The sequence below is a fragment of the Acipenser ruthenus genome, chromosome 5, assembly GCF_902713425.1.
Source record: "Acipenser ruthenus chromosome 5, fAciRut3.2 maternal haplotype, whole genome shotgun sequence".
In the NCBI taxonomy this organism is placed as follows: Eukaryota; Metazoa; Chordata; class Actinopteri; order Acipenseriformes; family Acipenseridae; genus Acipenser; species Acipenser ruthenus.
In genome coordinates this window covers 1,980,067-2,052,155 of record NC_081193.1, presented here as the reverse complement: position 1 = coordinate 2,052,155, position 72,089 = coordinate 1,980,067, and the positions used below count along the sequence as shown (strand labels likewise).

At 39.0% G+C, this 72,089-nt stretch overlaps 1 protein-coding gene across 2 annotated transcripts; it reads left to right on the top strand.

The window, feature by feature from the left end:
- The first annotated feature begins 23,485 nt into the window (after positions 1 to 23,485).
- pax1a (paired box 1a) lies at positions 23,486 to 29,123 on the top strand. 2 transcript variants are annotated; one of them, XM_059023512.1, is made up of 5 exons: positions 23,486 to 23,771; positions 24,437 to 25,066; positions 26,779 to 26,918; positions 27,218 to 27,425; positions 28,366 to 29,123. In XM_059023512.1, exons 1-5 carry the CDS (start codon positions 23,768 to 23,770, stop codon positions 28,455 to 28,457), a joined length of 1,074 nt encoding a protein of 357 aa, XP_058879495.1. In that variant the 5' UTR covers positions 23,486 to 23,767; the 3' UTR covers positions 28,458 to 29,123. The 2 variants fall into 2 exon arrangements, with proteins under 2 accessions (XP_058879495.1, XP_033861325.1); XM_034005434.3 differs by having other exon boundaries at positions 23,488 to 23,771; positions 28,363 to 29,123.
- The last annotated feature ends 42,966 nt before the right edge of the window (positions 29,124 to 72,089 follow it).

Sequence of the window (72,089 nt, the reverse complement as noted above, 5' to 3'; positions counted from 1 at the left end):
TCCAATCAAATGACACACTCAGAAGTATTTGAAGCACAAGCATAATAACTTTGAACTGAGATGCACAAAAGAAACCTACATTATCATTTTTAAATATTACACAAAGAAACCTACATTATCATTTTAAAATATTACTCATTTTAGAACCTCTTTCTTTACTCAGTAAAAGTGGAGCAATTTGACGTAGCTTGCAAAAAAAAAAAAACTTAAACTCTGAACCAAAACAAAAGGGCATTGTAGCTGCCGTTCACCAACCCCTTGACAATATTTCCTTCTGTTCTCACAACCCAGGCATGGTATATTTCAGAACAGCCCACGCCTTGTTGCGTGTTATCCCCTACTGTGTTAAATAAATGTAACACAAACAAAAAGCATTTCTGAAATGTGTGTTATACACAACCGATTCTGGTATTGCTGTACCTTTCTCAAACTTTAGCTTTTAAGGTTAGTATCTTGGAATTTCTAATGTGCACATATTTTCATTATTAACATTACGAGCCATATTTTCAGTGTTTGCTGGGAAAGCACCTAATTAATTTTACAAAACCTGAAGCAAACAGCTTAAGCATTATTATTATTTATTTCTTACAATTGTTACAAGATGGCACTTTATTTTTACATACAATTACCCATTTATACAGTTGGGTTTTTACTGCAGAAATCTAGATAAAGTACCTTGCTCAAGGGTACAGCAGCACTGTCCCCCACCTGGGATTGAACTCCACACTGCTGCCTATTAAGCAGACATTAAGCATACTCAAGGGGCCCTATTTAGTAACGTTCGCAAACCCCGAAGGCAATCGCAAAACACTTTTCCAAACAGTTCTAGCCCATCAGAATCAGGCATGTGTGAGCACATATGTGATTTAGCAACACGTGTTTTTGTGCCCACTCTGCAAGTTAGCGTCAGCCTTGACATGGGCTGAACTTGGGGAGTGTCCTCATTTAAATACAAATGTAGCGATTTAGCAAACCATCAACAGCGTTAGAGTTTGCGTTTCAGTAGACATGTGAAAACCACGCGCGCAAATGACATGCTTGACAATAAATACCAGTGAAACTACCAGGGAAGCAGGCAAAGAAAAGAGAGAGAGAGAAAAAAAAAGAGAAATAAAAGAAATATGGAGTGCGCTCTGGATTAATGTGATATTTTATAACGTGATACTTTGTACTGTGATTTTGTAACAATTGTAAGTCACCCTGGATAAGGGTGCCTGCTAATAAATAAATAAATAAATAAATAAATAATTTCTACGTGGCCAGACAAAGAGAGGAGGAGGAGACGTCCCCAAATATTTAAAAGTCATCTGTCTTTTCTGAGCCTGTCTGACGCACAATGTTTGTAGCAATTTCAACTCAACAGACAAACAATCACTGACATCTGCCAACTTCTTCAGGCTGACCTGGAAGGAGACATGCGGAGAGCACACTGTTTGCCTGTAGCACTGAGGTACGCACACCAACACAGAATAGGCACCTCTAGATAAATCATAAGGGGACGTATTCTGTCAACGTGCAAGTAGTGTGTGATCTGTGATGCAAACAACTACATCACATGTGTATGCAAACTATCGTTGCTCCGCTCATGAGTTGTTTATCCACGTTTATCCACGCTAATATCCACCAGGAGGCAGTGTGGTCCAGTGGTTAAAGAAAAGGGCTCGTAACCAGGAGGTCCTCGGTTCAAATCCCACCTCAGCCACTGACTCATTGTGTGACCCTGAGCAAGTCACTTAACCTCCTTGTGCTCCGTCTTTCGGGTGTGACGTAATTGTAAGTGACTCTGCAGCTGATGCAAAGTTCACATACCCTAGTTTCTGTAAGTCGCCTTGGATAAAGGCATCTACTAAATAAACAAATAATAATAATAATAATAATTCGCAGGTGGCAGCTGTGTTTCAGCTGTATGAAAGTCTGAGAAGCTGGTTGATAGGGGACAACAGGTATCCACTGAAGCGGTGGTTACTGAGACCGCAGCTCAACACCACGACCACTGCCAAAGGTATAATCGTACCTTTAAATGTGCTCGTACTGGAATCCTCAAAATCAGATTCCGATGTTTGGATGTCTCTGGGGGAACACTACAGTACACTCCTCAGAAGGTTAGCAATATCATCCTGGCTTGCTGTGTTTTACAGAACATAGCTCTCCATAATGGACATTGAACTTACAGAGAAAGATTACAGGGTTTGAAGGAAGCAGATCAGACAAAGCCTTATAGACAGGGGTTCACAGGTACACGTGCAGACCAATAAAAAAATGCAAAATTTGTTATTGTTCTATAAGACGCAAATGCATACTCTCAGTATATTTTTAACAGGAAAGCATTTATAATAAAGGCAGCGACGGTGCTCACAGTTCAAAAGTGAGCTATACATGCCTAACGTTGCAGACACACAGGTCCTCTTAAAGGGAATGTTCAATCCTTATTGGTTGTAACCTTACTCCTCCACTGTGCTTTGATTGGCTGGGCGCATGATTCACTATTTGTTGTGCGTTTGCCCATGCATGCGACCCGAGTTCTAAATCACGTTTTCGTGCGCCATCGCAGTGCTTCGCAAACGCAGTCATTTTTTGCCCTGGCGATAGTGGCTGCTCAGATATTTGCTAAATAGGGCCCAAGGTGTTTTGATTTTTCATTGTGTAACTTTAGCATGTTTTATTCTTCTTTTAAAAACAATAGGAGTTAATTAAAGAATGGAGGAAACACTTTGAAAAGATGGCCCTGTTTCTTTTTGGATTTTCACATTATTATGATTTCTGCATCATTTATTTAAATGAAATTGTTAGCACAGATAACAATTGGATGTGATGTGCACAGTCAGCTCTTTCTGTGTTCAAAACCATTAGACTAATACTTATTGTAGTTGTGTAACAAAACACTTTGCAAAGATTAAGAATCTCCATGAGGAATGATGACATCACTATAATATATGTGACAAACTAAGACAAAGGGGAAAACCCCCAGAGAATATAACAATGCTAACATATTAAAGTAGCATGAATGTATTGAGAACAGCCGAGAAGCTGGTCCTCGTAGTAACTGCATTGTCTCTCTGCACTGGCTTCAAAGCAGGGCCTTATGAAAGTCTGAAGTTCCAAACACCCAAAGTAAAAGGGCAAAGACAACATTTCAAACAGCAATGAAACAATTGTAATGTTAGAAAACGATCGCCTTGCGTTTGGTGCACTGGTAGACACTATAAAACGACAAGGGCTCTCACCATGGAAACTAAAAATCTACAGAAAAGCATTATTTTAATTATTTTAATTATATATTATTTATTTATTTATTTATTTATTTATTTCTTAGCAGACACCCTTATCCAGGGCGACTTACAATTGTTACAAGATATCACATTATTTTTACATACATTTTTACATTTATTTAAAATGAGCATGACTGCTTTGACTGTATATATATATATAAATCAAAGCAGTCATGATCATTTAAAATAAATACTGATTTGTAGCAGTCTAATGAACTACAGTACTCTAAACTCAGAAGCACAGAAAGGCCATGTAGCAACCTGAAGCTCTGTGACAGGAAGATCACTATTCCCCATATCAAACAACTTTTAACAAGTAAAATGCTACAAAGCTAGACCAGCTGCTGCTGACCAGGATCCATCTAAACAAATGTAATTGAGCAATTTTAATGTGCCTCATGGTTTGTGAAGCTATAAAGAAGGGGGTTACAGAAAGAGAGACTGTGTGTATCTGTTGCACACTTCTCCTAGTAAATAAAGCGCTTTATTATCATTTGGCTCTGTCTTTTATTAGAATTCCATTGGTTAAAGGAAATGCTCACAACGCCTGAAGCTGCTCGCTGTAAACTGGATTCCCTGCTGCATTCTTCAGTTACTGAGGTTCTTTAACTGCATTTCCACTTCAAGTATTTAACCTTATCATTTATTTGATTTTGAATGTGGTGCCTTGCTAGTGCTGACTATGGCTTTTAATATTTAATCACAGTTGATAGCCATATAGAATAAAGTATTTAATAACTGTTTATGGCTCAGTTGTAATTTACACAACATTTTACACCACATTTGAATAATATATATGCAGGTCCCTATACTTTTTCTAAGGCATGGGTTGTTTCCAGGTATTAGATGCACAGAATTGTCATGAGTCCTGAATTATCTGTACTGTTTTTATGTATTTTTTTGGTTTTGTTTTGTTTATGCCAGAGATCCTTTATAATTTCTTGTCTAACCTGTTGATATTGGTCTCTAAAGCTATCACGTTTTCATTGCTTATAGTCAGTAAGACATGTCTACACTGGAAAACCCTGTCTTTCTATTAGGGGACAGTGTCATGTAATAGCATTCACCTTTGCTAACGTCAGTCTTTAGGTACGGCACATCAAACAGCACATCCCTCCAACAAGGCAAACAACATGTAAGACACGTTTACAAACAGTAACACAGACCAATAAGAAAACAATAATAATGACGTTTAGTTGTTCAACCTACTTGAAATATAGCGGCCTGGTGTAATGTAATTTAATAGATAGCATACCTACATAAACATTGTAATGTAAACTAATGCACGCTTTTAACGCCAGTGTGTAAACTGCACAAAATATGTACAGTGAGTGTTACTCATTAATGAAGAAGAAAATGATTGCTTAAATCACCAAGTGAAAAACAACGATTCGGACAATACCTTGTAAGAAAACCACACTGTCCTGTCCCGTGAACTGACATGTCCCAGCGAGTAATCGAGGTTTTCCGGGGTTAGACGGGGACACATACGGTTAAATGGTGACGTTGTTGCTGTATTTTGGTACACAGTTTTATATTCCATACCCCATGTAGATTCTAGTCTGCTAAATGCACGCAATCTGGAACCCGTGTAATATTTTCCATACTGGGCAATGAGATCACAAAACTCACAAATCCTAAATCAAAACCGGAGGCACAACGGGTCTTCAATAAAACACCACGGCACGTACAGAAGAAACAACGAAAATTGAAACCATATCGAACAGAAATATATAGACACACGCTATTAAACTTTGAAACGCCATGGAACCGGAGCAAGGTTTTTTTTTTTTCTTCAAGAGATCGAGATTTTGCAAAAAAAAATCCTTACTGTGAAATATTGAGGTACAGAAATATAACATCGCGTATATATATAGCTAGAAACACCTGCCACAGGTAATACACGGGGTGTCACTGAATTGATATTTAACTGACTTCGGACATTCTTATTGTAATTTACTGAAATAGGCATTCTGATTGATTGATTGTTGTTGTTATTAATAGTAGTTCTAGCTGCCAGTCTTTCTGACTTAAGAAACACAGACTGGTTCAGAACACAGTACATTGGAAAACAAAAGGAAACAGTCACTAGATGGCGCTGGTGCTCACTAGCTATATACTGTCAATCTCTGCATATGGCAAACTGAGGAGCAGCTTTGACCAAATCATATACTGTATGTGTGTGTGTGTGTGTGTGTGTGTGTGTGTGTGTCTGTGTGTGTGTGTGTGTGTGTGTGTGTAGGGGAGACCGGGGTTGGTTGTCACAGTGCTCATAACTATGACACTAGATGGTGCAGGCAGGTGATACTAACACTGAAATGTCTGTTCTATTGTCTTGTTATTTATTTTATAACTCTTAGTAGTATTGGAGTTTGTTTGAACTGATGGTCATGTTAATAGAACCAGATACTGGCTATCTTTTGGTGTAAAAACAAAACCAGTAGGTTCTCCCAGTAGTACTGAGAGAATTAAATTGTCATGTGAAGTCTGGTTGGGGCAGGTAGTCACATAGTTTTTGGGGTTGGTTGTCATATGTAAATGCTATAGGAAGAAGTCTTATATTTTTTCTTTCTACTTATTTTACACCAGCATGTGCGATATGTCACCATATAATGCTTATTTAAATTATTTACGGATTGTCCTCCGGTTCTGTGGAGGCTGTGGTATTATTTTGTAGCATGGGTCAACATTTCAAATATATATATATAGGTCTATATTTTTTATGTTCACATAAAAAGTAAAAATACAACTTTTTCTGTCATTGTACACAGAAGAAACTTTATGTTATTTAAAAAAAAAAAAAAAAAAGTTGCATTATTGTCTACTGTAAAACCAAGAACATACTTTGTGACAACCAACCCCATATCGTGTGACAACCAACCCCAGTATGGGGCAGAACCTCGCAGAATGTCACCAGATTCAGGAAAATAATAAAGAGTAAAAAGTGTGACAAGCAGCCCTGGTCTCCCCTATGTATGTATGTATGTATGTATGTATGTATGTATTATTATTATTATTATTATTATTATTATTATTATTACATCATCATCATCATCATCATCATCATCATCATCATAATATGCACAGCATGGTGACAGAAATCATAGAACTAACATTGGAAGACAGAATACAATTTTTAAAAAGTTAAACCAGTTTATTTTTTAATAATTAATTTAAAATTTCTGTATTTATTTATTAAAAAAATGTATTAACAAAAAAAAAAATCTCTTGGGCTTTTTGGAGGGTGGAGTTGGATGACTTCCTCGCCCTTGTTGTTTGTTCTGGTATTGACGGTGTTTCTTGTATTCATGATGCATGTACTGGGGCCCGTACCTAACCATAGTAAGACCGTTGCAAATGCACCGTTTGCAATCTGCAGTGTTTCCAGAACATCATCATTGTAACTGCAGTCGAGTTCACGAGTGATCTGGCGTGTTCTTGACATGTTCGTGGAGGTTGGGATGCACTGTGGGAACATAAAGACGGGACTTAGCAAGGGCTGCTTGTTGCTGTGAAGCGCCAGCAACACCGCAGACGCCCTCGGAGTCGCTCGCTGCGATAAACTTTCACATATGTGAAGTCCTGCTATTTCTTGCGAAGCTCTTTGCGTCTCGCAGGACCAGTGTTTGAAGCACATTCGTCACGTTATTTTTTAATTTACAGAATAATATATCCTTGTCTATTTCTACTTCATTAATTAATATTTATACCTAATTTTGGGTAAATATATTTAGTTTTTTCACTTCTTTTACCTGCCTTTTCCGTTTGATTTACAAGAAAACTATCATTCATTCAGTCACGAACAAGCTACACTTTAACGTGCGGTTTTGAGAAAAGCACGTCAAGCGAGACTGGAAGCAGACGCACGTTCTTCGTGACAATGGTCGTGAACTCCAAGTACTGTACTTCTGCTATCGGGGAACGAGCCCCAGATCCACCTGTTATCGGGGGACGAGCCCCAGATCCACCTGTTATCGGGGAACGAGCCCCAGATCCACCTGTTATCGGGGGACGAGCCCCAGATCCACCTGTTATCGGGGAACGAGCCCCAGATCCACCTGTTATCGGGGGACGAGCCCCAGATCCACCTGTTATCGGGGGACGAGCCCCTGGTTTTATCATCAACCTTGTATGCACAGGTCAAGCGTTACCACCGTGTGCACGACTAGAAAACACCAAAGTTATAGGGCAATTATATTCATCCGTGTATAATAATAATAATAATATTAATAATAATAATAATAATAATAATAATAATAATAATAATAATAATAATAATAATAATAATTGCACCAAGAGACACTCAGAATTACTGGAAACACAATAAAAGGGAAGGTTAATAAATAGGCCTACATAAATAAATATAGGCCCTTCTCTGAAAAGCAGTATGATTGGCCTACCTACGTCCCGATGGGATGTTAAATTTGAGCAGATAGACACTGAGTTGTGTTTTTTTTTGTAATCAGCCCCGTGTTCATTATGAGAACTGTACCTTCTAGCGCTTACAGGTGGGCTAGTCTCGAAATCAGTTTAGGATACGATCTGATAATGATAGGGAAGCCATTGCATTGTCCAGGGGCTCGTTTCTACGCTGTTGTATCAGGCTAATATACGACATCAGGAGCACAATAGGATACGATAGAAGTAGCGTTTCTATATAACTTTGCTCACACCGTATAAATACGACAGGAGGACCACAGCCATTCCCTGAACTCTGAGAAAGGTGGCTGCTCTGATACAGTGCAGTTAAGATATAGGCTGAGATAATTACACTCAGCGCCAGAGGGTATCGGAAGATGTGTGCGCAGTATCTTTCACGTGGTTTCTTATTGTTTTTATTATTATGCATTGCTATTGTTATTATTATAATTATGCAGCCTATTGTTATTGTGTAGTGTTTACTGTGTCTTGATACTGTAGAGTTCTTTCTGTTTTAACCACGTGTAAAGCGCTTTGTGATCCTCTCTTCTGCTGCTGAGACTGTGTAGGATGAGGGGGCCTCCGTCTGTTTAATCCAATGTTCTGGCCCGCTAGCAGCATTTATTTTATTTGCAATTTTCAGTCATGTTAATTCTCTTTGAGGAAAACGTTACACGGCTGTTAAATTGAAACAATACAATGTATTCATTTGTACTTCTTCTAGCATTAGGTCTGTCTGTAATACCCTGCTTGTATAACGTTTTCCTTGTGTTGCGGTGCCTTTCCTTTCCGGTTTGTCTCTAACACAACCCACAATTCCCCCGAATAATTAGGCTCGTTATATTTTGTTTTTGAAATGTGTCACATGTGTTCTAACATATTTAATACTTATTTAATTAAATAATAAAGTAGACTTGCTAAATATCTCTATTAGCAACACAATGCTGTGTTTATGGTGCAGTGTCAATATTACATGGGAATACATAACATTATATATAGAGCATACATTGGGGGTCAGGTCACCTAAACCTATAGTCATATGACTAATGATTATGCACGTGTGATTTCCAAGTGTGGTATTGAAACATGACACCAACTACAATTCAACTGGAATATAGAAACAGGTGACACCTGATCGAGATTGCAGGTGATACCTGATCGAGATTGCAGGTGATACCTGATCGAGATTGCAGGTGATACCTGATCGAGATTGCAGGTAATACCTGCTCGAGATTGCAGGTGATACCTGGTCGAGATTGCAGGTGATAACTGATTGAGATTGCAGGTGATAACTGATCGAGATTGCAGGTGATACCTGATCGAGATTGCAGGTGATACCTGATCGTGATTGCAGGTGATACCTGATCGAGATTGCAGGTGATAACTGGTCAAGCTCGCAATATAGAATCGAGCCGAAGGGCGAGCTTGTCAGTCCCAATAATTAGGTTTTGAACACTGTAGAATGTTACTTGAATATTTAACTTTTTTAAAGTAACATTCCAACAATAGCAAAAAATTGTATTACAGAGTTAGAGAAAGATAGATTCTGCTTTCAGAAGCATCTGACATTACAGGGATAGAGAAAGATAGATAGCGCTCTCAGAAGCGACTGTTTCTAGTCCCAGTAATGCTAAATCAAGCACACAACACGTATGTAATTAGGAGTTACATAACACACAGTACTGAATATAGACGCAGTACTGAAGGAGACGCTGCAAAGGTATTTCTTTGGTGCTTGAAAGTGCCGTTTATTGCTCTTAGAAAAACGGAAAGGAATATGCGCTTATAAGTGCTGTTGATTATCTCTTTTAGTACAAAATGGATTGATTTAGCCCATTCTCTCTCTCTCAGACCTCTCTCTGTCACTCTGCACACGCACAATACAGCGCGCAGGCTGCGGTTTAAATACAGTCTGGCCACACCCGCCCCCGTCCCCCTTTTTCCACACCAATCGCCAAGTAGCACACAGACTTCGGGCAGGACACACTCAACTTGGTAGGCGGCAAAGAGCGGACCTGGCTGGAAACAGGCAAGTAATCACAACACAGACACATCACACACACTGTACAGCAATACACAGAATACAACTATTTACATGCAAAGTAATAGTCCCTGTCCCCCAGCAAGAACAACGTAGCACACAAAGAGTCCCACTCGGCGGTACTGCGAGACCCGACGCTACACTGGACCCCGCTCAAACACTTCCCGGCCCGGGAAGAACCTGCTTTAGTCCAGTAGCGGAGGGGCAAGCGGTGCGATCTTACCGGGCATCCAGTAGTGGTCGGCAAGCTAGTAAAGTTCCCAGTAGTCGTTGATTTGAGGGCGATGCAATGCGTTGTCCATGTTGCTGCCGGTGTTGGACTGGCCCTGGATGAGGTACAAAGTCCAGAGCGGAGCTTGAGGGTGATGCAATGCATTGTCCACGTTGCTGCCGGCGCTGTTCCGAGTAGTTGGGCCAGGACGGTGCTGTGAATGTGAGGCTGTAAAGGTGGAAGGTGGTGAGGAACAGCTCCTCTCCAACTCGCCTGGACCAGTCCCGGCTCCCACTGACTGGTTGCCTAAGTATGGTGCCAAGCGGTGCCGATGCAGCACCACTTTTCGACTGGGGAAAAGCCAGTTGGACCCGGTAGATAACCTCGCCAACCCGCTCTAAGATCAAGCAAGGGCCGACCCAGGGGCTGTCGAGTTTGGGGCAGTGGCCCCGTCTCCTCTTGGGACCGAAGACACACACTTTTTCTTCGGCTTAGAAGGCTATCCCTTTCTCCCACACGTCATAATTGTGCTTTTGGAATATGCCGGATGCCAGGAGCTGATCTCTGGCAAACTGGTGTACGGTGCCTAGCTGGTCTTGAAGCTGGCGGGCGTACTCAGGACCTGGGGGGGGGGAGTGTTGTTGGTCTGGCGGTTGACTGTAGAGCAACTCTGCGGGTGTCCGTAGCTCCCTCCCCAACATGAGAAGTGCTGGCGTGCAGCCGGTCAACTCTTGGACTGCGCTGTGGTAGGCTAAGAGGAGAAGCCGGAGGTCCCAGTCCTTCTGGTGCATGCTGGTGGTGATGGAGAGCTGTGCTCACAGGGTCCGGATGAAGCGATCCACTAGCCCGTCGCTCTGAGGGCGAAGAGGGGTGGTACGCTTCTTCTTGATCCCCAGCTGTTGGCAGACTTCAGTAAACACCCGGCTCTCGAAGTTCTGTCCCTGATCTGAGTGTAGCTCTTGGGGCGTGCCGAAGCTCGTAAAGAACCCCTCTAACAAGGCTTTAGAAATAGTGGTGGCTTCTTGATTAGGGAGCGCATACTCTTCAGGCCATTTGCTGAAATAGTCCATTGTCACCAGCATGGACTTGTTTCCCAACTCCGTGAGGGGCAGGCGGCCCAGCACTTCGATGGTGACCCGTTCTATGGGAGCCCCAGTTTGAAGCTGTTTTATGGGAGCATGGGACTGTCCCAGGGGACCGTTCCTGGCGGTGCACAGGTCACAGTGACAGCAGTAGTCCTCCACATCTCCATATCTCTGTGGCTCCGGCTCCAGTAATAGCTCTGCTGCAGCTGCCAGCATGTCTTGTGCACCCCAAAATGTCCCATGCCAGGGGTACCATGTACAAAAGACAAGACTTCGGTCTGGAGAGGGCGCGGAACCACCAGCTGCCATCATTCTTCACGTGTGGTGGATTCCAACCAGCGGCGCTGCAGGACCCCCTCTTTGATGGCTAGCCCCGGCCACTGGGACCACAGTGCTTTGGTTATCAATGAACAACCAGCGATGTCTTTCCAGTGGGGTTGAGTGCCTCGCGTGAGCCAGGGAAACAGGTGTTGCAGGTCTGGGTCTTACTCCTGTTGTGCATGCCCGTCGGAGGGGGAGACAGTGGAAATCTCCTTACAGACAGGCAGGGGGATGAGGCACTCACCGCAGTTATCCTCTTCCTGGTCCCGTTGTTCTCTGGTCAGGCAGTAGTGGCAGCCTTCAGGTAAGCAGGGGCGACGAGACAGGACATCCGCATTGGCATGCTGCGTACCAGCTCTGTGCTGAATGGTGTAGTCAAACTCTTGCAGCTGTTCTAGCCAGTGCGCCAGCTGTTCTACAGGCTCCTTGAAGTTCACTAGCCACTGAAGCGAAGCATGATCAGTGCGCAAGGTGAAGTGACAGCCGGTAAGGTAGGCTCGGAACTGGTGCAGGGTGACGACGACAGCTATAAGCTCCCTACGGGTTTACGCAATACCTGTGCACTGGCTTGCTGAAGGAACAGTTGTAGTAACTGATGACCCACTCTCCCACTCTCCTCCTGGTAACAGCTGAGAGAGGACAGCACCCAGGCCCTAGTCGCTGGCATCTGTGTCGAGGATGAAGGGGGCATCCAAGGCAGAGGGACTAGGACTGGGGAGCTGATGAGGGTTTCTTTGAGTGTAGCAAAGGCGGTGTCACATTCAGGGCTCCAGACGAAAGCTTGGTGTTTGTGCAGCACTGGTGTAGGGCAGCGGCGAAGGTGGCGAACCGGGGAACGAAGCGGCGGTAGTAGGAGGCCAAACCCAGGACCCCCCGTAGTTGTCTTATGTTATCCGGAGTTGGCCAGCGCTGTACAGACTCTCCTTTCTTAGGGTCCATCCGGGTCCCATCTTTTCCCACACAGTGACCCAGGAAATCGACCTTGCATCAGATGGCACCTGCCTGGGTGAAGCTTGAGACTGGCGTCTTGTAGGCGTTGGAGGACAAGGCCTCTTCAAAGGTGGCGCTGTGGACCAGCAGGTCGTCCAAATACACTAAGCACTGCTGGGGGGGGGGGGGAATGTCTGACAACACCCTCTCCATTAAACGTTCAAAAGTAGCAAAGTGTGTTGCAGAGGCTGAAGGGAAGCACCTTAAACTGCCAGAGCCCATGTCCGGTGGAGAAGTTGGTCTTGTGGCGGGCATCAGGGTCAAGCTCTACCTGCCAGTATCTGCTTCTCAGGTCCAGGGAGCTGAACCAGGTAGAGCCGGCAACCAGGTCTAAGGACTCGTCAATACGGGCCAGTGGATAAGAGTCCTTTTTCGTGACGTCGTTGAGGTGACGGTAGTCAGCGCAAAACCTCCATTCTCCATCCTTTTTTTAACCAGCACGACCGGGGATACCCAAGGACTGTTGGAGGGTTCTGGTTGGGAGGCGAAGATGTCCGGGAACTCGATTTACAGCTGTCGTAACTGGTCATGTTGAATGCTGTCTAGCCCTTTACAGCTCTGTTCCAGGTCGCTCTCCATGGCAGACTGGTTCTTGGGGACAGGCTGGGTCAGTACTGGGGGGGCGCATGAGTGGGAAAGGCTGTGGGTTGGCGCTGTCCATAGGTACGGCGGTAGACAAAGTGGCGACAGGAACTTGGAGGGGAGGTTCACCACACAGCGGGCTGTGCTTCCTGATGTGGCCGTGTATTAGGTCTAACAATGAGCCTACGCATTGGAGGAAGTCCAGGCCCAGGTGCCTCTGTTGCAGAAATATACATGTATATATGTTCGAGAAAACAGGAATGCATTTTTGGGTGCCTGTAGCTTTAAATCCGCGCTTGCAGCTCACAGAAGCTGAACCAGACTATCAACTTACAAAAACTGTTATATTTTAAAAAGTACAAAGGCTAAAATTCTGAAATGATCAGGTTTTGTTCCCAACAACCCCATGGATGCAGTGTGTTAATTTCAGAATTCATAAAATAAATAAATAAATAAATAAATAAATAAATAAGAAGAAGAAGAAGAAGAAGAAGAAGAAGAAGAAGAAGAAGAATCTATGTTTGAAACAAATCCAGTACTGAAAAGGTAACAGATACAGATTTGGGTAACTCAGTGGTAACTCAGCTCCAAAGTATGGTGGTAGTTCAAGCAAAACACTAACTTAACGTTTCCAGAGCCTCAGCAAGACGTTACTGTGTTAACATTTCCCTTGTGAGACCAGGTTGTCTGATTATAGGGGAGACCAGGGACAGTTGTACCACGGGACGGTTGTAACACCTTGAATTTCTCCAATCAGAAGCAAGCTAGAGTGCCATCATCACTCAACACATGCTCAGTTCAGGTTTGCCTGTGGAGAGGAGCTGTCTGTGCCAAACCCCTGAGATTTGATCTACAAAAATCGATTTTTGACCTAGTTGAGTACATTTTTTCCCCCAGTTTTCTTTTTGTGATATACAGTGCCTTGCGAAAGTATTCGGCCCCCTTGAACTTTGCGACCTTTTGCCACATTTCAGGCTTCAAACATAAAGATATGAAACTGTAATTTTTTGTGAAGAATCAACAACAAGTGGGACACAATCATGAAGTGGAACGAAATTTATTGGATATTTCAAACTTTTTTAACAAATAAAAAACTGAAAAATTGGGCGTGCAAAATTATTCAGCCCCCTTAAGTTAATACTTTGTAGCGCCACCTTTTGCTGCGATTACAGCTGTAAGTCGCTTGGGGTATGTCTCTATCAGTTTTGCACATCGAGAGACTGAAATTTTTGCCCATTCCTCCTTGCAAAACAGCTCGAGCTCAGTGAGGTTGGATGGAGAGCATTTGTGAACAGCAGTTTTCAGTTCTTTCCACAGATTCTCGATTATATTCAGGTCTGGACTTTGACTTGGCCATTCTAACACCTGGATATGTTTATTTGTGAACCATTCCATTGTAGATTTTGCTTTATGTTTTGGATCATTGTCTTGTTGGAAGACAAATCTCCGTCCCAGTCTCAGGTCTTTTGCAGACTCCATCAGGTTTTCTTCCAGAATGGTCCTGTATTTGGCTCCATCCATCTTCCCATCAATTTTAACCATCTTCCCTGTCCCTGCTGAAGAAAAGCAGGCCCAAACCATGATGCTGCCACCACCATGTTTGACAGTGGGGATGGTGTGTTCAGGGTGATGAGCTGTGTTGCTTTTACGCCAAACATAACGTTTTGCATTGTTGCCAAAAAGTTTGATTTTGGTTTCATCTGACCAGAGCACCTTCTTCCACATGTTTGGTGTGTCTCCCAGGTGGCTTGTGGCAAACTGTAAACGACACTTTTTATGGATATCTTTAAGAAATGGCTTTCTTCTTGCCACTCTTCCATAAAGGCCAGATTTGTGCAGTATACGACTGATTGTTGTCCTATGGACAGAGTCTCCCACCTCAGCTGTAGATCTCTGCAGTTCATCCAGAGTGATCATGGGCCTCTTGGCTGCATCTCTGATCAGTCTTCTCCTTGTATGAGCTGAAAGTTTAGAGGGACGGCCAGGTCTTGGTAGATTTGCAGTGGTCTGATACTCCTTCCATTTCAATATTATCGCTTGCACAGTGCTCCTTGGGATGTTTAAAGCTTGGGAAATCTTTTTGTATCCAAATCCGGCTTTAAACTTCTCCACAACAGTATCTCGGACCTGCCTGGTGTGTTCCTTGTTCTTCATGATGCTCTCTGCGCTTTAAACGGACCTCTGAGACTATCACAGTGCTGGTGCATTTATACGGAGACTTGATTACACACAGGTGGATTCTATTTATCATCATTAGTCATTTAGGTCAACATTGGATCATTCAGAGATCCTCACTGAACTTCTGGAGAGAGTTTGCTGCACTGAAAGTAAAGGGGCTGAATAATTTTGCACGCCCAATTTTTCAGTTTTTTATTTGTTAAAAAAGTTTGAAATATCCAATAAATTTCGTTCCACTTCATGATTGTGTCCCACTTGTTGTTGATTCTTCACAAAAAATTACAGTTTCATATCTTTATGTTTGAAGCCTGAAATGTGGCAAAAGGTCGCAAAGTTCAAGGGGGCCGAATACTTTCGCAAGGCACTGTATACCTGTGTTATCCAGTTTATGGATTCTGGGGGTCGTTTCTATATTACAAGATCGTACGTTCAAATAAGACCGGTCTTTTGACCACTTTTCACCTACCAACTCGATAGGTTATCACCAGTTTCTATAACCCACTCGAATCGATGTCGGAGTCGTGTTTCTAAATGACAGGTCAGCTAGCAATGTCATATTATCTGACAATTCATGAATCACACAGCTAAGGATGCCATGTATTTTGAATGGTCTAGAAAAGTACATTTCCGTAATGATTACTCATGTAACAGACAGAAACTAAAGTTTCAAATGTCCTACAACCACATTTTCCATCTACCCTAGGTATATTTATTGTATTCCCATGAACATTGAAGTCTGGGGCTGCACCATAAACACAGCATTGCATTGCCTTAACTAATTATTTAATAATGTAATACTAATTAGTACATCTATCAGAACACATGCGACACATTAGAAGTCACAAATCTAAAAAACATGATTAACAAGGGAAGTTGTTGGGTGTGTTTGGAGACGATGAGAATGGCATCTCAAACAGGAGTAAGTAAAGAGCTCATTTCAGCAGGGCTAGCTTGCGGGTACTAGAAGAAGTCAAAAGTAATAAGGATGTGTTATTTTCTAAACTGAACAATCGTGTAACAAGTATCTCCAAAAAGCATAAATGGACCCATACTGCTAACAGAATGAGTTCTGTTAGTGAAGGAAGGGCTATAACATGGTTGCAGGCAAATGGACTGGCTATAGCAGCTTGACCCACAAAAAACACCAGCAGTGGAAGTGTGACAGTGAGAAAACCGGCGGAGGCCCGTCACCATGCTACTCACTCTCCGCTGATGAAGAGAGGGGGATTCGGTTACTGAGGACGTCTGTCACTGAGGGTGTTTCGGGGGGGGGGGGGGTGACACTTTAATAGCACAAGCCCCAGCAGAAAGCAATTATTGTATACATATTCTATTGTTTCCTTTTATAATATATGTATCTATATGTCATTTTGTTTTTCAGATGTATTCCCTCATCAAGATGAAGGCAACAATAACTGTGGAACACATGTTTTTTTGTTTTTTTGTTGGTCTAATTAAAGTATTATCCACTTAATACAAATATAACATATTCTGGGGCTGTTTAACAAGTGTAGCATTCCTCAATATTATGTGCTAGGCGACCTGCAGTATTCTGTCTCTTCAGTCTGGTCATCGTGTTCAGGATTATCCTCTGCCTCTTCAATTGCTGCAGTACTCTGCTCGACAATATTATGAAGAACACATGCAGCTATTACGATCTTCACACATTTTTCTGGGGCATATTGTAGAGCACCACCAGATGTGTGTAGTGCCCTAAAGCTCATTTTGAGGCAACCTATGCACCTTTCAATGACCTGTCTAGTTTTGCAATGGTCAAAGTTGTATTTCCCCTCTGCTCTTGATGTAGGTGTGGTTGTCGATGTTAGAAGATAAGGAAGAAGGGGGGATATCCACTGTCTCCCAACAACCAGCCACCTTGGAAGCCATCCTCCTCTCCAATGGCTTAGCACCACAATTTAACCATGTGTGGCACCCAGCCACCTAGCCACTGCATTTCTAATGAGTTTGTGGTCGCATATTATCTGGACGTTCAATGAATGGTAGCCTTTCCGACACACATAGTGGTACTCATCATTACTTGGCTACTCCTAGAACATTTGGAAAATGACAGATTGCATGGAACCCTTCCTTGATTGTGTGCAGCTCCAACGCAGTTGGTCACTTAATGTAGCGTGCAGTGTGGTGGTTAAGTGCACCTGTCACATTTTCAAAACATCGGCACACTGATGCCTTGCTAATCGCCAGTGTGTCACTCAATATATCGTAGAAGGAACCGCAAGCCAGAAATCTTAACGTGACTACCACTTGCACTGCTTTAGACAGGGAGCAATGTCTCTTTGTTTGTCGGCGCACAAACGGATAAAGAAATATAAAAAGAGTGCAGATATCCTCCCTCTTCAAATGGTGCTTGGCAATAATTTCATCATCAGAAACCATGTCAAAAATGTTTTGCACACATCTCCTATTAAAATTCCTATGAGCCAATGCTCTCTGTCATTGTAACTATTTCTGACTATGCCTTGAATACATTACATGCATTAGAGCACCCATGTTTCCAAAGGTTCAAAACAGGAAATGACCGTGAGATTTACCTGTAGTATTTATACACCAAGTAAGTTGGTGTTGCTGCAATACAAGTTATACGAACAGGCACGCTGCTTCTTTTGCATATTCTGCTCCCGACATTGTACTTGCCTGTACTTATAATTGACAAAATTGAGTGCTCTTAGTTTTGTTGTTTCTTGCTGGAACATGAGGTTTAGTAATGGATCCCTGGGTTGGGGTCAGTTGTAACACATGTTACAATTGTGCTTTATTTTGCTCTTATCTGCCCCCTATTTTACTGCATCTAATCCTGTACTTCAGAATACTGTAATCTGCCAAGTGTTTAACCTGTAGTACTTTGTATTTAATCACATCCTGATGTAACTATCACTATTATCTGCTGTATTATTGAATTTTGGTTTGTCACACTTGTACCTTGCTTGAACAAATGTTATTGTATTTCTTGCTCTTATTGTATTTGAAATGTATTTGCTTACGATTGTAAGTCGCCCTGGATAAGGGTGTCTGCTAAGAAATAAATAATAATAATAATAATAATAATAATAATAATAATAATAATAATAATAATAATAATAATAATAATAATAATAATACAATTGACCCTATACAATATTAGCTGAATTATATTTGGGCACATGAATCTTGCACTGAAGGAAACAAAATGTTCATATGTCACAATTGTGACTCAGAGTGACATATTCTTGCTTGATAAGGCCTGTAATTTTAGGGATGTTAAAAAGTTTTAAAAGTAGGACAAAAAAAGCCTTATGTGAACATTTTAATTTTTCAATAAAGATATTTCCGTTTTTGAGTTAAACACATTTGCTTTATGTGAAAATTAATCTTATTCAATAAAACAGTACATTATTGAGTTAAATTAAATGTGTTGTTGTTTATTTAATTATACTTCACAGAATGTTACATCTGACTCCACCCACCGTTACAACGGACCCTGGCCATGGGGCCAATTGTAACATCATACACATTACATTTCAAGCGCACCTGCTGTATGTATATCAGATCTTAACACAGGATAACTACTGGGAGAGGACAGATGTAAGTTTGTATAAAAATCTGGTCAAACTAAACGGTAAAAAAAAGCTTACAGCTGTCCCCAGTCTCCCCTACTCCACGTGGTTTCGTGCTTTATTGAATTAATAGTACTAGATTTGACAACAGTTATTAACTTTATGTCTTACATCGGGGCGTGATAAATAGTAGCTCTGCAAACAAAGACATTTTTTTTCCCTTCTGTATCAGTTGATGAAACTTTGTTGCTGTGCAGCTTCAATTTGAAAATGTAGAATCAGGTGTCATCTTCGGAAATATCCGGCCACTTTAATTGGCAATGGAATATATTTATAAATGGGCTATATGCGTCTCTCATATGCATTTTTTATAATTGCTGAATATTTTCTGTTGATTTCTGCGATTTCACCATGTATTGGTTAAAAAAAGTAAACCCCACCCAAAGAACCGTTAACACCATATACACGTTTAAACAAACTAGTACAGATACAAATCATATTACTACTACGACGACTACTATGACGACTATACGACTACTACTACTACTACTACTACTACTACTACTACTACTACTAATAATAATAATAATAATAATAATAATAATAATAATAATAATAATAATAATTTGTTGTTAAAAAAACGACTTTTGTTTTAATTGCTTTCAGTTGTTACTGCATTTTTCTCAACCTCAAGTAATTCTGATCAATACAATCATGTAATTAAATGTTCTATACCCTGTAACTCTTTATTTTCACGTTATTTTGTTTTAACTCAAACACTCGAGTGGTTAAAAAAAGAAAACTGTTCTTCAAAGACAGTGGTTAAAAGCACAACAGTAATTATATTTACAGTCATTTATTTTTTTATGTTTTACTGCTCGCAGCATTGTTCAGTATCTGATTAATATGTGTACAGTTTTAGGAAAGAGCGTTCATGTGGTCGTTCTATATAGAACCTTCGCGCTATCTCTGGAACCCTGCTTCTTTGGGTTCTAGATAGAACCATGTTACTGAACCACACAGGGTTCTAGGTATTGAATAAAAAAAAATAAACCACATTTGTACCAAATTCTAAATATGAAGCATTAGAAAAACTTTAAATGTGGTTCTAATGGTTATATAAGGCTACAATTATTATTAATCAAATTCGAATGAATCATTTAGTATAACGTACACAAATAAAATGTATTTTTTACATAGTTAAATGTAAAAAAAAAAAAAAAAAAAAAAGAGCAACGCCTATCCATTGCGCCACTGACTTACAGGACTTTTGAAAATACATTTAGCAACTTATCTGGAGTCGCAAAGGTGTTTTGCGATCTGTTTTCCCTCTGCCCCTTTTGAAAATCAGGCTGATAATCCAGTTAAAGAGTAAGGGGTTCCGAAAAATATAGCGTCACGCGCCCACGTGCTGCTACAACTGCTACAAAAACGTGTCAATGTGAAGGTAAATTCACTGTAAACATAAGTTGTTGTTGTAGTTGTTTTTTACAGTGCTGGTATTAAAATAAAAATTCACAATGCCGCCCAATTGCTTGGTTACAGTGAACGAAATATGGCTGCATTTTAAATACGACCAATACAATTGAAATGACAGGTTTAGTTGTGTCAGCTGCATCAATAGTTTGTGCTTTATTTTTGTCAATGTGTTGACGTTTCTGAGCAGCATGCCCTAATATAACAATCATTAATAAAACCAAAACAAAACAGCTTCAAAATAATGAAGTCACAGATATATTCTAGAGATAGGCTACCTTGTTTATATTTCTTTGTAGGGGAGACCAGGGCTGCTTGTCACACTTTTTCCTCTTTATTATTTTCCTCAATCTGGTGACATTCTGCGAGGTTCTGTTCCTCGTTATATTGAAGAATAACTCTTCACGTACAAATTGATGGTTTTTTTTTTGTATTTTATTTTTTTATTTCAGCGTAACTTTATTCCAAATATGATATTTAAACGGTTGAAAATGCGCCGGTCACCTGTGACAACGTGCCCCATACTGGGGTTGGTTGTCACACGATATGGGGTTGGTTTTACAGTAGACAATAATGCAACATTTTTTTGTTTTTTTTAAATAACATAAAGTTTCTTCTGTGTACAATGAAAGAAAAAGTTGTATTTTTACTTTTTATGTGAACATAAAAAATATAGACCTATATATATATATTTGAAATGTTGATCCATGCTACAAAATAATACCACAGCCTCCACAGAACCGGAGGACAATCCGTAAATAATTTAAATAAGCATTATATGGTGACATATCCCACATGCTGGTGTAAAATGAGTAGAAAGAAAAAATATAAGACTTCCTATAGGATTTACATATGACAACCAACCCCAAAAACTATGTGACTACCTGCCCCAACCAGACTTCACATGACAATTTAATTCTCTCAGTACTACTGGGAGAACCTACTAGTTTTGTTTTTACACCAAAAGATAGCCAGTATCTGGTTCTATTAACATGGCCATCAGTTCAAACAAACTCCAATACTACTAAGAGTTATAACATAAATAACAAGAAAAAAATGAAATATGTGCTAACCTTTATGTTAGATGGAATTGACCTCAAATTACAAGATGGTTGAGTTCCAGACAATAAAACACACATTTCAGTGTGACAACCAACCCCGGTCTCCCCTGCTTCTTTCTTGTAAAATTGGGCTTATATATCTCGTTTAGAAGTTTTTCAAGTTGTAAATGTTGCCATTGTCCTACTGGCTAAACGTGCATAATAATAATTGCATCCACCCCTCCTCATCAGACTCAGAAGTCTGCTAATACCGATTCATTCAATTTAATTAATATCATAACAGAAATAAAGAACAAAACATGCAGTTACCGTGTCACGGGAGCATTTTCTTTATTGTGTTGTGTTTTAGAGCAATGTTGCTGCTGCATTCTGAACCTTTTTCCATCAAATATTCTCAATTAGATCCTTTGAATTTTACCGATTCGTTTAATGTTTAAAGCGACTCTGTGTACGTTTCCTAATATCCGATAGGGGGAGACAGTGCTGTTCTTTGTATCGATGCTGCCCTGTTGCTTTTCTCATCTGATAATTGTAAAATGCGCATCCTCTTTCCCATGGTGTGACACTGATGGCGCTATTAAAGCACTTGTTTGCAGCATATCTAATTCCACGTATATTCAATTTCATTTTTCAGTAAAACACGAACTGTCATAAATAGCATAACTGAAACAAACTTTAAACATCTTGTGCAACTCACTTGTCTCAAGATCTAACCAATCGCCCATTTAGCAACTTGAAATGCGCGAGAATATAGATTATCAATAGCCAACCAATAAAGCTGAACTTGCTTTTTTAAAACATCAGGCACCACGTTTTTATGTTACTTTTGAGAAAAAAAGAAAGAGAAAAAAGTATTTACGCGTTTACGAAGCATACGTATTTTTTTCTGCGTCCGTTTATGTTTTCTGTCCTTTTTGGGGGAAAGGTTGTAGGTTTGACCCGGCTGAAGTTTCAGTATCCACTCGTTTCACCACAAGGGACGGGTAGCTTCGTCTTGTTGCCATTGGGTCAGCTATTAGGTTTTACAAGTTTCACTTTGCAAGCTAATAAATATGACCTTCTTTACACATGCAGGAAGCACAGATTACATGCTGTGACAGTGCACTCGCTTCACTGGAATTTCTGCACTACAGTTGCGTAGATTGTACTTTGTTGTACGCGACTGCGTTTTTTTTTTTTTTAAATATTTATTTATAAATGCATTTATTTAAATTATTTATAAATTGCTTTAGAAACGTACCAGTATTTTTCAAATTAATATATCATTTAAATACATATTTTATTTTTATTTTATTTTGACCAGATATAAAATAAAACCTGTGTTGTGTTCTTTCAAAAGTTAGAGAACAGAATTATATTCTTCATGATATGATTGTTGCATTGCTTTGCTTAATAGATTTCACACGACTGATCTCGTATAAGCGTATAAAATAATTTGCACTACAGTTACGTTCTAATAAAATGTAAGCTATTGCAATTTTGTAACACACGGAAGCAAGGGGGATACATTGTAGCCGCTTCTAAATTGTATGATTCCTGTATGGTAAATGGTAGATGATGCATCATTATACATTCACAGTACAATATATTTTGTGGTTACATTTATTTCAGTTAACCAATGTTGCGCTTTTAGAAATGGTTTAGTCTTAGAAATGAATATAGCTTTCTTTTTCTTTTCGAAGTTTTTCAACAGCTTAACGTGTGTCGAATTTCCTAAAGAGTATGCACGTATATATATAATCAATCTCCGTAGATACAGGACCGGAAAATAAACTGAATATGAATAAAACAAAACGTAAAGCTATTTTAAAGATGGAAGTATTTGGTGCCGGTCTACATAGTGTGCATGCAAAAATGTTTCTGTAAAACAACTGCAAAGCGATTTACAATAACTTAAATAGGCTATAAAATGGTCGCCTTGGATAAAGGCGTCTGCTAAATAAACAAATAATAATAATAATAATAATAATAATAATAATAATAATAATAATAATAATAATAATAATAATAATAATTTGTAAAGAACATTTATCATTTGAAACATGAGTACAATCCCAAAGAAATAAGTGCATATCGGGCTGATAGGGCTTACGCCTTTATTATTACGCATTCTAAACAGAGAGCGGTTCATTCAATGCACAGTAAACCTTACACGTGTAACTTGCATAACACTCCTGCTGTGTTCAAAGACAGAAACCGGTTAAGTTACAGAGACCGGAATAGATATGCTATGCTTGTAGCAGCCTATCAGGAAACAAGGGGACCAATGAAATCAAACTAGAGCTTCCAGCGTAACCAGCAAGATTGACGTGGAAGACGCGTCAAATGAATTTGAGCAAACTTGAGCCTGCGGGATAGGCAATTTTTCTTTAATCGTCTGAAGATCACCTTGGTCCTATTGTCCTGCACTTGAGAAAGTAGCTCTTTAAAAGTTTGAGGAGAGCACATAAAGGAAATTCTACTCCTTCAGTTTTTACTTTTTTTGTCACTGGCTCCTCGGAGCAGGCTGCAGGGAGAACAGGCTCTTTTTCAGCCATTGAAGGACGAATATTTCCAAGAAATCATCTCGAACCGTCGGCAATGGGTAAGAGTCCGCTCCCTTTCTGCATGGTTCAGTGGCGCATAGACCATAGAAGTAAAACTTGTTTTATACGCCTGCATAACTTGGGAATTGTCAGCATGAAGTTGAGCCTCGCTTTGTTAAAGCAGGCATTTCAAAGGATGCATGTAGGAAGTGCTGTAACAGGTAGGGTTAAACAAAATACAGAGGATTGATAGTTTGATGTCTTTTTTTATGACAGCTGTATAGTCATTCAGCGCAATATTCCAATTACATTATGTACAGAGTGATTTTTTAAATTTATTTTTCCTTTTTATTTTAACTTTCTACATAACATGACACAAGTCAAAGCTATCGTGTTATTAATGTCCTTAATAACGGAATGAAACAAACAGTACCACGGCAGCACACACACACACACACACACACACACACACACACACACACACATATATATATATATATATATTATGATCATTTTTTAAAAACATAAATTAGACAATAGTCTATATTTAATGCAATGCATATTTATGTTGGAACGACCATTTTTCCATGATCAAACTTAAGGCGCTCCTGGGGAGCAGTCATTGTTTTGACAGCTGTTTTTATTAGTTTTATATCTTAGAATATTTTTCCATGCTGATTTTGTTAATATTTGTTATTTTTTTATTTTTTTAAATTTTTTTTAGAACAAACGTACGGAGAGGTGAATCAGCTGGGCGGTGTGTTTGTCAATGGAAGACCCCTTCCCAATGCCATCAGGCTCAGAATTGTGGAGTTGGCCCAGCTCGGAATCAGGCCCTGCGATATTAGCAGACAGCTAAGGGTCTCCCACGGGTGTGTGAGCAAGATTCTGGCTCGATACAACGAGACTGGCTCCATCCTACCCGGGGCGATCGGAGGCAGCAAACCCAGGGTCACAACCCCCAACGTGGTGAAAAATATAAGGGACTACAAGCAAGGGGACCCGGGCATTTTCGCTTGGGAGATCCGCGACAGGCTCCTTGCAGATGCAGTCTGCGACAAGTACAACGTTCCCTCGGTCAGCTCAATAAGCAGGATTTTAAGGAACAAGATTGGAAATCTCTCCCAGCCGAACCAATACGAATCCCCCAAGCAGCAACCTCCCCAGCCAGCCCTGCCTTATAACCACATTTACCAATATCCGTACCCAAACCCAATGTCACCCACGGGGACCAAAATGGGCAACCACCCCGGAGTCCCCGTCTCCGCAGGACATGTTAGCATTTCGAGAGCCTGGCCCTCGGTTCACTCTGTCAGCAACATCCTGGGAATAAGAGCGTTTATGGATCCAACAGGTTCGTGCTAAATACATGCTACTTGCTAACTGCATCATCATCATCATCATAATAATAATAATAATAATAATAATAATAATAATAATAATAATAAGATCATTTCCATTCAATTGACTGTTAAACAATTAACAATTGCTGTTCACTGTCACCTATTATATTATAATAGACCTATATTTATTATATTCAATATATTGATTAACTGGCTTATGTATTTTGCCGATACATATAGACACTATTTGGATTTTAAACATGCAATCCGTTTTAATAATGTCTATTTATGTAGAAACATTATATATATATATATATATATATATATATATATATATATATATATATATATATATATATATATATATACATACACACACACACACACACACAAAAGGTGATCTAAGGTCTGTGTGTATTAGCACTGTACAGAATGCTTGCTTACGAAGATATAACACCAGTTAATACGCACCTATTGGATAAACTGGTTCCATTAGTGGACTTAAAATAGTGGCCCCTAGCGTGTTATAGACCCTATATATCTTAACTGCCTTCGATTTTTAATGGCCATCTAAACCAAATATTGCCATTTAACAACAGGCCTACATATATAATAGCATACTAATCCCTAAATGTTAATGCTACTGTAAAACAAGCAACACATAAACAACAATTCTGCACCCATACAGCTAGAGCCGAAAGACTGACATCCCTTAGAACTTTAGAATTGAGACCATTAATATATGTGTGTGTGTGTGTGTGTGTGTGTGTGTGTGTGTGTGTGTGTGTGTGTGTGTGTGTGTGTGTGTGTGTGTGTGTGTTTGTGAACATAATTTAGATCTTGAATATAACATTATTTAATCAAAGAAACTACAAATTGATATCGCACAGGTATGCCGGAAGCCTTAATAGTAGTACAGTATTTCATGTTAGATTTCGAAATGTCACATTTTTCAATTTGTGTCAGTTTTTCGTTAAGTATATGGAAAACTACAAAGCGGTGTGTAATTCAATATGTTAACATTATTCAGCAGGTTTCATTCGACTTGAATCAAAATGTGTTAATTGTAGGTGATGGAAAACCTTTGGACATATTTATATCTCATATTATTATTATTATTATTATTATTATTATTATTATTATTATTATTATTATTTATTTCTTAGCAGACGTCCTTATCCAGGGCGACTTACAGTCAGAAACAAAAATACATTTCAAGAATATATTTTGTAAGTTTGGAATAATAATTAAATCGACGTGTTTTTTTTTAATTTTATTTTAAACAGGACTATACTGATTATGTTAGACTTTCGTTTTATTTTATTTTTTTCTTAGAATATTATTATAATGTTATGGTACTGTACTATGCACATATGTGCATTTCGTTTCGTGACGTTAGCAGACTAATTATTTGAATATTCAAATCTGTTTATTTTCACGCACTAAAAAGAATAAACCTTTCTGTCAGTTTCTTGCAGTTAGTGTGCAAACAGGAACAGGCCCCGGTTCCACAGGAACTTCCTGGAAGAATGTAGGACTCACTTGCGATTTGAAAAAGATTAAAGACCATGTGGACGTTCTAAAATAAAAGCGCACGGATTCTGACGATGTTCTTCATTCTACATGGCTTATTTTATGCACTAAAAGGCATATAAAGAACTACAATTGGGAATTCGGAATATTTCCTTTGAAGTAATCCAGTGTGTTTTCCATATTATTCCAGGAGCTATTGCTGGTACAGATGGATCTTACCAGCCAAAAATGGAGGATTGGAGTAGTGTTAACAGAACACCATTTTCAACACCTCACGGCGTGAATTGTATTGACAAATCATCTATCGACCCCGATATTAAATATGCACAGGTAAGCAGCTATTATTTTGTTACCGCTATTTCAACTTTTTTACTGTTCTAAGAACAAACAAGTAATGCGAAAAAGGCGTATAATATTTTATTCATATATATATATATATATATATATATATATATATATATATATATATATATATATATATATATATATATGTACTGACAATTAAACTATTAAACAGATTATAATTGAGTGTGTTTCATACCACGACGCTAAGGAGCAATGTAGTTTAAATTCTGTTGTAAATAATAATACATATATCCTGATATGGACACATTCCTCTTCTTTTTTAGCCGGCTTCAACCCTGTCCAGTTTTGTCCCAGCTTGTGCCTATTCTTCCAACCAGTATGGAGTGTATAGCGCGCCTGCGGGTGGCTACGTGACCCCTGCGCATCATTGGCAGTCGCAAAGCGCGAGTTTATCCCATCCAGGGAGTGCTATGACTATGCATGGAGGAGAAATCCACTCTCCAATGGCCTTTAAACTTCCACCAAGAGACGGTAAGCAGCATTATTTCAAATACATTCTAAAAGTTCTTGGACGATATTCTTTTTTGCTTAATTATGTAGCTTACTGTAAAGCTGTTTTAGAGGTACAGCGTTAACGCTGGTCTTTACATTCATGTCGATAATATGCATCACACCTTATCAAGTACTGTGTGATATTTACTAACCAAACAAGAACAGTAACAGTCAGAAAATAGGCTAATGCAATGTTGGGTCAATTTATTAGCCATGTACTCCCTGTGCTTACTGATATAGAAATGTATTTAACATATACATACAGTATATCATTATAATTGATAATATAATGAAATTGTGCCTTTATATAATCAGAAATGTATTAGGCATATGCCATAGTTTATATACTGTTTTACAGGTAATCCGTTAAAACTGGCAAAAAGATTAAAAGGCCGAAGGGTTTTTGTGGACATTTGCATTTAATACTACTACTACTACTACTACTACTACTACTACTACTACTACTACTACTACTAATAGGCTCATAATAATAATAATAATAATAATAATAATAATAATAATAATAATAATAATAATAATAAACCCTTTCAGGGGACTATAATACATAGTTTTAAAAAACGAGCATTACAGTCCATACCATGTCAGTAGTTCCAATACATATAAGGTAATACACAAAGTTAGCCAACCAACTTGCAAAATGTATGGTCTGATGATTTTCCCCGAATTAATGGAAAATGTCACATAGCCTAAACATGACGCACGCATACGCTTAAAATCAGACACAGTGCCTGGGTGCAATGCCATTTTTATTCATTATTATTTCTGACATAAGACATGTAGGTTTAACCCTTCACTTAGTCGCCATCTCATCAGACGCACGTTTTTCCATCATCTTGGCAAAAAGATGTATGATTTGTTTTCTGTGAAAACATATTTTCTTTTTTTTTCTTTCCAGCAGGACACAGAAAACCTCCCAGTCCCTTAAGCAAACAACAGCACGAAGCTTTGAATAACGTACATGGACACACTATCCCCGCCTCTTCTTCATAACTCAGAGAAGCAAGTTCATAAACTTAAACACGGATCTAACCTTCCACCCACGCACCTGACCCATTAGCATTTCACATTCCAAGAACTTACAGTAAGTGGAAGCACTATATTTATACTGCCATTGAAAGGGTTAAATCAAGGTGGGAGCCTTCATATAAAACACCATGACAGAGAGTGGACAACGTTTCAGAACAAGAACGACAACTGGACAGCGGTTTCAACCGGCATTTTACTGTCTCTTCATACAGTGGGTGATGGGGATCGGGGGATTGGTTTTATTTGCATTACAATAACTACTAAATTCAAAAACAATAACAGATTTATTTAAAAGAATGGCTAGTGTTAAAATGATGAGTATGATTAGTATTAAAGTGATGATGATGATTATTACTATTATTAATAATGATAATAATTATAATTAATTAACATTAATACTAATTATCATTTTAAAAAAAATAATTCAAAGACGTTGCCTGTAGCGCCCATGCGATCCTATTCGTAGGTAGTATTGAGTATATCATATATGTTTGTGTATGCTTCATACGTTTTATAATTGTTGATTTTTGGCTTTTGCAAAGCCGAATAACCACAGGTTTCAAAAGATGTGAACAAATTCATTAGAAAGTGTTGTATGTCCGAGATTGTAAATGCCAAATCATTTGCAAAAGCATTATATATATATATATATATATATATATATATATATATATATATATATATATATATATATATATATAAATCCATTTGTAAATATGCTAAATAAAGGCATAACAAAAAACATTATCACCAGTCGCATGGCGAATGTCTTCGTGGTTTACTTTTGAACACAGCTCTACCCAAAAGTGTTGCCTCACCCTATAGAATTAACTTATTTATCTTCATAAAATTGAATGAAACCTGCTAAAAAAGGGTACATGAACACCTTGAATTATATACCGTTTGTAGTTTTCCACATACTATAAATCTAACATGAAATACTGTACTACTATTATGGCTTCCGGTAGACTTTTGCGATATCAGTTTCTAGTTTATTTGATTACATGATGTTAAATAAAGTATGTGAAATATATTTATAGTTGTTTTTTTTTTTAAATATGTCTTATTCCTAAAATTCTAGCTGATGTAAAACTGTTGCCCGTAGCTACATAGTGGTTGGATTGCAGAGAGGGTCGGCTGAACCTAGCCTATTACTTCATGTCAATACTTTAGTTGACATTGTTTTGTTTTTCCGAAGCGTATTGGTTGTTCATAATAACAGAGCCAATACAAATATACATAGCCATCTTTAAAATACTGATTAGCCTATACTGCATTTGGCAAAACAAATGCAATCGTGTTCTAATGGGTCTCCCGCTCGTGGCAGGCGGTCAGTTTTTTTTTTTTTTTTTTTTTTTCAAGGCGTGCTAAGCTTCGCCTACGCTTTTTGACTGAAGGTTTTTTTTTTTTTTATTCTAGTTAATGGTGCTTCAGGATTTTCGGCGCCTATCGTAAGATCTTATCACTTCAGATGCCTTTGTGTTTGGATTAACGCCACAGTATTCGTGTTTTCCTGTTAAATCGTGTATACCTGTGTTCTCATTGGAAACCACAGCTGATTTGTTGCCAAACGAAATGTGTTTTAATGAAAGCAATGTTACCTTTGTATCGCTTAATTGCTACATAGACCCATAGTTATTTAATAATTAAACCATTATCATGCCGTTTTTTATATTATTTCTTGAAAAAAATCGCTGTAAAAACTCCTCCTGTGATTTGCATCAATTATATTACAGCACCTGATGCATTTTTAAAATAAACAGAAAAACATGGTACATTTTGTATGAAAAACCTAGGAGTTATGCACCAAAGTGAAATATAATAAATATCTGGGACATAACTATTAATGCATATAATGCGAGTCTATATCTAATGTTTTCAACAACATAACATTTTTAAATTCGGTTTTATTTCGGCGACGGATTGGTTGTGTTTGGGGATCGTGTGTCCTCTGAACATATAATTTCATTTTGTTTCATGTTTAGACCTTATTTGTGCATCAGTTGTGCCGTCACCGTGTCTATCATATGTTTACACATCCCACTATAAACCTGAACTAGACTGTCAGAACAAGCAGCCTATGAATAAGTAAATAACAAGAAACACAGACTGTACGAAAACAAAAAAATAAGATTGAAAAATAAATTCATAAAATCTGCAACAGAACTACGCAGCCTACAAATAATGTTGAAATAACACAGCCTTCTTCAATAGTTTATAGAAACCTGTTAAACGTGTTCTTTAAGCGACATCCACACACACGATCTGTAGGACTACACCTTTATTAATGAGTATTATAAACACAGTTCTCTAAACCGCATTCATTCATAATTGAACATGTTAAAAGTGAACTGTTTTAGACCATCTTATAATCTTGCATTAATTTTAATAAAATTATGACCCCCTTAATTCAAGACAATGTGTGTGTGTGTGTGTGGGGGGGGGGGGGGGGGGGGGGACTAACACTTGTTGGTCGATTGCAAAACAATGACCCACATAACAGTGTATTGAATATGTTAGTGGTTGTTTGGTTAATGTGAAGTTGCATCTGCTTGTATGGATGTTAGCAAACAGCTTCATGTCAATTCTGCACTTTGTTGTTGTAGCCTTTGGGCTATACGCTACTTTATTATTATTATTATTATTATTATTATTTGTTTATTTAGCAGATGCCTTTATCCAAAGCGACTTACAGAGACTAGGGTGTGTGAACTATGCATCAGCTGCAGAGTCACTTACAACTACGTCTCACCCGAAAGACGGAGCACAAGGAGGTTAAGTGACTTGCTCAGGGTCACACAGTGAGTCAGTGGCTGTGGGATTTGAACCGGGGACCTCCTGGTTACAAGCCCTTCTCTTTAACCACTGGACCACACAGCCTCCTGCTACTGCTGTCTGTACTGCTTGCACAGGGTATACAATCTCATTACTGAAGCCATAGTGTTAAGATAATTTCATGTGTAAGTTAGCATGTATTATAGAGTAATGTCTCTTTCTATATTCGCAGCGATAACATTGTTTTAATATGCCTTTAATAGTGTATTCAAGCAGATAAGTCCGGAGTGTAACGTGAACCCAGTATATATATATATATATATATATATATATATATATATATATATATATATATATATATATATATATATATATATATATATATAATTATTCTTAATTGGGCAGCAGTGTGGAGTAGTGGTTAGGGCTCTGGACCGGAGGGTTGTGGGTTCAATCCCTGGTCGTGGAAACTGCTGTTGTACCCTTGAGCAAGGTACTTTACCTAGATTGCTCCAGTAAAAACCCAACTGTATAAATGGGTAATTGTATGTAAAAATAAAGTGATATCTTGTAACAATTGTAAGTCGCCCTGGATAAGGGTGTCTGCTAAGAAATAAATAAATAAATAAATAAATAAATAAATAATAATAATAATAATAATAATAATAATAATAATAATAATAATAATAATAATAATAATAATAATAGTTATGATAAGAAACATTGGACCATATTCACAACGGTATAACTCCTAACTTAGTCTAAGAATGATTTATTAAAACTCTAAAAAGAACTAAAACAGTGGATTGCATTTAAAACAGTTTAAAATTGCATTAATGTCAACATGTATTATTATTAAAACAGACATTGGAAGTTGAGTAAAAGCATTATGCCCATCTGTTATACCAGTGTTAAATGAGATCAAATAAAACATTTTAAAATAAATTAATACATTAATTATTTGAACAGAAAGTACTTTACAGTAATAGGTCTGAGAGGCTCTTTATAAAAAAAAAAAAACGAATCACGAACTGTTATTATTATTTGTTTATTTAGCAGACGCTTTTATCCAAGGCGACTTACAGAGACTAGGGTGTGTGAACTATGCATCAGCTGCACAGTCTAAACGCAAACCTAAAAGTTTCACTGTTACTAACACCTGCAGGAAGACATGCAATCCGACTGAGCAGCATCGGTGATTTCTTGAATATTGGTAGCGAAGCCTATGGCTTATAGTTTAATTATCGTCTAAATAATATAACGTGCTTTATTTCAAAGTGTCTGTTCTATGGAGACAGTCAGTCACCAGTTAAACCACAGGACAGGTGACACAGTGGGGTTACTATTGCTGTTGGAATTGGCATGCAGACTGCTGGGTTTTTTTACAAGGTTTCTGCGCTTCTAAAAGAAAAGGAGACTTTCATGTTGTATTGTGCTCTTTAATGATTTAAAGTCTGTGGAATACCAAGTTAAAGTTTTAAATGTACAAAATGACTACTAAATTATATACAAAAGCAAACTATTTACATGATTATGAAAAACAAGCCAAAGCTCAGTATTTTACTAATATTATTATAATTTCCACCAATCAAAGCTCGATTGTGCCCATGAACGGCACATCGTCATCAATCGTTTGTCTTATACACGACCATTGCCAAATAAATAAATAAATAAATAAACATGCACACTGTAAAAAGGTGGAGGTGTGAGTTTAATTATTACAGAATCTAACTTTGTTTGAAAAGGTATTACATTGCTGTACTGACTGTATTGGAAAACCCCTCCCGAGTTCCTAAGTTATACATTTCAAGTTCTCTTCAGCACTAGTCTCAGTGTGTTTTGCTTTTCATTTTGTGACATTAACGCGTTTTTCTCCCTTAAAAAAACAGGAGTTAATTAAACAATGGAGGAAAGATCTTGAAAAAAACTTCCGGATTTATCTTTCAAGCTTCATCAGGCTCATTATTGTATGCGTGTCCAATTTATTTTCTTAGATGTACCGCATCCCTTTGAAATGTACACTCGGTGATATTAACCCAAATCAAGCCTTTCCAAATATTTTGCAAGCTGCTGTTCGTGTTGCAACACGGTATTTGTTTTAATATAAGCAGGCCCTATCATATTTTGCTTTTTACAGAGACGGTTCGTTTGATTTGTTAATCTAGTTAACATTAATAAATATATTAATTACAATAACTAGATTACAATATCTTAATTAGCTCTTTAACGTTGGAAAATGTATGAAAAGTGTATCCATTTTCCCCTTTTATCCAAGTAATATATATAATGGGTGAGTTGATTTTTTTTCTTATTTTATAGATGTGATGTAAATATAAGAATTCAACAAAAATTGTACAACACATTTTAAACGCATGTTATATTTATTTACTACAGACTGCACAGTTTATTTTGGTAACACTTAGCTTTTTTGTGCGACTTAAAGTATATTGTCAAACAATTAAAATGAGCACAGAGATGTGTATACAATGTGTTGCACGAAATTCTCAACCATCTGGCTTTACTGTGTGCGTTCATATTCATTCAAATAAAGGCGTACATTGGAAAGCAGCGTTTAAAAAACAATATATATATATATATATATATATATATATATACACAGAGGCGTCCTAAAGGTTAGATATTTTTCAATTAATGTATTATATTTATTTGTTATGGAATGTGTACAACCTGCATAAATCTACAGTCCATTGTAAATATGCTGAAGTAAAATAAGAATTTTTAAATCTAATATTTTGCAACGAGCTCCATCCTTAACATAAAACAAGAAAACTTTTCGGCTAATGCCTTTATTTACACTAATTGGAGCCTCATAATTAGAGCTTCCCACAACATGCATAGGTTTTGTTTTAAAGACAACTTCACATTCGATCTTGTAACAAATATGAAATGAATACTATACCGCAATAAATACAGCACAGCTAATAGAAATATAGTATTGAAGTATAAACAGAACCACATATTTAAGAACATAGATCGATTTTTTAAAAATGATTATTTAAAGTAAACACGTCCTGTTTGATAAACAACTAAGGTTTTATATAAAGTCCCTAATGTTCTGTTGTGATACTCCAAATGGCCTTTTGCAGAATTTACGATTTTATGAAATAATATACCGTGTCTTTCGTTTGGAGCAATTACTGTATGTTGGAGTTCAGGGCAGCAAATATGTTTTAATATCAGCTTCTACAGGAATAATAAACATTTCTGAGTGTAAAAAAAACTGTAAATCCTTATTATTATTATTATTATTATTATTATTATTATTATTATTATTATTATTATTATTATTATTATTATTATTATTATTTAATGGTTGCCCCATAAATGCATTTAAGGCCTTTAACATTGCCGATTTCAAATAGACAAGCACAATCGGCAGCATCATACAGAAATGCATGCCATGTAATAATGCTGGTGTCATTGTCGATCCTGATCATCTCCCGCCAATTTCACGCTGTCATAGTTTCAGGATTTCAGGAGCAGTGTTAGAGAAACCTCAAACTGAAAGTCGCACAGTTTTGACAGCACAGGTAACCTTCATTTTAGATTTAATCCACCCCTTATTTTCTTGTAAATATCTTACGTCAATATACTACTAACTGTTCATACTGCCTTATTCTTTCCTACACCAAATACAATGGCATGGAAGTGGTGTTTAATATGAATGTTTTATAAACCAACACGTACCCACGCACGCACGCACGCACACACACGTACACAGACATAGACATCGTTTATAACAGTGAGCACATTTATTAGAACACCCGTTGCTTCTGTTTATTTTAGTTTGTTGTCCATATGAAATCAAACCACTTTTCTTGGAAGAATTGGCAAAATAGACAAATTAGTGATTGTCTAATTTAATAGGCCACACATGCATTTAATTTAAACTAGTAAGAGAAAAGGAACACATAGCCACAAATGCTAAAATGTATGAGACTTTTTAGAAGTTGTTTAAGATGCCTAATTAAAGCACAAAGTGGTCTAACATTTTCATACAAACGTGCCTATTTCTTTACCACTGATCAGTGATTACTGACCAAAAATTGAAATTCTCACACACTGAGGTTTCCATGCAGGTAAATACATAAAGGATATAAATGACAAATCTTGAGGTGTTCTGATACATTTGCACACGACTGTATATCCCAGTGTGTTAAATCAAAGCTGTTCAATATAAATACACACATTTAATTGGAGCAGTTTCATATATTCCCCTTTGCTCTCCTTGCTTTCTCTCTCGATGCTGGCAGGCAGCACTGACAGATTGTAAGCAGCGCATCAAACAGTAGTACAGGCACAGAGTAATATATGTCAGCTCTAAAGCTTGTGATTAATGACATCTATATGAGGAAGACAGTTTGATGGCACAGGAGCCAGGCTGACATTTCTTAACAATTGTGTCATTGTTTTCAACTTCTCCAAGGTGAAACCAAGAACTAAACAGTGACAATGCTGTTGATCACAGAAACACTACGGGTCGCATTTAAGATTAGATTTAGGGTCAAGGTAAGGGGTTTGTTTATAGACAGGGTTAGCATTACAGCTACAGGATACTGTCTGTAATGTAGTATGCATGCTAAAGATTGTATCAAACTCTACTTTAGTATCAATAATGGGTGATTTTCTTCTGTTACATTATCAGTGCCACAAATCTCAAATATATAACATGTAATTAGACTTTGTTATTCATAGTTTGCGTCATTTAAACTTTATGTTGTGTTTTTAAATACAAGTTATTGCATTAGAATGAGGGCTATTTAGTTTTAAGATTTAGAATTTATAAATGCTCCTTATATAATGTAGTCAGTTTTAAACATATATATACAATATATATATATATATATATATATATATATATATATATATATATATATATATATATATATATATATATATATATATATATACAGACGTGCTCAAATTTGTTGGTACCCTTACAGCTCATTGAAATAATGCTTCATTCCTCCTGAAAAGTGATGAAATTAAAAGCAATTTTATCATGTATACTTGCATGCCTTTGGTATGTCATAGAATAAAGCAAAGAAGCTGTGAAAAGAGATGAATTATTGCTTATTCTACAAAGATATTCTAAAATGGCCTGGACACATTTGTTGGTACCCCTTAGAAAAGATAATAAATAATTGGATTATAGTGATATTTCAAACTAATTAGTTTCTTTAATTAGTATCACGCATGTCTCCAATCTTGTAATCAGTCATTCAGCCTATTTAAATGGAGAAAAGTAGTCACTGTGCTGTTTGGTATCATTGTGTGCACCACACTGAACATGGACCAGAGAAAGCAAAGGCGAGAGTTGTCTGAGGAGATCAGAAAGAAAATAATAGACAAGCATGGCAAAGGTAAAGGCTTCAAGACCATCTCCAAGCAGCTTGATGTTCCTGTGACAACAGTTGCAAATATTATTAAGACGTTTAAGGTCCATGGAACTGTAGGCAACCTCCCTGGGCACGGCCGCAAGAGGAAAATCGACCCCAGATTGAACAGAAGGATAGTGCGAATGGTAGAAAAAGAACCAAGGATAACTGCCAAAGAGATGCAAGCTGAACTCCAAGGTGAAGGTACGTCAGTTTCTGATCGCATCATCCGTCGCTTTTTGAGCGAAAGTGGGCTCCATGGAAGAAGACCCAGAAGGACTCCACTTTTGACAGAAAAACATAAAAAAGCCAGACTGGAATTTGCTAAAATGCATATTGACAAACCACAATCCGTCTGGGAGAATGTCCTTTGGACAGATGAGTCAAAACTGGAGCTTTTTGGCAAGTCACATCAGCTCTATGTTCACAGACGAAAAAATGAAGCTTTCAAAGAAAAGAACACCATACCTACAGTGAAACATGGAGGAGGCTCGGTTATGTTTTGGGGCTGCTTTGCTGCGCCTGGCACAAGGTGCCTTGAATCTGTGCAGGGCACAATGAAATCTCAAGACTACAGAAAGCTCTGTCTCAGTCGCAGGTCATGGGTCCTCCAACAGGATAATGACCCAAAACACACAGCTAAAAGCACCCAAGAATGGATAAGAACAAAACATTGGACTATTCTGAAGTGGCCTTCTATGAGTCCTGATCTGAATCCTATCGAACATCTATGGAAAGAGCTGAAACTTGCAGTCTGGAGAAGGCACCCATCAAACCTGAGACAGCTGGAGCAGTTTGCTCAGGAAGAGTGGGCCAAACTACCTGTTAACAGGTGCAGAAGTCTCATTGAGAGCTACAGAAAACGTTTGATTGCAGTAATTGCCTCTAAAGGTTGTGTAACAAAATATTAGGTTAGCGGTCCCATCATTTTTGTCCATGCCATTTTCATTTGTTTTCTTATTTACAATATTATGTTGAATAAAAAAATCAAAAGCAAAGTCTGATTTCTATTAAATATGGAATAAACAATTTTTTGTGGAGGGGTACCAACAAATTTGAGTGCGTCTGTATATATATATATATATATATATATATATATATAGATATATATATATATATATATATATATATATATACACAATTAATTGGACTGATTAATTAACAAATGCTACTTTAACTGCATAGCTTACATTATATATATATATATATATATATATATATATATATATATATATATATATATATATATATATATATATTGGGTTCACGTATATATATATATATATATATATATATATATATATATATATATATATATATATATATATATATATATATAGGTATTACCCATTCAATACAAAAATGAATTTTAGATGAAATTTTTACCTATTTTGAAAACTATATATTTTTTTTCCATTTCTTCAAAATAGGTTTTGAGTCTTAAACCAACACACTAAAATGACAAAACACAAAAATAAACATTTCTGAAACAAATGTATATGTGGAGACATTTAAAAAACAAAGAAGTATCTTTTTGTCATCAGGCTGTAGAAAGGTTTTTGCCTCTACAAATAAGTTCCACATTGAGCACATTAAATTGTCAAGCTGAAATCCTGCTTTATATAATTAAATGCCTCACAATATCACCAGAGAAGCCTTTCATAATTGTGGGTATTGTATGATTCTTAACCAATCGAAGTATTTGCTTAACTGGTATTTAATATAACTTTCTTTAAATGTTCTGTACTTTTCAGTTCACAGAGTGGAGCCAGGCCACCTGATGTAGTTTAAACACATGGAGTTAGTAACATCTAAAACATGTAGCGAGAGGGGCTCCGCCTCTTCAAGGCCCAACATAGAAGGGGGGTTCTGTCATTGAGGAGACCTGACACACGGGGGGGGGGGTTACTATGTCTGAGGTAACCCAACATACGAAGAGAGGTCACCATCTCTGAGATGACCCGACATATGAAGAGCCTCACGAACCAGAAAGAAATACATTGATGAGTAATATTAACACATACGAGAGGTTCCGGCTCTTCAATGGCCCAACATATGCAGTAGGAGGATTCTGTCCCTGAGGAAACCCAACAAACAGGAGGGGGGCCATCATCTTTGAGGTAACCCGACATACAAAGAGGCTTATAAACCGGAAAAAATAACATGGAGTTAGTTGTTATTAGAACACACAGAGCAGGATGTTCCGCCTCTTCAAAAGCCCAATATAATAGAAGGGGGGTTCTGACCCCCCAGAGGAGACCGATGCAAAGGCGGTTGATATTCTAGAGGAGGAGGGATGAGGAGGAAACGAAAAAACACAAGACAGCTAGACAGGTGTGACTGATGGCTAAATAAAGTAGATTTAATTGATGAAAGAAGATGATAGGATGCAAGGGGGCCTAGCTCCACCCACCCCCCCCCCCCCCCGCCCCCCCCCAACCACACTTAATAAGTTAACATGAATTCGTTCCAGGAGTTCTGAAAAAACACACTGACATGCAGGTTGCCATTTTCGATAAGCGACTGCTCATGTTTGGAGGATACTGAAAATCCAATTTTAACCCTACAAGGGTCATATGTGTCACACAAATAGAAAGTATGCTAACTTTGTTATTTTTGTAATGAAGTGTACAAAACAGATTTAAAATGGACTGACAGGTTGGGTCTGGTCATCCAAATTGTCAATTTCTTCATGATACTTGATACATGAGTCACTCTACAAAGTAATTTAAGAAGAAATCGCTCAATTCCTTGTGTACCTTAGGGGGATAAGGAAGTGACTGCTCATGCCCAGTGACTATAGACGACACTTTTGCGGTATATTATTACATCTAAAACATGTGACTAGTGCTCTTCATATCTGTCATATTTTCAACTAAAAGTATTCCTATAGGTGGGCTTGAACTGGTGATAATTGTTACAGCTGGAAACAGTTAACAGTAAAGTTGTGGAAATGTTTCCAGTAGGGACGGTCAACTCACTTCTGTATTACTGAAATAATTTATAAATAGAATAATACATAGGTCACAATATATTACCACACAATAATTGCTGCGCCACTCCTGCATTTGAGACATATATTTGTGTGGTAATATATTCTTCTTTCTTACCTTCTTTCCTAAGTTGTTTTTGTTTGGCTGAGATAGTTTATTTTGTTCATGTAACTGCAATGGGCTGTTGTAGAAAATACTACATTCATAGTTATGTCTGTGCAGCACTGCTAAGAGTGCTTCAGAGAGAACTTGGTTCAAAGGTGTCCAAATATTTTTTTAAATTTTATTTATTTTTTTACTGACAAGATGAAATTTGAAAGGTGTTTGTCCAGGACTTTTTCAGGTAGCTGATGAAATTCTCTCGTTCCTTCCAATGAACGCAAATATGACTTTGTAAGGTTTATGTCAGTATGTGTTTTTTCTTCTTGCATATTCATTTTCTTGCTCTTTTAAAAAACGTTAATTTAAATCCCTTTGTTATTGAGGAGAACCTCGTTTTTTCGAATTGTCCATGTTTGTTTTGAATTTGTTTCATGCTCTTGACGCAAAGGATTGGTTAATCTTGAACCAAAACATTTATGAACAGTGCAGTGCCATTGATGGACATTATTGAAGACTTAAAAAATCTAATTTCATGTTGGTACAACACTGCAAGATCCAGTTACCCCCAGAACATGGTTATTGTTTAAGAATCCAGGTTATTCCTCCTGTCCTCTAATAGTACATAGATATGCATAAGAAAGGCTTGCACAGAACAACAGTGTGTCTATGTCTTTTACACAATCTTTTATTATCCCTCACACTGGATGATGGGGATATTGTGGAGGTGATCATACATGTGATGAAACTTGGTATTAGTGTTATTTAGCATATGTTACTAAAAGTATTATTATATTACACTAGTTATATTATATTAGTATTATTACACATATTCTGGGGATATGTGTGTATGTGTCAGTCTCTCTGTCCTCATCTTTCTGTTAGATTTGTACATGTATCTTGAGGCAAGTTATATACTTTACTATAACACTGACACCTCATTTCCTTACTGAATGACATCTAAATCTTAAATACCACAGATCCAATTGTACTATTTTTTTTATAATTATTTGGATTCAGGCATGTTTCCTTTAATCAAAATGTAAATGTAACCAGACATTGAGTTTAGAAGAGTAAACAGAGAACCAAATTGGATTACAGGTACATTAAACACACCTGGAGCACTATTATATACATTACAAGTATTAATACACATATTAATAAAAAATAATAGAAAATAGATAACAGTGTCATAGTAGCATGACCACATTCAACAAATATTGTGCGATGATCAATTAACCAACCAACCAACCAACCAATCAATCAACCAATCAATCAACCAATAAATTAAAATACTCTCCCAGTACTCAGCACTTAATTACACAAGTCTTCGGAAATATAAGTTACTGTATGTCAGTTAGTTAGAAGATGCTTTAGCAAATGTTTGTGTTGGAATGCTTGTGCAAGTTCCTTCTTGCAGTTGCTGGTGCAACACATTGTTCAATGGAATCAGTGGTCCACAACATCTCTGTAATTAGGTCTGGGTGGTTAAAGCACTGCAATAATCCTTAACCATCCATTGTCACTACACCAGTATGCAGGCCAACTTGTTTCTACAGTTTAGAAGTCACCCTAAAACAGGTTTTTGCACACTGCCTCCGGTATATGTTACTGGCGTCATCCTGAATCTACTGAAGAGGTGGCGTGTGAACTAATCCACAACATCTGCACTCTTAATAACGTCTCGCAAAATCGCAAATAAGGCATAAAATATGTAAACAAGTTAAGTCATGCGGGGTATTCTTTAAAAGAAGGAATGCATTTGTATAAAGTAATGGGGGTCCTGGTGATCTGAGCATGCAGGAGGGGGAGCTACCAATAAACACTTGTTCATATTTCAGCACAAGATAAACTTCAGTATCGGGGTAAAAAAAAATCATACATTTTACTTGGTATTTTCATGAAGCGAAGAAATGGTTTCTCCCATTACTTTTCAACACCTTTAACCAAACAAAAAAACGAAAATACATCATAAATGCAATACATAAGGACATCCCACAATTCTGTGGTGCAAAATCGATTTACATAAGAACATCCCACAATTCTGTGGTGCAAAATCGATTTACATAAGAACATCTCACAATTCCGGAGTGCAGAAATAGATTTACATAAGAACATCTCACAATTCCGGATTGCAGAAATAGATTTACATAAGAACATCTCACAATTCTGGAGTGCAAAATAGATTTACATAAGAACATCCCACAATTCTGGAGTGCAAAATAGATTTACATAAGAACATCTCACAATTCCGGAGTGCAGAAATAGATTTACATAAGAACATCTCAAAATTCCGGAGTGCAGAAATAGATTTACATAAGAACATCTCACAATTCCGGAGTGCAGAAATAGATTTACATAAGAACATCTCAAAATTCCGGAGTGCAGAAATAGATTTACATAAGAACATCTCACAATTCCGGAGTGCAGAAACAGATTTACATAAGAACATCTCACAATTCCGGAGTGCAGAAATAGATTTACATAAGAACATCACACTGGAGTGCAAAATAGATTTATATTGTAACAGTTGTTTATTCCTCTCAAGAAATGAACACTTCACTCTTGCTCTAGTATTGAAGTTTTCTTCTTAACAACTTCAGAAACCCTAAACCTAACTAGATTACCTATATATTTTCAAAAAGATAATAATAATAATACACACCAGGAGATATTTTTACAGTGTCTCATTGAGGACATCACCACTACACCTGCGCACTGCAAACCACTTTGCCACACACGGAGTCAGAACATGTGGATGGATCACGTTACACTGTAGGCGCTGTTGGAGGCGCTGGATAGCAGATGGGAGGCTGAGGAGAGAAGGAGAGAGGAGAGGTACACGGCGCTAATTGAGAGGGTTGGAATTGCCATGTTGCCCAATGCACCATCGGGACCTGTGAGGATGGCCCCAAAGGCGCGGGCACAGAAAATGACGGCGGAGGATGACCCGGAAGCCTACCTGGTCGCGTTTGAGTGGTTAGCTACCACAGCGTCATGGCCAAAGGAGTTCTGGGCGAGCCAGCTAGGGTGGTCCAGGCAGCCTACTAGGCCATGATGGACGCTGAAGCCATCCAGTATGACCTGGTGAAGAAAGCCATTCTCCACTGCCTGAACATCACTGGGGAAACCCATAGAATACGGTTCAGGGAGTACCAACGATCACTAGAGACACTTCCCAGGGTAGTCGCACAACAATTGTGTGACCGCATGGTACACTGGTTCAGCCCCGCTCAGAAGGCGGGGCCACAGATGGGCGAGGCGATTGTCACCGAGCAGTTTTGCTATGTGGTTGGCGCCGAAACCCAGGTCTGGATACGGCGCCACAGTCCCAAAACCCTGGCAGCTACAGTGAAACTGGCTGAAGATTTCGAGGACTCTGATCTCTGCCAAGACCGGCCTACTCACCGCCACTCCCGTACCATGGAGCAGCCGAGCAACGACTCCTCTTCCAGTACCACCACTCCCAGTACTACCACCTCCCGGGCCCGGATCGAAACCTCCGAGACTGCAGACCCCAATGGGCAACCTTACCTCCCCACCATGGAGGCAAAGGTTGGCCCCCAGCTGGGGTAGATTTGCTGGCACTTCTCCGTTGCCATACCAGCAACGGGACAGATACTTAACCTCTGCTCCCTCTGCCCATCCTATTTGTTTCAGATGCCAACAACCGGGATACCTCGCAAGGTCATGCCCATCCGCGATGGAGTGTGACATGACAGCTTGTTATTTGGCATCAGAAGTAGGTAAGCGAAGAGGAAATGGTCGGGAGAGGCCTTTGTATTGTTGATGTGGTTATAGGGAAAGTGAAAACCCATACATTAGTGGACACGATGTGAGCAGACTACTGAAGGTAAGGATGTTGAAGGCGCTGGCCGGCTAGTATATCCACATTTCATTATAAAGGCAATTGTTATATAGGGTGAACCCTGCCACGGGCACAGGACAGCCTGTAACACAAATAATGATTCCCCAGTCTTATCGGGCCGAGATCATGAGGCTTGCACATGACATCTATTTTTCAGGACAACTCAGATTCAATAAAACTAGGGAATGCATATTGGCTCGATTTTATTGGGTAGGACATCATAATGATGTGTCGAAATATGTAGCCACATGCCCAGACTGTCAGCGAGTAGCACCAGGTTGAGTTTGCCCCGCCCCTTTAGTTCCACTGCCAATTATTTCCACTCCTTTTGAACGCATTGTGATGGTCATTGTAGGCCCTTTGCTACCTTCTGATTCCAGAAGCAGTTCCACTGAGGTCTACAACTGCGATAACCAAAGAACTAGTGCAGATTATAGTCATATTAGGGATCCCCAAAGAGATACTGACTGATCATGGAACAAACTTCTTGTCTCAAAAATTACAGCAAGTATATAAAATGCTAAAAATACGTCCCATCCGCACCTCTGGTTATCATCCACAGACAGATGGTTTGGTGGAACGTTTCAATCAGACTTTAAAGCAGATGCTGAGATGTCTTGTAATTCAAGAGCAAAAACATTGGGCAACGCTTCTTCCCTACCTCCTTTTTGGTTTGAGAGAGGTGCCACAGAGTTCGATAGGGTTCTCTCCCTTCAAGTTCTTGTAAGGGCAACAGCCTTGCGGCATCCTCAATCTGGTGAGAGAGGGGTGGGAGGAGCACAAGGCTCATCCAAAAATGTAGTGAAGCATATGCTTCTACTGAGAGATCGCCTAGATTTGGATGGTCGATTAGCACAGGACAATTTAAAATCAGCTCACCACCGGCAAGAGCAGCAGTACAATAAAAATACACAGATTCAAATCTTTTGGCCAGGAGACAAAGTACTGTTGCTCCTTCCCACATTGGAATTGAAACTGTGTGCTAAATGACAGGGGCCATATGAGGTGATTATAAAATTAAACAGCCAAAATGAATGTGAAATGGATGGGTGAAACCCGTTGTCACCAAAGTCCAGGCTTTGATGAACACAGCAATCCCCTAAACCAAATCCCAGGTGAGGTCTCTATTGGGGTTGCCGGTTATTACCAAAGATTTATCCCTGAGTATGCCACAATGGTCAATCCCTTAGTCAACCTCACTAAAAAGAGCGCTCCAAATTTGATTAAATGGTCAGGAGAATGTCAGGGGGCATTTGATCCTATCAAGCAGGACTTTGCCAGGCCCCAACTCACATCAAACCAGATTTTAAGAGATTCATCATCCACACCGACGTTTTGGATGTTGGTCTGGGGGAGGTTTTGTCCCAAATGTAGATGGAGTAGAACACCCCATCATGTACCTCAGTAAAAAGATACTCCCCCGGGAGCACAACTACTCCGTACTCAAAAAGGAGTGGTTGGCCATTAAATGGGCTACTCACTCTTTATGATACTACCTGCTGGGACACTCATTCGATCTTGTCACAGACCACACCACACTCAAGTGGTTAAGCACAATGAAGGACAGCAAAGCCCGGATAACTCGGTGGTATCTGGTACTGCAGCCCTTCATGTATCATTCACCGTGTAGGGAAAGAACACCAAAATGCAGATTATTTTTCCTGGGGGGGGGGTCATGGGAAAAGTAGATTTAGCCAAGTGTTCCTTCGGCTCCACTTTGAGCAGTGGGATATGTGACAGAGAAAGAATGAATCTTGGTTATAAATCTCTCTCCCGACCTGTTAGGGCACTGTGTAAAAGAAACAGAGTGCCCCAGACTGGATGGCCTGACAATTCATTCCCAGGAAAAGGTGAGTCGGCCATCTAGAAAGGGGGTGGAGTTACAGTACACCAAGTCATCACCCCAGAAGGGAAGCGATGTGGCAACTGTGGATTGGAAGGGAAGAGGTGGGCATTCCATCACTCGCCTCCCTTTCCACCCTTAAAATCCCAAAAGTCCATGTCCACATCCTCCGGAGGAGGTGTCCAGATGCCCCAGGCGACGACGAGCAGGCGGCCCCAGGTGAAGCAGAGCCGGTGGCCCCAGCCGAGGCAGTGGCCCCAGGCGAGGCAGCCGGCAACCCCATGCTACAACGAGCAGGTGACCACAGGCGAAGCAGAGCTGGTAACTCCATGCAAAGTGGCATTGGACCCTCAGACAGCGGTGGTTCAGGACCCCCAGGCAGAGACAGCTCCGAGCCATCCTGTAATATAAACGGGCGAGACAGCAGCAGCTCCGGCCCCTCTGACAGTGACAGCTCTGGACCCTCCAACAGTGACAGCTCCAGACCCAGCTCCGGACCCTCTGACAGTGACAGCTCCGGACCCTCTGACAGCGACAGCTCCGGCCCCTCTGACAGTGACAGCTCCGGACACACCGACAGCTCTGGACTCTCCGACAGCGACAACTCTGGACCCTCAGGCAGTGAACTCAGGAGGGGAGCCCCTGGCCATGAAGGTCGCAGCGGGAGCTCCACTTCTCCCTCGTGCACTGCAGTTATCGGCTTCCTTTTCTGGGGCTCTGGGGCAAAGGCTGCTGCTGGATTTAACACCACCCCAGGTGATGACAGGCAGGCATCCCCGGGAGGTGACCTGCAGACATCCCCAGGCAATGGTGAACTGGCATCCCCAGGTGATGGCGATGGTGGCTCAGCAGCCCTAGGAGTTGCAGGCTCGGCAGCCCGAGGCAGTGCGGGACAGGCAACCCCTATGTGGTTCTCCCTTGGCTGCTGCGGACTGGCGTGGCTTCCCTCTGGGCCCTGGTGTGGATGTGCCTACTTCCTCAGCAGCTGGAGAAGACGTGGTCCTGGTCTGCTAAACCATTGGAGAGGTTTAGTGCTTTAACAAGTCATCTTTTGCAGAATCTAGTGGCTTTCTTATATTCTTATATGCGTAACTCACCATCCATTTGTTTATTTAGCAGACGCCTTTATCCCAGGCGACTTACAGAGACGAGGGTGTGTGAACTATGCATCAGCTGCAGAGTTACAACTACGTCTCACCCAAGACGGAGCACAAGGAGGTTAAGTGACTTGCTCAGGGTCACACAATGAGTCAGTGGCTGAGGGGGGATTTGAACCGGGGATCTCCTGGTTACAAGCCCTTTTCTTTAACCACTGGACCACACAGCCTCCTACAATTACCTTATTAAGGCTCCAGCCACATTCCCATGAGATACACAGGATGGGGATTCAACCCCATCCACGGCAGCTACAATGATGGACGGCTTTCGTCCGTCCGCACACAAACACATGATATTCACAGCAGCAGTGTGGAGTAGTGGTTAGGGCTCTTGACTCTTGACCGGAGGGTTGTGGGTTCAATCCCCAGTGGGGGGACACTGCTGTTGTACCCTTGAGCAAGGTACTTTACCTAGATTGCTCCAGTAAAAACCCAACTGTATAAATGGGTAATTGTATGTAAAATAATGTGATATCTGTATAATGTGAAATAATGTATAATGTGATATCTTGTAACAATTGTAAGTCGCCCTGGATAAGGGCGTCTGCTAAGAAATAAATAATAATAATAATAATAATAATATTGTTGGAAAAAAAGCCGTTGATGTTATTTTTGTAAACAATAACTTTGTTTTTACAATTTTGAATGTACATATAGCAGTTTACACCTGTTTATACAATATGTTCTTTTCAAATGTTTATTTTTATTATAGTTTTTCATTTTTTGAAGTCATGCGTTGTATGTGCTAATTTTGAAAATAGTCTTTTTTGTTTATTTTTTCATTTAAATACAGTGTTTCTGCTATGCAAATGTTAGATATGATGTTCATGAATATATCTTTTGAGTTATATCTGAAAGTTTGTCTTTCATTTTCATATCGAAGCTGTTTAAAATGTACCCGTCAAAATGACTGCCGCCGGCAGTTCTATGTAGTAGCATAAACCCAGCGGTTCTAGTGTTACGCATGCTCTGCGCTTAGGCCGGGTGGTTCCAAGTGGACCGGACTTCTTCTAAGAAGTCCGGGAACACTGGAAAGGGCCTGGGACGGAGGACAGGAGGCTGAATGTTAAAAACCGATCAGCGCTGTTCTGGCGCTGCCTTCCAAGGTACATGCAAGAACTTGGAAGCCCGCTCCATAAGAGCTGGGATCGAGTTTGGGATAAGGGAAACCCCCGCGTCAGAGGTTATCTCTAAGCTTGGGCCCGTCCTAAAGGTCAGCTCCTGGACCTGTCCCTCCTCCTCCTCCTCCTGATGGAGGGAGCCACTTTCCCATGAGGCCACGATCAAAATCCTCAGTCATGCCGACCTCCGGTTCTGGAACATCCGGGGTGACCACCGGTGCAGGTGGGGTTAGCGCCGGGGCCGGTGTTATCAGCTGAGCTGGGGTCGGAGCAGGGGCTGCCCATTTAGTTTTTCAAGTCCATAATATCCTGTGCCTGTCTCGAGTGCTTGGCCCACTTAGCACTCCATGTAGGAGACTGAGAGCGGGTGCGAGACCGAGGCACCTGAGCCTGAGCGCAGCGAATGCTCTGCGAACGGCTCAGGGATAGATTGAGGAGGAGGGGGGGGGGGGGGGGGGGGGGCTCCCAGCACTGCAGACGACTCAGCCGTGCTAGCAGGGGATGTTGTCCCCGCAAACTTATCAAGTCTCCTGCGTAGAACCCGTGGCTGGAAAGCTGCACAAATAGTGCAGAACATCTCATCTTCAAGGGCAGAGGAGGCATGCTGCATACCCTCTGAAGGAAGCTTCGCTCTGCAGGACATGCAAGCGTGGAATTTAGCCATGCTTGATGTATCTATGGCCCCAAGGGCGTTGCAAACACAGGAAAGCGTTAACCAGTGGAGCACTGGGGTATAGAGGCACCGAAGCTGCCCAAATATTGAAGCACTCAGGCACCAAGGACACTGAGTGCAGGTAGGCTCTAAGACACCAAGGAGCAGAAGCACAGAGGGAGCAAGGGCACCAAGTGCACCGAGGCTCTGAGGCTCCGAAAGGTGCCGAAGCACCAAGGAACCTGGGAATAGAGCACTGGCGCTCCTGAAGTATCTGGGCACACAGTGCAGGTGGTTATCGACGTGCTGAAGTGCCGAAGCACTGAGGCACCGAGGCTCTGAGGCACTGAGGGTGGCGAAGCACCGAGGGCACCAGGGGCGCCGAAGCACCAAGGGCACCGATGTGAGGCTGTGATGCAAATATACATAGCAGAGTTAGAATGCAGACTACAATCACAAAGCAATGCAGGTTGTTGAAAATGAGAAATATTATATGATGTGCCGTTGCGTAACGTTTATAGCTCAGTCTACAGATGCTGAGTTTCTGATTCCGGGGAAGTGGCAAGCTGACTTCCAGCAATATAGATATTGCAGGGGAGCTCCAGAAAAACTCGAGTGAGAGCTCTATCACACAGACTCAATCACAGCAACTGGACAGGTTAGTATACCTACCTTACCTACCTGATGTGAGAAGCAAAAAAGGAAGTGGGCTCTGTGGAGTGACTGTTTGTTACCTCAGAAGGCTGGGCTGAGAACATCACATCCTGGAGGGGCCTATTGGCAGCTTTGACATAAAATGCTCAGTGAATACCTGACCTGTAGCAGGTATATCCCAAAATTATTGGTTGGTAGTTGTTTTTGAATTGAAAGGGAACTGCATTTTTGTCAATGTAAATCAAATTCTATCCACACCTTCAAAACAAAAATAAAGTATGATAAGCACGGAGCCTTGATTTTCAGAGGCATACTTTATTAAAACGATGTATGTGCGTCTCTAACATAAAACAGCTGTCCCACTGCAGCAAACTGAGAAATCGTGCCAGTAGATGACAACTTCCAGATTGCAGTGCTGCTGGGGATGGCCTGCATTGTGTATTAGTGTTTAAATCTACAGTCAAAACTGCATTGTGTATTAGTGTTTAAATCCACAATCAAAACTGCATTGTGTATTAGTGTTTAAATCTACAGACAAAACTGCATTGTGTATTAGTGTTTAAATCTACAGTCAAAACTGCATTGTGTATTAGTGTTTAAATCCAGATAAAACTGCATTGTGTATTAGTGTTTAAATCTACAGACAAAACTGGATTGTGTATTAGTGTTTAAATCCACACAGTCAAAACTGCATTGTGTATTAGTGTTTAAATCTACAGACAAAACTGCATTGTGTATTAGTGTTTAAATCTACAGTCAAAACTGCATTGTGTATTAGTGTTTAAATCTACAGTCAAAACTGCATTGTGTATTAGTGTTTAAATCTACAGACAAAACTGCATTGTGTATTAGTGTTTAAATCCACACAGTCAAAACTGCATTGTGTATTAGTGTTTAAATCTACAGACAAAACTGCATTGTGTATTAGTGTTTAAATCTACAGACAAAACTGCATTGTGTATTAGTGTTTAAATCCAGATAAAACTGCATTGTGTATTAGAGTTTAAATCTACAGACAAAACTGCATTGTGTATTAGTGTTTAAATCTACAGTCAAAACTGCATTGTGTATTAGTGTTTAAATCCAGATAAAACTGCATTGTGTATTAGTGTTTAAATCTACAGTCAAAACTGCATTGTGTATTAGTGTTTAAATCTACAGTCAAAACTGCATTGTGTATTAGTGTTTAAATCTACAGACAAAACTGCATTGTGTATTAGTGTTTAAATCTACAGTCAAAACTGCATTGTGTATTAGTGTTTAAATAGACAAAGTCAAAACTGCATTGTGTATTAGTGTTTAAATCTACAGTCAAAACTGCATTGTGTATTAGTGTTTAAATCCACAATCAAAACTGCATTGTGTATTAGTGTTTAAATCTACAGTCAAAACTGCATTGTGTATTAGTGTTTAAATCTACAGTCAAAACTGCATTGTGTATTAGTGTTTAAATCCATAAAAACTGCATTGTGTATTAGTGTTTAAATCCTTACAGAATTCTTATTAACCTGTGGATTACTTTAAATCCCATTTTTATTTGCATGCTGTTAATTAAATTTAACTATGTCCATTTAATTACGCTGTAATGCTGTGCTCCAGAAGAGTCTACATATACAGACACTGTAGCGTTTCACGCAGTAGGCAGAAGAGAAGGAGACAACACGCTGCTTTCAGGTTTATCACACGCCATCTCTAGCACCCTGTAGCGTTCACCGCTCTAGCTGCTTCTGTGCTTGCCCTGGAACGACCACACTGAGTGACCTACGCCCCCTTTTAAAACTTAGCTCCGCCCCTTTATGCTAATCGGGTGCCAGAGCAAACAGCTATTCCATTGGTCCCCAGTCGCACACTAGAACCAATGTGCACACACAACCAACAGCCAAGGACAGGGACCAGGGCGCACCATGCGTGCAGGATAGCTCGCACAGCCACAGGGACAGAGCGAACCCGCAACTACAGGGAATACAAACGAGGGGAGAGGAACTCGATACAGCGGTATTAACAGCACACAGACAGAGAAACAAGAGGGAATACGGTACACAAGCATAAATACACGGATCGCTATAATACAAACGCCGCCACTATACAGTAGGTGCCAGTTATTAGCAACCCTGATAAAGACAACTTTTGCTTATTAATAAGCTTTCCACGGGAACCAATCCCATCCCATAGACTTTAATGTTAATGGATATCGGACAATAGCAACTGCCTGCCGCTAATGACAACATTCTTTTTTTTTTACACTTTCTATGGCTACGGCACACGAATACATCGCAAGCACTCATCGCTGTTTCTATTTATGTATCAGTTTTCATAACGCAGCTGTATATTTATTGAGTCTTGGCTTCAAAACGTGTAAACCTTTCTATAGCCGATAAGGTTCGGATTCTGGAGGCACCACGTGAACCCGGTGCTAAACAAGTACGGGTAGCAGAAAAGTTTGGATTCTTAAAATCTGCTGTATCCCGCATTTTGATATTGGCTACGAGCTGCACGCAAAATTGAGAGTGATTTACAGCTGGAGGTGGCGAATCTTAAAAAAAAAAAACAACAACAACATTGGACAACTACTTATTTTAAAATGATGCTTCTGTATTAAATGTAAGTCCTGTATACTAAGTTTGTTTACTGTTTTTAAGGATACTGTGGCATGCACGGGGAAGGCAGCCGCAGGGGAGACGGCTCTTTTGTACAGCGTTATCGGCGCTATGCTTTAGTGCGAGAGGTCCTGGGTTCGCGCCCGCCTCTATTGTCTCGCCCTGTGTGATGCGCCTGCCTGAGTTAACCGAGAGCGCTACAAAATTGATAGTATGTTGTTGTAGTACTATATGTACAACACAGTACAGTGTATACTTTTTTGTTTTACTGTGTAGCTGTGGCAAAGTGGTGAGTGAATACAGGTGCGTGCGGTGCAGAGCGGATACAAAACAGAATGATTTCCAGGTGCAAGGGTGTTTATTGATTTCATTAACAATGTCCAGAGCCTTATGGCAAACACCTGTAAATAATAATGTTGGAGTGATACAGCGGCGTGCATCACTCGGTGTTTGTAATTCCCCGGGTTTGACCCGTAATCAAAAAGTCCAGTTTTACACACCAACACTAAACACAAAACACAAACACAGTTCTTAGTGATAGTGAATACGTGCAAGTGGTGTAATACAGTTCTCCGTGAAATGCAGGGATGAAAGTGATGTCCAGGTTTATGCTGGCTTTCGCTACAGCTCCGGAGTCCCCTATTTATATCCTCGCTCATGACCCCTAGGTTAACGAGCGCATCCGCTCCTCCAATCCTCAGATGCCACACCGTTTACCGTCTGGGTCATTGAGTTTGGATACCGTAGCTGCGCCCCTTTCCTAAATGACCAACTTCCACCTACCCTACGGAATAAATTGTTGTGCCTTTTAGTTAAGGGTACTCTGTTCCCGTTATACAGTGCCCTCACAGGTCGAGAGGGAGATCTCTGTCACAGTACTATTAGTAAACAGTTATTTGTTCTGATAATTGGTGTTTTTGTGTTTATTTTTTAACACTGTAATTAACCAAGACGTGTATTTCAGTGTGCTATTTCTACAAGTCTGTAGTATACATCATTTTTCCATATACATATGCCTAATATATATATATATATATATATATATATATATATATATATATATATATATATATTGTAGCATTCCTGGTTCCCGCAGGCAGCCGCATCAGACAGGGCGAGGCAATCCATACACAGGCAGAGTGCGGGCGCGAACCCGTGACCTCTCGCCGATACCGCTGTACAAAAGAGCCGGCTCCTTTGCAAGGAGCGTATATCGGGCTTATGTCTTTGTGTAGAAAAAGAAAAGTAAATACTTGTCATACAGTAAGAGAAATAAGTCGCCAAAGGAAGGTAAAAATGTCCATCTCCTTTTTCTCCAGACATATTTATTTTGCAGATTCTGAATTCAGGCCCCTGACAGAAATAAATTGTTTAATATAAATGATTCAGGCGCCAAAATAAATGCGTTCCCTAGTATATTTCCACTTTGGCAATACAAGTTAATTGTCATTAAACTCAGATCTCCTGTAATATATATATATATATATATATATATATATATATATATATATATATATATATATATATTTCAAAGATAGAAGTAAAAATGATGTCACAATATATAGAACACCATTACATCATGTAAGAATAAATCATGAATTTGAATGTAAACAATAACAAGTAGTTGTCATGCCGTCAAAAACCTATAAATACCTCCAATGTTTGGATTCAAACACAGGCTCCCTTGAGAAAGATATGTACAACATATCGAAACGTTGGGCAGCTGGCTCTTTGAGCTAAATATATATATATATATATATATATATATATATATATATATATATATATATATATATATATGCATGGATAAAAGTGCCTGGGGTCTGCAAAAAAACGGGAGAAAAAAGACATTTCTACGTTACTTTTGTGACTTATTTTTCTTACTGTATGACAGGCTGTGACAGGGTCTTACTCATGTCACGTGTGGGTAACCGCTGCTTAAGCAACACAGAGAGACAACTGGGGGTGGAGTTGAAACGTTGGCACAGGCGCGCAGGATTTATTAACAAAACAGAAAGTAAATAAAGATGGTCATGTGATGTTACCAGCCATGGTAACGCACAGAGGACACATACAGCAAACTGTACAAAAATACAAAATAAAACACAGTACAAAAACTACAAATAAAAGGTGCCACAGAGGGCGAGCGCTGGCCTTATTAAACGAGGCGTCCCGCACCAGGAACCGGCTACACTACGTAACCCTTGCTACACATCATATGGGATCACTATTCCCAAAAACTAACCAACTGATGAGCCTGTATTCATACAATGACTCCTGCTGCTTCATACGCCCATGGCTGGGCACTGCCTTCACAAGCACCGCTTGCAGTCTCAGGGTTGCGTAGCTGTCGTTCCTGAAGAGCGGACGCTCTCCTCCCGAGTATACGCAGCTCCCCTCTGGCATGGCATTGCAGTCGCCCCGAGCCATCTCCCGCGGATGTTTTTAAACTGACGGACACTCGGTCAAGACCCGCCCACCTGCTGATTGAGGTCCAGCACAGACAATCACTTGCTGCCCTTCCCCTCAACCAAGACTAGCAGGCAGCAAGTCTCAATCGAGCGCCCGTCTGTAAACAATAATTTAATCACACAAATCAACTCCAAAACGACACATAATAAACCCAATTTCCCCATACAAATTATACCAACACACATGCAGAGCAAACGCCCTGCTGCACAGGTATTGACATTTTATTCTACATTTCACCTCAGAGTGTTGGGATCTACAAATTGAAAGTGAAATTGTGCTTTTGGCTGATTTACTTTTGCTGCGCCAATACCCTGAAAACACGTAAACTATCCTTGCTGTATAGAGAGTCTGGCAGTTCTCGCTGATAACTTGCCGCGAGGAACTACAGTTCCTCTCAATCCTCTCAATATATGACAGTCAAAATAATAAGAGAGGCAAGGTTGGCTAGTGAGTATGACTTGATATACTGTGAAGCCATAACTGATACAATTATTATTATTTTATTATTAGCAGACGCCCTTATCCAGGGCGACTTACAATTGTTACAAGATATCACATTATACATTATTTCACATTATACAGATATCACATTATTTTTACATACAATTACCCATTTATACAGTTGGGTTTTTACTGGAGCAATCTAGGTAAAGTACCTTGCTCAAGGGTACAGCAGCAGTGTCCCCCACTGGGGATTGAACCCACAACCCTCCGGTCAAGAGTCCAAAGCCCTAACCACTACTCCACATTGCTGCCCAACTATTGCAAGCCTTTTATTATGTGTTTTTCACGTATGAAAAAAAAACATAAAATTTTTTGGCATGAATATCTTAGTGCTGTACATAAAATGAAGTAATATACGAGTACCAGTACAACAGGTCACCAACATTTCTGGAGCAAAATAGGTTTTATGAGTGATTCGCCAAATATTTTGATACAGATACAATGCCTGTCACAGAATCACCATTCAGCAGTTTTTATCTTGTTATTTGGAAGTGGAGGTGGAGGACGTTCATTTGAAAAGGGGCGGGACTGACAGTGATGTGAACCAATCACATCACAGACTGAGACTATTGCCCGGTGGTGTAAGGATGTGAGGGCAATAGTTAAATCTATTATATAATATATATAATCGGAAGAATAATGCACAAGATTATCTTAGCTTTCTTTTAGTACCTGTCATGGGCAAAAACATCTTGGTCACTGCTTATATTGAATGGAATGATATAGTAAGTCTATCCATATTATTATGGAACATTACCAGTGTACTTCTGTAATTTGAGAGCAGATATACACATACTGCATGGTCCAGTATGTAATAACAACAAGCACGTGATGGTGGCCCTAATCACAAACACAAGTGGCAAAACCACATGCTGGCTAACACCATCCTGACATGTGTAGTACATGTTATTTACAGATAGTGAACCACACTGATTCATTTTCATATTAAAAAGAAACCGCACACAAAGGAGCAAATTCAAGGAACTCAGTGATTATGACCACAATGACATCACAATGATAACCAGCTATTGTTATCACCTATTATTATAACTATTATTATTTATTTATTTGTGTCCATCATTGTAGGAGATAACATGACTTAACATCTATAAATTAAGAAAAAACAATCCATATTAAATACATGCAGTTAATTTTCCTTTGTTGTTGAGTTCTCTAATCTCAGTAATTTTAACTGCTGAAATAAAGCTCACAGACAACATGCTGAAACAGAGACTAATGGGTGTGAAATTAAGCCCTTCTGGTAAACCACACACTATAGAGGACGATGCTTTTTTTTCTACCAGAAGATGTTATATGCATTCATTTGTTTTTATATTAAACAATTTATCACTGTCTTCAGTGTGTATAGGGGAAGATCTGGGTTGCTTTGTACAGACAGGAATATAGTTTACATTTTGACACTTCATCTTGAAATGATTTAGGACTTTTACATTACCAAAACGTCCTTTTCCCAGGCCAGCTATCATCCGAAAGCTAAGGAAAATCTGCCTGTTGGAATGTAGCACATTTGCACAGCTCAGAGTTGACAAAGTGCTATTTCACAATGAACACAAAGCAAACCAGATAGCTTCTGGTAAAAAAGATAAATACCTAAAAAGCCTTTTTAGTAGAGAGAGTGGCAAGCTGGCAAAAAGTCAGAATTAAAAAGGACTTTCATGTCAACTTCTTTTTGTTCCTTAACACTTTCAATGAATTATTGTGCAGTCTTTACTGGAATGTCTTCTGCATGTCACACATTAAAAGCAGAGGGAAGCAAGAACATTTACCAATTTTAACATTTCTAAGGTTTACATAAGAGATTTTGAATGACTGAGGTACTTTCTCTTTTGTCTAGTCAATCCACTGTTTAACATTTAGTTACCAGAACTGCAATAGCATTGGGTTTCCACTGATTTGCAATGGTCCACTTACTGCAGGTGTAAATATTGTCATAGAGTATTAATGTTAAATACCTGGAACCTTTCATTTAACCTTCCTCTTAACAGTTTTACTGAAGATTTACCACTTACTATGTTTTTCACTCAGTTTCCCTCATCTTTCCTGCACGGTTTTCCACATCTCCATTATTATTTTTAGATACTTCCCTATGTAGTGATGCAACTAAACTCTGGTATGCAATATAGTATTCACTATACACGTTCTAGGGAACTTGGTATATTGAGCTGATAATTGTATTGAAACCCAGTCTAGAATAAATCTATTACAATGATAAGCACAATAAAATCAAAGAACACTAAAACTTTAAAGGGAGCTTGCCATTTTGTGTACTATTCCTTTATTTTGATTCATTCCATTAGGCTCACATATGCAATTTTAGCATTAGAATGATTTTAAGAAACTCTCCAGTTAAACAGTATCTCTCTTAATAAACATGGCTTACTCTGGGCAGTGTATTGACCGCAAGCAGAGCCACTAAGGTAATGTGCAGATGGACCCCTTAGTGATGAGGTGGGAGTGCACAAGGAAATTATTGACAGCCTGATCAGCAAAACCTCACTTCAGATGCAAGGGCCTTCTTCTGCAGTGCCTGTGCTTCTAAAATAGCCTCTCTCTCTCTCTCTCTCTCTCTCTCTCTCTCTCTCTCTCTCTCTCTCTCTCCCTCTCTCTATCTCTCTCTCTCTCTCTCTATTAGATAGATTGATTAAATCTGTATATTATATTACTGTATTTCAGCTTTAAATTGTTTTAATATAGACATAATAATTTGATGGTGAAGCCTACAAAGCTGCATTGATAATGTTTTAATATCAAGAGAGATATTTGAATAATGTAATCCTAAAATTGCATATACAAGCCTAAAGACATTAATCAAAGCAAAGGCAATATAGCTGCACAAAAACAAAAGTAAGCTGTTTTGTTAAACTTATTTTTGTTAATAACTTCAAACTCTTAGCTGGGGAACCCCTCAATCCTAACTCAAACCCAAGCATGGATACAAACTCTAAAACAAGCAAAAGACAAACCCTTACTGGGCCCTGTCCAGAACTGGAACCCTGCCATTCCTAACTTTATTATTATTATTAAGAAATAAATAAATAATAATAATAATAATAATAATAATAATAATAATAATAATAATAATAATAATACATAACTATTACCCTGTTTTTATTGAATTCAAACCACTATATGAAGCTCCAAACCTTGACTTTAGCCCCCACATTTAACCGTTTGTACTTAAACAGACAACATATTGATTCAATTCCTGTAAACCAACTACCACTGGGACAGCGTTGACCATGATTTTAAATCAGTCTAGTTTGTTTCCATTGGCAGCAGACCCATATTATATTGACTTTGATCTAATGCAAGTGGTAGGTGTGAAACCATATATGCTACAATACAAACATCATGTAGGTAAATACCTGTCATGAAATTATGCCATCATAGAAATACTGGAGGGAGCTGAAAACATATATAAAATGGGTTATATACAAGCAATGTGGTACATTTGTTTGACACAGATTTGATTATTGTACAGTGCCGTGAAAAAGTATTTGCCCTCTGTCTGATTTTCTGCATTTTTGAATATTTGACACTGAATGTTATCAGATCTTCAACCAAAACCTAATATTAGATAAAAGGGACCCTGAGTGAACAAATAACACAAAAATTTGATACATATTTAATTTATTTATTAAAGAAAGTTATGCAACACCCAATGCCCCCGTGTGAAAAAGTAATCGCCCCCTTTATTATTATTATTATTATTTATTTCTTAGCAGACGACCTTATCCAGGGCGACTTACAATCGTAAGCAAGACTCAGTAACTGGTTACGCCACCTTTAGCAGCAATAACTGCAACCAAACACTTCTTGTAGTTATTGTTTAGTCTCTCACAGCGCCGTGGAGGAATTTTGGCCCACTCCTCCATGCAGAACTGCTTCAACTCAGTGACGTTTGTGGGTTTTTGAGCATGAACTGCTCATTTCAGGTCCTGCCACAACATCTCAATGGGGTTTAGGTCTGGACTTTGACTAGGCCATTCCAAAACTTTAAATTTCTTGTTCTTCAACCATTCTGATGTAGACTTGTTTGCGTGTTTCGGATCATTGTCTTGCTGTATGACCCAGCTGCGCTTCAGCTTCAGCTCACGGACGGATGGCCTGACCATCTCCTGTAGAATTCTCTGATACAGAGCAGAATTCATGGTTCCTTCAATGATGGCAAGGCGTCCCCAAACCATGACACTACCACCACCATGCTTGACTGTTGGTATGAGGTTCTTACTGTGGAATGCAGTGTTTGGTTTTCGCCAGACGTAACGGGGCCCATGTTGGCCAAAAAGTTCCAATTTTGACTCATCTGTCCATAGAACATTGTTCCAGAACTTTTGAGGATCATCCAGGTGCTTTTTGGCAAACTTGAAACAAGCATTCATGATCTTCTTAGTGAGCAATGGTTTCCACCTTGCTACTCTACCATGAGTTTTTGCCCAGTGTCTTTCTGAGGGTGGAGTCATGAACACTGACCTTAGCTGAGGCAAGAGAGGCCTGCAGATCCCTGGATGTTGTTCTAGGGTTCTTTGTGACTTCCTGGACGATTTTACGCTTTGCTCTTGTAGAGATTTGGGCAGGACGGCCACTCCTGGGAAGATTCACTACTGTCCCAAACTTTCTCCATTTGGACAATATGGCTCTGACTGTGGTTCTGTGGCGCCCCAAAGCCTTAGAAATGGCTTTGTAACCCTTTCCAGACTGATAGGCATCAACAACTTTTTTCCAGAGGTCTTCAGGAATTTCTTGTGTTTGTGGCATGATTTGCCTCTAGAACCTGTCTGCTGACAACTTCACTCTGATGGTAAGGGCCAAAGTTAGTCAGATTTATATTGGGCAGAGCTGGCCCAAATCAGGCCTGGGTGTTAACCAAAGTACTCAAACAGCTGACCCTAATTATCCCTTTAATTGGGTTGAGTTAACTGGGGGTGGGCAATAACTTTTTCACACCTGAAGATTGCATGTTTGATTACCTTGCACACCAAACAAATGAAAGAAGCACCAAACTTTGGTGTCATTTTTTCTCCCAGACTCCCTCTATATACTACTACAACCCACAAAAAAATCTAACCAAATACAATGTGAAAAATGTGCAAAAATGCAGAAAATCAGACAGGGGGCAAATACTTTTTCACGGCACTGAAAGTTGGAACAACATCCACTTCTTAGACACTGAAACCCAATCTTCAGATAACCCTAAGAAAGACTTATATGGTCCTAATATTGGGAAATGGAGTAGCCGAATGAACAGTATTGCGCTTAAAATTGTCAACAGCAAAGGAATATATGAGAAGAAGTACCCGCCACTGATTTTACACTTTCCCTTAACAAAGGCAAGTTACACATACCGAAACGTTGGGAAATTGGCTCTTTTGAATATATATATATATATATATATATATATATATATATATATATATATATATATATATATATATATATATATATATATATATATATATATATGTGTGTGTGTGTGTGTGTGTATGTGTGCTTCAATAGAAAGATTCCATGCATTCTAAATACGGTTGAGCAAGAGGGATAGAATCCCTGATATATGCCCTTAGAATCTTTGTAACCGCATCACAAAAACAAATCAAATGAGATCACTCCATCAGCTATTAACAAAATGTCGTTTTAAAGTAAATTTCAAACTTTTTAATAAGATATCAATTGAGGAATGGCTAAATCAAAACATGCCTGAAAATATGAGCCCCTCTGAGATGTCTACAGTCACTGTATGTAGTACAGAGAGAAGTCCTGTCAGACAAACTGAACCGGTTTCTTCATCAAGCTCTTCCGAAGGTGACACTGCTTCTGCTGTCCAAATACTAGGCAACTTTCCCAGAAGCATTTTTAATAACTGCTTGATATCTGGAAATATTCAAATCAATTACCAAGAAAAAGACCATTATTATTATTATTATTATTATTATTATTATTATTATTATTATTATTATTATTATTATTATTATTATTATTATTACAATTACACATTTTTTTCCCCAATCTTTGTCCTCAGTTTATTTTCACTGAAGCATTTTTAATAACTGCGCTAATAATAATAATAATATTAATACATATTTTTTTCACAATTTTTTGTTCTGTTTGCAAATAAAAGTATACAGTTTTAAAAATACAGTTTTGCATGCATTTTATAGATAAGATTGTTGTTATGGAGGACTATATTTATAGAACTGTAATTTTAGAGTGCTTATGTGGCAGGATACATGGGAAAAAATGAAAACCTAAAAATTCAGTTGAAATCAATAAACATTATAGTTAATTGTGCTGTAACATTGAAGTATATAAACATTAAGACCCTCCACATTGGGCATTACCGGGCATTATACGACCGTTTGGTTGTAATAGGGCCCTCAACTTCCTCTCGGGCCCCATTACCCAAACTTATAATGCCTGGTAATGCCCTCTGTGTCGGGTCTTATTACAGTATATATATATATATGCTTGAGAGCCAACTTCCCAACGTTTCAGTATGTTTAACATGCCTTTGTCAAGGAAAGCATGTTTGAAAACAAATATTGGTAACCACACATTTATTTCTCTTTGAATTTAATGTCTTTGTGATGTCATTCACTGTATAGATAATGATGAAATGATCTACTTTTCCTTTCTATTTAAACTTTGCATCTTGGTATTGTAAAGGATCCAATAGCTCAGTGCGTTTGTATCACCGTTTTCCCGTCCCACTAACCGGCACAGACTCAGCACAATTTCAGGTAAGTAAGTTTTATTTACAATATTTACAACCATAAATCAATTTCTGGTAAAGTACTCGCCCTGTACGGGCCGCTGACTAACTCACTTCAACCCTCTCTAAGCTACTTCAAGCTATGGAAATCGAAGAGCACTCCAGGGGTCTACCACGGTCGTGAGTTAGTCCGCAGGTGAGAACAGGGCAGCTCTCTCTCCTAGAGCTGTCCTGGGTTACAGGTAAGTGCAGGATGGATCCCGGTAACCCAGGTAAGTACACAGCAGGTTCCCTCAACTGGAGTAGTCCTGGAGCATAAGCAGTTACTCAACAAACTCCATCTGTTGGGGTAAACCTGCAACACAAGTAAGTCCAGGACAGGCTCCCTCTGCCGAGGAAAACCTGTAACACAGTAACGTCCAAACCAGCTCCCTCTGCTGGAGTCGGTCAGTAACACAGGTAGGTCTCAGACAGGCTCCCTCTGCTGGGGTAGACCTGTAACACAGGTAAGTAGAAAACCAGCTCCCTCTGCTGGAGTCGATCAGTAACACAAGTAGGTCTCAGACAGACTCCCTTTGTGGGAGTGAATCAATAACAGCAGTAAACACAAGACCGGTTCCCTTCGTTGGGGTAGACCAGTAATACAGGTAAGCACGGATGGAATCCGCCTTCAAGAGGAGCACCAGAAATACAATTGCAACAGCCCAGACGTACCAAGGAGAAAACAGAGATAGCACCAGTTATATCCAGGCTGTGGAGACAGACCTCCGGCAGCCAACTCCCGATCGTCCACAGGAGCACACTGTATTCCTCCTTAATACGAGCGTCCTGTGTTCAGTGTTATAATAAAGAGCGTCTGATACTTCCCGTCTCAGAGTCCATTTTTTCCAGGTTACTGTTTCAATGTCTTTTCAAAACATAAACAACAAGTTTAGAGTTTATTCTTTTGGGTTACTGTTTAGCGTCGCTTCAGGATGTAAATAACCATTCCATTTTGAGTTGTAACATAAAGCTCACACCGCCATTATGAGAGCGTATCGCCGCAGCGCTGAACCCAGCAGAACTTCTTTTTACATTTTTTACAACAGGCCCGTGTTCCCCACACCACCTCTATGGCTCTGACCTGCCTCCTTTTAAACCCAGACCCCCACAATTAATTGGCACTAGGAGTCCTGGGTTGTGTAGTTTTTCTCACAGCGCCGCCATTCCTTAAAGGCGCCGCTACCCTTTCCTCACAGTATCTAGTCTATTTATCCATTTATTTTCTTTTATTCTTCTATACTGTACATTATCTAATTTTATTTTTTCTAAAACCACAAACTATAGGTCATCCGTGGTGTGTCTGTCCCTTGTAAAGTGTGAACTATTGGTTCATGAACTTTTTTATTTCTTATATTTGATAGGTGGTACCTGTCTCTCCTAAATATTTCATTTTATTACATTTTATGCAAAATATGCCATATACAAGGTTGCTATCCTTGCATGACGGATTTTTTTCTTTATTTGCGATTTCACTTGTATCTTTACCAATATATCTGTACACTTTACATGTGCTTTTACAGGTTTCAATGTCCCTTAAAGTATCTACAATCCCTTTATGTTTACTGTGGACTAAAATGTCAGCCAAATTTGCATCCCTTCTAAAAGCTACGATTGGTGCTTTCGGAAATATTTTTCTTCATTTTTTCTGAATTATGAAGATTTTTATGAAGTAGAAGAACTACATGAAAGTAGGAAGAGCCACTATAAGTTCATCATCGGTGACTTCAATGCCAAAGGAGCTCAGCAAGAAGACGAGACAGGAATGAGAGGGGTGACAGACTAGTCGTATTTGAAGAGAACAAAAACTTATTCATCATGAACACCTTCTTTCAGAAGAAACCCATCAGGAAATGAACATGGAGAGTACCCAGTGAAGTGAAGAATGAAATTGACTACATACTCGCCAACAAGAAGCACACCATACAAGATGTCGCAGTACTAAACAATTTTAACATAGGAAGTGACCTGGCTCTCCCGAGTGGCGCATCCAGTAAAGGCACTCTGTGTAGAGTGCAGGATGCACTCTATAGTCTGGACGTCGTGAGTTCGAGTCTAGGCTATTCCTTTGCCGACCGAGGACGGGAGCTTCCAGGGGGCGGCGCTCAATTGGCCGCGTGTAGCCGGGGGGGATGGAGGGTTTAGGTCGGCCAGGGTGTCCTCGGCTCACCGCGCACCAGCGACCCCTGTAGTCTGGCCGGGCGCCTGCGGGCTTGCCTGTGAGCTGTGTTGTCCTCTGACGCTGTAGCTCTTGGGTGGCTGCATGGTGAGTCCGCAGTTTGAAAAAAAGTGGTCGGCTGAAGGCACACGCTTCGGAGGACAGCGTGTGTTCGTCTTCGCCCTCCCGAGTCAGCGCAGGGGTGGTAGTGGTGAGCTGAGCATAATAAAATAATTGGTGATTCCAAATTGGGAGAAAATAATAAAAACAATTGGCAAAGACTAAATTTATTAAAAAAAAAAAAAAAAACATAGGAAGTGACCACAGACTTGTAAGACGCAAAATACACCTAAACACAGCACTGGAGAGCGCAAATCTCGTGAAGACGAAATCCAACACAATCAACGTAGAAATGTTCCAGAAGCAAAGCCTGGTGTTTCAACTGGAACTGAAGAATAGATTCAGCGCTTTCATATATTTATTGAACATGACTTGAGTCTTCTTCAGGTTCATTTTCAAACCCGCTTTGATGCTAGCCTCATGTAGTTTTTGTTTGTAATTCTTCTGGACACGTTGTCAATATGAGGATGTCGTCAGCAAACCTTAGGTGATTCAAGTAGGCTCCATTGATAGGCTCTTGAAAATGTCTTCTAGGGTGGCCGTGAAGAGCTTTGGGGAAATTTGATCTCCTTGACAAACTTTTTTAATCTTGATTTTGTCGCTGTTTTTATGGAGTCTTACTGTGGATGTTGCATTCATGTATATGGTGCTGATGAAATCTCTGTACGCTTTCTCAATTCCTTGTTTTTTCAGAGAGCTTAATACAGATCTTGTGTAGACGGACTCAAAGGCTTTTTCATAGTCAATGAATCCCAAGCAAAGTAGTAGTTCATATTGCTGGTTTGAATCACTTGCCGTACAACTTGAAGATGATCCATTGTGCTAAATCCACTCCTGTTGGTGAGTATATTGGTAAAAATGTTGTAGATTATAGGAAGCAAGCTAACAGGTTTATAGTTCTTGAGGTCTTCTTTATCTCCTTTCTTATGTAAAAGTATCACCAATGCGTTGTTCCAGTCGTTTGGCACTTTTGTTTGCTTAACCCCATGATGCCTATGGAGAATGACCATATTTGGGCATGAATATATGACAGCTTTGTGTTAGCGGTTGTAGTTTGGTAACCGTATATCAGAAATTAGAACATATATGCCACGCCTTCCAAAAAATATAAAAAATTGTATAATAATGAATAATATTTGTAAAACATACAAATATACTATTTTTTCTAAACGATGTAGACAAAAAATAGTATCTATCACACAAGATGTTGAGTATGTTTTTTATTATTATTATTCAAAAAGAAAAAAACTTGCGAATACAGTATGCTACTGTATTGGTAAAAAAAAGACGTACTACCAATAAAAAGTAGCTAAATGATAAAAAAAGTAATAACTACATCTAAATAATTATCCATCATTTTACACACATGGAAACGAAAAACACACAGGGAAAGTAGACTAATAATAATTAAAATACTGAAGTTACACCCAAGTTATTTAGGCATCAGATGCGTGCAACTCGTTTACATTAGTTCCACCTCCGTCCAGAGAAACATTTTCAAAACAGGACATACAATAAACTAAAAACAAACACAATTAAAATAATAGTAAAAAAATAAATTAAATAAAAGGGGGACCTCTGATGTCTGTACAGTATCTTAGTTTTTTTTTTGTATCTCAATTGCCATCTCCTGCCCTGCATGCAATCAAATACACACACACACACACACACACACACACACACACACACACAAAGCATTCCGGAAGTATTTTTTTAAAAAGTGTATATCAAGTTTTTTTTTAATAAAACCTAAAAAAAAACAAGAAAAAAGGGATTCATTTTTCCCAATTCTTAGCTTTTGGATAGGTTATAGATCAGCACTTTAGGGTGTGTAGGAAGGGAGATACAGACGTTTCAAATATGCAAAATTTAAGACCCACTCACCCCAGCCCTAAACCAATTACATGGAGGCATTCTGTGACTCAATGAAAAAAAGAAGCTTTGCTGGTTGAACGGCTAAGATATGATGCATTTTGTAATCGACATCATGGTATCGAAATTAGATCACGTCGGCATCAAAGGGTTAATATAATCTGTAAAAATACGCAACAGTATTTTTGTCATTTCTCCACCTCCTTTCATGATGTCAATCGTTATGCCGTCTTCTCCGGGTGCCTTTCCTGTCTTCATATGTTTGACAGCATGTTTCACTTCTTCCGGTAGAACGTGTGGAACTTCTTCCTCGGGTTGTGTTTGTTCTGTCTCGTCTTTGTCATCTGCTATGTTGCTCTTTTCATCTTTATATAATTTTCTGTAAAAGTCTTTGGCTCTCTTTAAAATCAATTCACGGTTCTTGATGACAGTAGTCAATTTCATTCTTTACTCCGTTGGGTCCTCTCCATGTCCATTTCCTGATGGGTTTCTTCTGGGAGAAGGTGTTCATGATGAATAAGCACTTATTCTCTGCAAATTCGACTAGTCTGTCATCTCTCTCGTTCCTGTCACAATGTCTAAATTTGCCGACCAAATTCTCGTCCTCTTGCTGGGCTCCTATTTTGGCATTGAAGTCACCAAATATGGCTCTTCCCATTTTCGTGTAGTTCTTGTACTTCATAAAAATCTTTGACTTCTTCATCTGAATAGCTTTTTGTTGGTGCATATACTTGGATGACCTGAAGTTCATGCTTCCTAGAAACTTTCACTGTTAGTCTTGCAGACCTGTCTGACACGCTGTCAATCTCTACTACGTTATTCTTTATTCTCTTCTGGACAATGATTCCAATGCATCCTGTCCATCAATCTGTAGTGCCTCGGTAGAAGAGAAGATGTCCACTCTTGAGATCTAGTAATCCTTCGTCTTTTCACCGCACTTCGCTTCAGTTGTATTGTCATAAAGCTGGAGAAGGATACAAGAAGATTTCCAAGCATTTGAGTATCCCAGTTTCAACTATTGTTTCTATTATCAAGAAGTACAAAACTCATGGCACTGTCACAACGCTCCCTTAGTATGGAAGAAAGAAATTTCTTTCACCAAGAACAAGTAGAAGAATTGTGAGGAAGGTTAATAACAATCCGAGATTGACTGCCAAAGAGTATGGATGTGACCATGGTGAAGGTCTCAATGGTCACATCCAAGGAAAAAGCCACTCTTAGGAAAATGTCACAAGGACAATTGCTTAAAGTTTGCAGCATTTGAATGATGGATATGAGTTCTGGTCAAAGGTTTTGTGAAGTGATGAAATAGAAATCGAGCTATTTGGTCACGCTGATAGCACCGTGTAACAATTTTTTTTTTTTTTTGGTTCCTGGGTAGTAAGTGTTATTTCTTAATTGCTTATGCCTCAAAAGTATAGAAAATGGCTATTATTCCCCACAAACTTTGCTTTTGTGACCAGGACAGTGATATTTTGAAATTTACCTATTTCCAATGAGAAAACGGGCGAATTTGTGTCTTTTCGTTCACATAAAGTCAGAAAAAAACAACATATGAATCCAAATTAACATGTATTTATACTAAAGTAATACAAAAATGACTACAAAAGATTTAGAAGTGAGTAGTTTTTCGAGATTTACGATTATACTGTAAATCACTTTCACGAATCAGCCCCCAAATGTAGTCTCCCATCATGTTCTCGTTATACTGTCCTTGGTAGCGGCGTTCAAAGTCCAGTATATCCTGGTGGAAGCGCTCGCCTTGCTCCTCCGAGTACGCTCCCATGTTCTCCTTGAATTTATCAAGATGAGCATCAAGGATATGGACTTTGAGGGACATCCTACAGCCCATTGTGCCGTAGTTCTTCACCAGAGTCTCAACCAGCTCCACATAGTTTTCGGCCTTGTGATTGCCCAGGAAGCCCTGAACCACTGCGACAAAGCTGTTCCAAGCCGCTTTCTCCTTACTAGTGAGCTTCTTGGGGAATTCATTGCACTCCAGGATCTTCTTTATTTGTGGTCCGACGAAGACACCGGCTTTGACCTTTGCCTCAGACAGCTTAGGGAAGAAGTCTTGAAGGTACTTGAAGGCTGCCGACTCCTTATCTACAGCTCTGAAAAATTGTTTCATAATGCCCAATTTGATGTGCAGTGGTGGCATCAGCACCTTCCGGGGGTCCCAGCTGTACTCATCATACTTCAAGGCATCCAGCAAGGTCTTGATGCTGTTGTAATCCTCTTTGAGGTGCACCGAGTGAGCCAGGGGAAGAGACGGGTACTTGTTACCATTATGGAGCAGCACGGCTTTGAGGCTCCTGGATGAGCTGTCAATGAAGGACAGTATAACGAGAACATGATGGGAGACTACATTTGGGGGCTGATTCATGAAAGTGATTTACAGTATAATCGTAAATCTCAAAAAACTACTCAATCTAAATCTTTTGTAGTCATTTTTGTATTACTTTAGTATAAATACATGTTAATTTGGATTCATATGTTGTTTTTTTCTGACTTTATGTGAACGAAAAGACACAAATTCGCCCGTTTTCTCATTGGAAATAGGTAAATTTCAAAATATCACTCCTGGTCACAAAAGCAAAGTTTGTGGGGAATAATAGCCATTTTCTATACTTTAGAGGCATAAGCAATTAGGAAATAACACTTACTACCCAGGAACAAAAATTGTGTTACATAGTGTAGTCGTTACGTTTGGAGAAAGTCTGGTGAGGCATACAAAGAAATGAACACCATACCTATTGTCAAGCATGGAGGTGTTAATGTCCTTCTTTGAGGCTGTTTTTCCTCTAATGGCACAGGAAATATAGTTCCAATACATGGCAAAATAGATTCCACAGCATACCAAAAGATATTGGCCAATCATCTGAAACCCTTCGCAACAAAACTTGGTTTAAAGCGTAAATGGACATTCCAACACAATAACAATCCAAAATCTACTTCAAAATGGTTGAAGCATAAAATCAAGGTTCTGGAATGGCCTAGTCAAAGTCCCAATCTAAATCTGATTGAGAATCTTTGGTATGGGCTGTAATGTTGTTGAAGTTGACATTGTAATGTTGTTGAAGCTGACACCCAGGGATCCTTCAAGAAGCTGCTTGATGAGATTCTGGGATCAATAAGCTACTAACAACCAAACGAGCAAGATGGGCTGAATGGCCTCCTCTCGTTTGTAAACTTTCTTCTTCTTCTTCTTAAGAAGGCTGCGCACAAGAGAAGTCCTCAGAACTGGAATGAACTGGAACAATTCTTCGGTGAAGAATGGTAAGAAATCACTAAAGAATCATGCCAAAAGCTTATTGAAAAATATACTAATTGTTTAAAAGAGTTTATTATTACTTAAGGTTCCTCAGCTACCTACTAATTTCATTTTCCTTGTCAGGGTATGAAAACTTTTAAATTAGCATTTTTTGATTTTTGCAAAAAAATCACCTAAATAAATAATTAGATGTGACTTGTTTTCCTGATCCACAAAAGACAAACTTTTGCTAGAAAAGATTGTTCCTATAATCATTTATTTTCAAGAAATTTCAAGAAATTATAAATTTCCATTGGGGTATGTAAACTTTTAACTATATATATATATATATATATATATATATATATATATATATATATATATATATATATATATATATATATATGTAACACAGCAGGGAGGGGGTTAATCCTCCCTGCATTAAAAAAACATGTGCGAATGCACATTTGTTTAATTGTGTTGCTTTAATGTTTAATTATTTGTTAATTGTTTTATTATTAATTATCCCCTGCACCTGGTAGCTATTGTTAAATTAAAACCAGGTGCAGGGTATTAAAGGAGAGCAGTCAGTTTGCTGGGGTCTGCTGAGTAGAAGGAGGCAGAAGAGGTGCTCTGCTTCCGAGCAGTCTAGAGAAAGGGATATGCAGTTTAAACCTATGAGGTTTTGTTTGGTGGGGAAACGGCCTAGCCGTCCCACTTGTAGTTCCTGTGTGTTAGTTAGTGCTCGTAAAGAGCTAGATGTTTATTTTGTTTATTTTATGTTTGTTTTGTGTTTTGAATTAAAATAGTGCATCAGCGCATAAATCCATTCCTGTGTCCTGGGTCAGTGGTTTTTTTTAAGGGGCAACGTACCCGAGTGAGTTCCAGCTCGGTTACAATATGGTTGCAATATATATATATATATATATATATATATATATATATATATATATATATATATATATATATATTGTGAGATGGCAGGGAGGGGGTTAAAACCTCTCTGCAGAAAAAACATGTGCGGAAGGCACACTTTTTTGTTTTGTTTAATTGTTTTATTGTTTAATCAGTACCTGCACCTGGCTATTATTGAAAATTAGAGCCAGGTGCAGGGTATTAAAAGGAGAGCAGTCAGTCTGCTCAAGGCAGCTGCTGAAGAGGGCAGAGGCCCGTCTGTGCTGGTGTGTGGGTACAGCCGTAATTAAAAGAAAAGGTAGTGTGAAGCCTTTTTTGTGTGTGCTGTTTTGTTTGTTTTGTTACAGGTAAACAGCTTAGCTGTCCTGTTTAATTTAGGTTCCTGTTTTGTTTTAGTTAGTGCTCAAAGAGAGCTAGGTGTTTGTTTTGTTTATTTTTGTTTTTGTTTCATTAAAAATAGCGCAACCGCGCTTCAAAAATCCATTTCTGTGTTGGGTTAGTGTTTTTTTAAAGGGGCAACGAATGGTGGTGAGGGCGAGTCTTTCACAATATATATATATATATATATATATATATATGAGAGATTTGCTTAAAACTCCTTGCCATTGCTTTTCTTTTAGTCCTCATTGAAAAGAAAAAACCCTGCTGTATTACTGCCACTTTTTATTTGTTGTTAATCTCTAAGGCTGGACCACACAAATATTAATGGTCTTGTTTAATGCATGATTGTGTCTGTGTATGACAGGACCCCCTTGTAAATGAGGCCTCGGCCTCAATGGGTTAATTTCCTGTATGTATATATAAAAATAAATAAATAAATATATCATTTAACATTTGCCAGGCAAGAAAAACTAAACAAGATAATTATTTCGAATGGATCTATCCTGTTCTAACAAGTCATCAACTGTTATGCTGTGCTTATAGATTGACTATACAATCCCATTCTGGAGAGGATTATAGCTAATATCTTTGGTGTAATTCCTCAATATATAGACCCGCCCAGAACAACCTGGAAAAGAAGGCCTGTGAGAAGCAGGGAGGGAGGTTAGATACATGCATGCAGATTTAACAGCACTATAAATCATTAGATTTTCTGCTGAGATAAATATACAAACTATTGTCTATTACGATGTGAAGGAATGTAATTCAAGATATAAATGGCATTACAATGTTTTTAGGGATCTATGTTTTAAGGGTTCTGTATAAAAAAACAGAGCATCTATTGGCAATAATATATGTAGATCATGCTATTTTTTTTGGGGGGGGTGGTCAGGGGGTTATCACTGTTTATAAAATGTTACAGGATTGCTCTTTCTAAACCTATGTATTACTAATCTGATACGTCTGTATTGCATGTTAAGGTGACTTTATGAAAACTAAAACCGGGTGTGCAAGTCCTAACTCAAACAAGCGACCTGTATCAATCCTGCTGAGTAAAATAATACAGATTCAAACCTTCTGATAGAACAGCCATGGCTTGCGGGGAAGTGCATTTCTCATGGTCCATTAAGACTGTGCTCATGTGCTTTTACTTCAGCGGCCAGTTATTTTTGCAGATTTAAGCAATTGAGATCACTCTTGTTTGGGCTGGGATGTGGTTTTTGTGTTGCTGCCTTGACTTTTACCCATGATTGACAATAGTTAGAAAAACAAAAACATATTTGTCAAACCACTTCTTTTTAAGGTACAGAAGGGGTTACCCAATTATTGTTCCTGTAAATGATTATGACAATTGTGTCTGTTATGCTGCATTCACATAATATCCTAACAAGCTAAATACCCCACTAAATACCCTGTTTTATGCATTTAATATTATACAATAGTATATAATACTATGTAAAGCAAATGCAAACAATGCAAATGGTTTAAAAAGAGCCCCCTTGCAGTCGCCTGGTCTCCTAGAAACTGCCCTGACCGCTAGCACAATAAACACCCATCTTTCACCTGGGAGATAAAAGGTCTTCGCTATGCTCTTTCCTTTCCTTTTCTTTTCTCTCTCTGACTGTTAGCACTGTTAAAATGTTGCTTTTATTATTGAAATGGTGTAATAACAATTACAACCTAACCATCTAAAATCCATTAATTGCATTTATAAAGTCTTAATGGCAATGCATTTATTGCTGCACAGTTTTAAGTATATCAATTTCAATCTTAAGACTATAAAAGCCAGAATACTTAATTAACAGGCATGGCAATTTATGGGTATCTAAAATAAAACATATTAATACCTCTAAATGCAGTAAATAATTTGTTTTATTAGTGTAAAAACTTTAAAAAAAAAATTTACTTTTCTGTTTTGCCTATTTAAATTTCAATTCAATTTTTAAACTCACTCAAGAAGAGATTAATTTAAAATGCTTTGAAATTCATATAGA

Coding starts and splice junctions, on each gene's coding strand:
- pax1a (XM_034005434.3), top strand. Junction 25,067..26,778: donor AGCGTTTATGGATCCAACAG/GTTCGTGCTAAA, acceptor ATATTATTCCAG/GAGCTATTGCTGGTACAGAT. Junction 27,426..28,362: donor TAAACTTCCACCAAGAGACG/GTAAGCAGCATT, acceptor TTTTCTTTCCAG/CAGGACACAGAAAACCTCCC.